A 72,089-nucleotide genomic window follows, 5' to 3' on the forward strand; every position below is an offset into this window, starting at 1 on the left:
CACTTTTCGGACCCTAGTAGAGTGCACCATATGTGCCCAGGGCTTGTAAATCAAATGCTGCTGGTAGGCTTGCAGCACTGGTTGTGCCACCCACAGAAGCAGCATGTAAAGTGTGTCTCAGGCCTGCCATTGCAGAGCCTGTGTGCAGTCTCTGACTCCCATGTCGACTTGGCAAGTGCACTCACTTGCCAGTCCCTAAACCTTCCATTATCTTCATATCAGACACCCCTAAGGTAGGCCCAAGGGCAGGATGCATTGTAAGTATAAGGTAGGACATGCCCTGGTGTGTGAGGCATGTCCTAATAGTGAATGACAGCCATTTTAGTTTTTCACTATTGCAAGGCTACCTGTTCCCCATAGGCCAGAATGGGCAGTTTGATTATAACATCTTATAATCCTAACTGATCCAGGGAACATAGTTGAAATTCGAGTTTATTATGCCTAAATTCAGAATGATAAAATACATCTTTTAGTGAAGTTGGTTTTAACATTCTGTGTTTGAAAACACCACTTTTAGAAAGTAGGTATTTTCTTGCCTAACTGTCCAAGCCTCCCTCTGCTAGGTTGTGTATTGTGTGTCAGGAGTTTGAGTGACAGGGGCTGGGGGATTCCAGGAGACAGGGAGACTCAGCACTGGGCTGAATAGAGAGATCTGCATGTAGATGGGTGGGAGGAGTTGCACCTGGGACCTGAATAGGGCTGTGCCTTCCCGCCACAACGCTGGCTCTACCTCCTGTGGTGCGTATGATGTCCCTGGCCTACACTGTGAAAGGAAAGAAGGAGTCTTGTCAACAAAGTGCTCCAGGACGGACCAGAACTGGTTTGGACTAGGCCCAGGCCTCTCTGCCCTCAGAGAACAAAGAGAATAGTAGTATAAATATGGGGACCCAGACCCCAAGACTTTAGATCACTTCTGGAACAACAAGATGAACTCTGCAAAGGAGAAGAACCAAGGAAGCTGTAGGGGTTGGCCTGCAGTGGTGTCTTCATTGCCAAGGAGAGGAGAAGGAACTTTTAAAGGACTTTCATCATCTTGCAGAATATTAATCCAAGGGCTTGATTTGAGCTTGCCTCCTGACCAAAGTCTCAGGGATACCAGACTTCACTCTTTCTGTTTGCCTGCATCTGGAATTTGCTGTTCTAATGCTACAGAGGGAATCTACAACACCGACGCCGGCGAGCGACGCCGTCATCTGCAATGAAGTCGTGAGCGCTGCTCCGACTTGCAACCTGGACCCAATGCGAGCCACCGTGCCACATCGATGCCAGTGAACATCGTAAGTCTGCCATAGCCATGAGCGCTGCCCTGACTTGCGACGCCAGCCAGACAGTGGCGGCTGGTGACATTTGAAAGTGGTGGGCGAAACATTATTCCCATACTGCACTATGACGAGCGAGCGTAGAATGACTGAGAAATTTCTAACTTTAACTTCTCGTTCAAAAAGGAACGCTTACATTTGGAAATTGCTTCTTTTTGCATATTTTTAAATCACATGCGCTAAAATCTTCTGAGTGCCCAATAGTACTTTGCATTAAAAATGTAATCCTAGTATCAAGACTCAAGCCTAAAATAAAGAAACTCAGGCATGCGCAGAGTATGGGAAATGCTTTAGCTTTAATGATTCTGAGCCAACACTTGGACTCACTGATGTTATGCACTTGGGCTTTGGGGGTTCATATGAGTGGTTTGTAGACGACCAAAGCTAAACATCCTCCTCCTTTGACATATGCATTAGAGGTAGAAGGCGTGTGACCCTAGCCAAAGAACATGCAGGAAATGAAATACAAGGTATCATGGAAACATTACTTTATTTCCTGTTTCGAACATATCTTATTCATGTCTGGTCTATAGAGAGGCAGCTCCACATTCATAACACCCATGCTGCCCGTAAAGTAATATGGATATTGCCCAAGTACATTTCTGACTTCTGTTTACATATACTGCCCATATATTTGTAACCACACAAAGGTAATCCTTGTGCTGTATACATGAGGCCCGATCAGCCCCCCGTTCCTTGTAGGAACGGGACCCAATAAGGGGACACAGACACTTCTAATGAGGGGAGCTCCCCCTTAAGTGCCTAGATGAAGTCTTGGCTGTTCAATTGAAGTGCAGCGGTACTAAGGACCTGGGACATGAACGACAGTAGCTGCACGCACCGAATGCTGCCCAATAATAAGCACTGCCACAGGACATCAAAAAAAAGGCCTCACAATAACAGACAAGCTGTCGACTCAAAGCAAGCATGGAGAAAGACTGTCGTTGAGGCATATCAATGCACACAGGGCTTGAGCAGCAGAAAAAACAGAGAGGCCACACACTGCAGACGAAGTAAGAGTTACTTTACAATTGCAGAGAGGCACAGTGACTGCTAATGAGAGCCAGGGAGAGGCACCAGAAGGAAGCTGCAGGGAGAGAGGCAGATTAAAAAGGCGGAAAAAAAGGTGAAAAGTCTATGTACCTCATACAGGGATCTTCCTACATTTGCAAGTTACAGGCTTTTTCTGGCCTTTCCTCACAAGAACATCTGCAAAATCCCTTTTTCCCCTTCGCTTTTAATGAAAGTCTGACCTCACCTGCTCCTTGTCAGCGACCTCGAGTTCACACTCGTGTTTTAAATGTTACAGGAAACCAGATATCACAGTAAAGAGAAAAATAATGTAAAACTGATGCAGCAGTGCACCTAACTGCACCTGAAAGGGCCACGGCCTTCATTAAAGAAGCCTGCATACTGGTAGTTTAAGGTCACACCAGCTTTTGTAAACCTGGTGGGAGCGCTGTGCACCGCACCCCCACCCCACCCCACCAAAGGAATCCATCATCATTAAAAAAAAAATCATTATTCAGGTAACCTCTCACCCTTTCAAAACGCAGACACATTTCAGAAGAAAACACAGATTACACATTTCGTAAGCAAAACACATCGCCCCGCCCCCATAGCTAATATGAGCTACATATAAAAACAGAGAACATGCACAAGTTCTGACGTCAGGGAAGCCAGAAAATACCCGCATATAGCAGTGAAACAACACATTCATATACACCTGCACGCTGCCATACAAGTAACCACCACCCGAGAGCTACCACTTATCACAGCAGTTAAATATTAGTAGCTTAAATGACGTATTCTTGCCATCTACAATGACTGCAAAATTGGTATAAACAAAAACTATACGTCTAGAAATATATAATGTAAATGCCATCTAATTGATAAGGTTCTGAAAATACAGGATGTACAGCCTACCAACAGAACTCGCGTTGCCCTCACATTCGCAAGCTACTGGTCCTCTCGTCCTGCTCCTTTATCTACAATGGCTGCGCTGAACCTCCCACCTTCCCATTAGGAGCTTTAACTCGACTGGCGAATCTAGCCTTTCTTTCAAGGCGTGACCCGCACAGGTCATTGCCCTTAGGTAAACCCCCTCACGCCTCAATCCTTTCACTCTTCTGATGAAGCTCTGCTCACCTATTGAGAGTAGTTTCTGTTTTATAAGCTCTGACATTGTGGGTTGCTGGTTCAAGAGGACGGGGGAAAATTGGAACTGGCAGGCACATTCAAATTTCTTGATCCTCTGAACGTGGACATTTTTGAAGTACTTATTCTCTGTGCTAGGGCCAGCAAATACGAGGTGTCTTGAACGGCAGTGGCAGCAGCGGACTTCACGTAGTCCTGTGTCTGTAATCAGTAAGGGAACGTGTTTACAATAAAATGTTATCAGATGCTGGGCTCCATTTTTTTCTCGCAGTTTCATATGGTGGACCTGGATTGTATTAGTCCTTTTCATGAGCACCAATTACGTTACACAAGTTCATATTCTTTTTTTTACCAGCATAGAGAAGTTAAATCAAATGATTTGCCGAGAATTACAGGATGCTGCGCGGATGCCGGGATTCGAACCTGTATCACCAGGGCCAAAATAAGCAACTCTTTACGAATGACCTGCGGCTGCAATGTGGTGCCTTTTAAATGTTGCACATTGAAAGTCTTAAAAATAGATTAGGAGCATGAGTCCCCCCATCGCCTCCTGGGTCTTAATAAGAATAAAAACGACAGCACCTCCTCTTCCCACCACTTTGTGCACGATCCAGAGTCACCCCACTCTTGTATGGCGTATACTACAGTTATCCCTCGTTTACCATCTAGGTTTTGGGCATACACATCTACATGCATATATCGAGTGTCGCATTAGGCGCTTGCGAGCTGGGTGACAAGGGTGTCCTATCCTATCAGTATCGCTGAAATAAACGGGATGCCAAAATTAATTTCGTAAAGAAAATGAATAAGGAAAAGAAAAAAACTCTAAGCCACATATTGAACTGTTTTAGGGCATCTGTTAGCGGTAGTGGCGCTCTAAATACTTGAACAACAAGTGCTGCATTTTTTTAAAATTACCTGGCCCACTCCAGGACTGGGGGCTGCCAGGCACCGCACAGTACCGAGGGAAGTTAGCTTGTTTATTTAGGCCAACGCACATGCAGCCTGCAGTGTGGAACTTTATTCCACAAGTCTCCAGTCCAGGCAGCAACCGAAACTCCGGAGCAGAATGGCGTCTCACACCATATGCTTCAAAACAAGGGAAAAGGCTTACCTGCACGTGTGTCGTTTGAAACCACGGCTGCAGGCCCCTTTCTTTTTCCAGAAACTGTGTCCCCTACCGGAAATAGGAACTGCCTGCCAAACAGAAACTAAATGCATAGCCACTCCCGGTCGCCTCGGCGTTACCCAATTAGGAAGCAGACTTTACGGAGGCGAAAGGAGTGCTTTAATTGTCACCACCCCCTGCACTCAGTGCACTGTGAGCCAGCCCTGCCCCTTCCCATTAGCCTGAATGGCGCTCCACTGACCGCGCCCTGGGCCAATTCAATAGCGCCCCATTTGAAACCCATGCACTGCCGCTTTATGCAGCCACTCCCACAACGCTGATGTCACCCGCCGCCTCACTCCACGCTTGTGCCTCGAGGGCGAGGAATAGTTGTCGCCCAGCTTTGCACGCACATTGCGCAGGAAGACTCTTCCATTTCGAGACAAAGTAAGTACAAAAATATATATATTTTAATTTTACATAGTCTAACTGTCTTTCAAGTTTCACGGGGAGCACCAAGCAGTGAGCACTTCTTAAAACTGCTCCATTGGTGTTCATTCTCTCACTTTAGTTTTCCTCGATGCTGGTAGGTGGGGCAACGCCCCCTACGCCCCTTAATACCAGCCGCCCCTGCAGCCAGACGCCTGCTGCTGTGCCGTATCAACTCCGAAGCTGACATCATCATGGAGCTGATCGTTGGCGTGGGTGGTCAAGAATACATCGACATCGTGACATCGTACGAAACCGTGGTTTCGGCGCCATCGTGATGACACCTCCTCTCCGGTCAAGAACCGACACCTCCCCTGCCTGCGCAAGCATCCAGGTCCCGACATATCATCTCTCCCGAAGCAAGGAACCGACGCTGCAACGCGCCAATGACGCCGCATCTTCCCTGAGCTGTCTTTGTTTTCGCTTTTCCAAGGTACTGTTCTTTGTGGGCGTGTTTTGACTCCAGGCCCGAAGCCACGCACCTTGCGGTCGGCACCGTACTTTGGGATTTCTTTGACCTCGACGTCAGGATAACTCCAGTTGGGGGTATTTGCTGCTATTTTTTAAGTGAATAACCTATTTTTGAACTATTTCTACCATCTTGAAGAATTATTATTGATTAGAGTATTATGGATTTTTGTTGTTTATGGTCTTGTAATAAGTCTATATAAAGAATACTTATTTTTATAAAACCTGTGTGGTGTCCATCTGTAGTGATTTCACTGTATTACTGTATGTGTTCACAAATGCTTAACACACTGCCTCTGAGATAAGCCTATCTGCTCATGACAAGCTACCAAGGGGGTGAGCAGGGGTTATCCAGTAGTGTAATCCCCTTTTCCTGACTTAGAAGCAAGGGTCCCTATTTGGTTAAAGGTACCTACCTCTGCCAACTAGAGACCCCCAGTTCTAACGCAAGCCTTCTGCCTTCTTACAGAAACCCAGCATGGGAATATTACTCCTGCGGGAGTGTCCCTCTGCATCCTTCGCCCATTCACTCCAGGTCTGAGGTAGAGGCATTCCACCCTGCAATCTGTTCTTTTAATGTGGCAACATCTTGAAACATACTGATATTCCCTTCAGCAGTCTGTACCTTGTCCACAGCTTTCCACAGATTGGTGCGCAGGCGGTTGTCATCTATAGATACCGCCTCAATCTTGTTTTCTAATGCCATGCGTGACCCATGGATGGCAGCTAGGAACTATGCACAAGATGGTTCTAGGTCCTCTGCGCGATGCTGTTCTGCAGTCTCCTTGCCCCTTTGTCCCGTGAGTCTGTGGGGTTGCTGTCGTGGCATTGTGTACTGTGTGATCATGTTGGTGGAATACAATTGGGGAATCCTGTTGACCTAAGATTGGAGGTCTTGTGGGTCTGTGGAGGCAAGAGTCCTCAAAGGGGATCTGCTGGGTCACTGAGCTGCCCAGCCCCAAGAGCCACTGCAAAACACATGCTGTAGAAGTCACGGGGGCCGCCACCACACTGAATTTTAATATTAAGTATATCCGGGCAGTGTTCCTTGGTTTTGGGACCTCCTTGGTGAGGCCGCCCCAGACACCCGCAATGATACGGCCAAATCCCAGGACTGTGGTGTGATGGCTAAGTAGGTACAGTAAGATTAAGCTGTCTAGATTGCACACAGCATTGGAAGTCCTGAATATTTCCTCCATACCCAGAGTTGTGCCAGTGTGTATCACTGGCTGCAGTTTCCCGCACAGTGCTTTCTCCTGGGGTGGGGCTCGAGGGCCATTCACACACCAGGCTGTGTATGCACCACCGCCCGAGTTAGAGGCACTATTCTAGCTTGAACTCAGCACCTACGCAGGTTCCCACTGTGCCACTCACTCACAGGGGGCCTCCACAAGGAGCACCACTCCACAAATATTCAGCACAGGGGGCAGCCACTGCAACCTCTTCATAGGGCTCCTGGTGCGTCTGTTGGGCTGCAGGATCTTCCGCTGCCTCTGCAGCCTGATGCCAGACACCCTCACTGGGGAGGTGATTGCAGGGCCAGGTGTACACCCAGTGAGGACCGGTCACCCTCCGCAACCAGCACCAACCCCCAGCTCCCCAGGGACAGCTCATCACCAAGGTCCATTCCACCGGCGTTCCTCCCTCGACCAGGATCAGGCCGGGGTCCATATCCTATCAGGGCAATCTGGCATCAAGGGCCGTCGCACGTTCCAGCACCACTGGGCAGGCCCGCGGTCACAGGCTGCTCCTCTGGGAGTAGCCTAAGGCTACCTGACACAAACAGGTCCAGCATGCGCTATTGGTTGCAGCAGAGCAATGCCGGTAGAGAGGGCCACCGCAGCCCGGTGTCTAGTTCCTGGGGCTCACAGTGGGTTCTACCACAATTTTCCAAGCAGGTTTATGTGCTGAGTAGCAGGATAATTAAGGATTTTGATGCAGGAGGGCCCGGAGCGTCGGGGCTTACGTCCTGTCGGCCATGTTGCTTTGCTATGTGCCCTTAACATTCACCCTTAAATTCATATTTCTTGTGTGACTCAACTCTTTTCTTTGACTCCCCAACACAATATTGGCTGTCTTCCCACCTGAACAAATAGAATTTTTCTCTTTTCTCAACTTACTGACACATTTGAACATGTGCTTGACTATTTTCAACACCTCATTGACTTCTTTCCTCATTTTCTCATAGTTGCATTTCAAAACAAACTGGTCACAACTCTATTCATCCATTGCATTTCCAAATGTATATGTTAAAGTCAAATTCCATAAACTTTTAATGTATTGCTTGACAGATTCATTATCTCCTTATGCTCTCAATCCAAAATAATACCTTTCTATTATGGTACTTACTTGAGGCAGAAAGTGTAAGTTCAATTTTCAAATGCATGCCTCATAATCATTTAAATTCCTCATTTCCTCCTTATTTAACTGTGACAGGTTCTTTGAAGCTTCCTGATGTTTAGCCTTTACAAAAGAGAAGCAACAGGGAATACTGTCTCTCAACACTTAAGGCTGAATTTAGATCTTGGGGGACAGGTTACTTTTTCATAACAGGGATGGATATCCTGTCTGCCGAAATATAAATCCAATAAATGAAATGCCTCTCAACATTTTCTTCTCATAAACAACTGTAGCTTGGTTTTCAAATTTTGACAGTACTCCACTGACAAACGATGTAGGGCAGAAAGCTGTTAAACTGAGGCCTAGTTTCATTAAAAGTGTATGCAGGAGAAAGGAAGGGGTCTTAAAGGGTAGAAAATAGGTCAATGGGGAGTAGGGTAGTTGCTTTAAGAACCAGGAAATGGACCAGTGGACAAATGAATTGGGTCAGTGAGTTGATGTCGGGAAGATGGAAGATGCCTTTAGAGGTTTGAAATGGACCTTCACAAGCACAGAAGCAATTGGAAGAATCTCGGGATAGAGGGCAACAGGATTATGGAGTAGGTTTGTAGACAGAGAGAAATTATTTTCAGAATAGAAAAGAGAGGAATCTGTGTAAAGTAGAGTGTGTGGACATTGGAAAATGGTGACCATGTGTAGAAGGGCCCATGCTGCATTAGAAAGGAGATTAGCTTTTTGTGGATGGGAGCTACAAAATATTGTGGGGCCAGTATATTGTGGAAAAATATTGAGGACAAAATATTGTGAAAGTAAGTTTATATAGGTAAGCATAAGTCCACTACACTTACCTCCACATCTATATACCTTGACAATATATATATCAGTGTGGTGGTAGCCTCTCTGTAGCTTTAGTTAGGATTCAAACAAATAAGAAATCCACATACTTTTGATCACTTGTAACTTTGCAGCCAATTTACAAATCTCCCAAAATCTTTCCAGACCTACGTAATTTTTCTACACTGGTAGACAATGCAAAGTTTAATGGAGCTTTGTCAACAGGGCACAAAGAAAAAAAGGGGGCTCTCAAAACACTTTTTGGCACTAATGCGTTTTTCATAGACTTTGTACTACACGTAGCGGCCATGTGGCTGAACGGATTTCTATGAAATTTGGCAGGATAACTATGTGCAGGTGATCCTTTCTTTAATAACTTTATTTAGAAGTAAAAAAAATCCATAAACGCATCACGCAGAAGAAACATCATTTTTACAGTTCATAGCATTAAATACAGTTTAAAAAAAACTAAAATTGTTAGATCATATGACTGCCAGATCTAAAAAAACATATGCTTAAGTGCATGTCCTGTCCAAATATCTTAGAAGGCCCACTATATAAACCACTTTCCTTGTTGATTACATGCTAAGAAAAATATATTAAAACCAGTCTACACCAATCAATATTAGAGAAATATAAGATCTGTTACAATTTTCACCGAGTATTAATGATTCAAAAATGAATATATAACTATTTATGAAGAAATAAAATAATGTGGTAAAGTGCATTCAAATTTGCATAAATAAATTAATCATTTACATCTTGCTTTCAAGATAAGGGAACAAACAGGCACAAATTCACATATCACTGCTGGGCTGTGCTTAGGCAGGACCAGTGCAAGAAAAGGGGCACAATAACCTAGTTTCGGGTCCGCCATGCCCTCCATCTTATCTGATCCACGGGTTCATAGATCTAGTTTGTTTATAAGGTACGAAAATGCGATGTATTACCCATTCTGTATCAATTTCCCTTGGCCACATTGGTCACAGTACCTAGCTCCATAAAAAACTGCACCCTATGGCCTCTTCTGATCAACTACTAGTGAAACTTTCTTCCTGACATAAAAGACTGCCCATAGAATGGATGACAGATATGAGCAGCATTTCAAATGTATCCCATCACACAGCCATGTACTGTCTTGCACAACTATAAAGCTACACTTTCTACACCTAAATGCACTTATGTACAACACACTCTTTCCAACACATGTCTCACATATCTACCATTTCCATCCTCTGATTCACTTCAAAGATAGCTAGGAATATTTCCATGGGGGTATGTGTACAGGTAGCCAGCACTACAACTCCCCCCAGGCACCCTTGTCTCACAGCTGATCAGGAAGGAACACTCACCCCACCCAAGCACCATGTGTAACCTATTACCTTCCTCTGCTACACTTCACAGGGAGGTAGCCTTTTTAACAGGGACAGAGGTATGGCCAGGCAGTCAGCACTACAATTCCCAACAGGCACCCTTGTCTCCAAGCTGAGCAGGATGGAAAACTCACTCCACCCAAGAGCCATGTGTAACCTGTTACCTTCCTCTGCTACACTTCACAGGGAGGTAGCCTTCCCAACAGGGAGGAGGGTGTGGACAGGCAGCCAGCACTACAACTCCCACCAGGTACCCTTGTCTCACGGCTGAGCAGGATGGAACACTCACCCCACCCAAAAGCCATGTGTAACCTATTACCTTCCTCAGCTACACTTCATAGGGAGTAGCCTTCTCAACAGGGAGGGGGTGGGTGTGGACTTGCAGCCAGCACTACAACTCCCAGAACCATGTGGCGACCATTTCATATTTCTGCTTCACCTTACAGGTAGGTAGCCTTCTCATGCTCACTTGCATCATCCCTGAGCAGGATGGAACACTCCCCCAACCAGAACCATGTGGCAGCCATTTCATTGCTCTCCTACACCGTACAGGTAGGTAGCCTTCTCCTGCTCACTTGCATCACCCCTGAGCAGGATGGAACACTCCCCCTACCCAGAATCATGTGGCAGCCATTTCATTGTTCAGCTTCACCTTACAGGTAGGTAGCCATCACAACAGGGAGGGGGTTTGTGGATAGGTAGCCAGTACTACAACTCCCATCAGGCACTCTTGTCTCACAGCTGAGCTGGATGGAACACTCCCCTAACCATGTGGCAGCCATGTCATTGCTCTGCTTCACCTTACAGGTAGGTAGCCTTCTCATGCAACACTACCCTCACCCTGAACCATGTGGCAGCCATCTCCCTCCAATGAGACACCTAACAGGTAGGTAGTTAGCGCATGCACCCTGTCATCCTTCTCAAAATGCATGCAGCCATATGACCACCACATCCCTCACTTGTTAGCCAACTCTGTACAGATCCAAATATCACATCCAGTGCTCACACAGCTAAGCACATGTAAATGTCACATAAATTACACTTTGATTTACAAAGTCACATGCTAAATAAATTCAGTGCCCAATCATGTAAAGCACACAATGCAATGTGTAAGTGCCATTGTTTCAAAGCATGAAGGCTCATATGAATGCAACACATGCATGGTCAATCTGTCAAACAAACAAAACCACATGATTAAAAATACATTTTAACTGAAGAAATTAGGAAGTTTTGGCATAGCTGAAACAGATTCACAGAAAAGTCAACAATGTCCAAGCATAAACCAAAGTGGATGTGCACCCTGTTGGTAGATGATGACATGTCCTTGTAAGCACACTATCTGTACATGTGAAATGGTTGTTATTTACATGTCACACTCATAACAAGTTATGTAAGTACCACAACATCATGTCATGATGCTGACAATCTTTTACCAATATCAAGTGAGTACAATGTAAAATGTTTGGCATGTCAACTGAAACATCCAAAACTGTGTCACCAAAGTTGTGGAGTGTACTTAGCTGACAATCTAACCTTTGTTCAACAAAAGATTCACAAGCAACAGCTGGCGAAAACACCACCAACCAACAGAGCCAGTCTCCCTCCCCAGGAACGTGAACTCTCTGATGCTGAATCTCTATGTTTCTCGGATGAGGAGCAACAACCTGGCCCCTCAGGACTGCCAGGGCACACTCCGTCTCAGGGCCTCATTGTATCTAACACCACCACCACCACAACTATCAACACAACAGCGACAACAACTATGCTGACCCCTGCTACAACAACCTGTGGGGCAGCCACCTCAACCATCACCACCGCTGCCTGCAACACTGTCCCTGGCTCAGTGGTTACCATCAACACAACACAAGCCGAGGATGTCGGGGGCAGTGTGCGGGTACGTAGAGAGCCAACGCCACAGGCCTGTGTTAGCAGGGCAGGTGGGAGGGAAACTGGGGGACAATCACATGAGGACACAGAGACAGAAGCGCTGACCATTGTTGCAAGAGTCATTGGAACATACCAACAGAACCAGGGAAAGATGGGCGAGGTTGTAGAAGAACTACGGGGCATATTAACAAGGGCTATATCGCCGCTTTCCTGGCACATAGCGCTGGAAAAGCGGTGATTTACACATCGCACAATCATCAAGGTGGCACTAACATGCATTAGCGCATGTTAGCTGCCGTTTATGAGACGTCTGCATCTTAGCGATATGCATCACTAATCAGATGCAAAATAGGCGTTCCCTCGAAAACCAATATGAATAAAGTCGCTAAGGAAACACAGCGGTATTTACAACCCGGCCCCAAACACGCGAAGCGATAATTAAAGCCGCGCTAACCGCGGTTTTTGCCGGATTCCTACGAATGCAAAAATCCTAACTTAGCTATAAGTTAAATAGGAGGTGGATTGTATGGCTAAGTCCACATCTCCCTATTTACACCATTCTCATTAGCGCTGTTCTTATTTCGCTGTATTCCGCCACTATTGATATGTAACGCCATCTATCGCCGGGTTTCATATCGCCTGTCAGCAAAGTGTTGCTAACACGGCGATGTTAACCAGCGATAGATGACGATAATGCAAACTAGATCTATTACAAAAATAAATATGCAGGGTGGTATTGTGCAAAACTGAGTGGCATGATTATCGGTAGTATATAGCATTTCCTGCATTGATTATAAAATTTACAAAAAAGAACCACATGCATAGTGTTTTGGGGCATCGTATTGTCACAGGGGCTGTGGTCAAGGTGTGTAGACCAGTCATTTATTTTTGGGAAGCTAGTTAATTGATGAAATATGTCCAGTCTTAAGTGGGTTAAAACAAACCCATGCCTTCAATTTAGTACAGATTCAAGGTAAGGTTGAATGTTAAAAGTGGTTGAAATCAATAGATTTTTTAGAACACCAGGCTTTGCAACTTCAGTTAGCAATCATAGGGGCCTATTAGGATGGCAGGCGGATCGCCCCTGCCGGGCCGGCGGCTGCGCCCGCCGACCCGGCGGGGGAGATCTGCCCACCATCTACGCCTGAATGACCCCCCGCCATATTAGGATGGCAGGGGGTCCGCGGCGGACGGGAAGACTGTCCGCCTTTCCGCCCATCGACGAGTCGACAGGGTGGAAAAGGGGCATTATATGGTGGTGGTGTCTGCAAGACATCAGCGTTGCCGCCATGGTAAGGCATGTGGTCTTTGCATGGGCCCCCAGGAGGTTGGAGGGGTGGGTTTGCACATGGGGGGTACCTATGGTACCCCCTGCATTGGCATGGACAAGATGGCAGGCACCGCGCGGTGCCTGTCACCTTGTGCAGGCCAATGCACAACCTGAATTCCCAGCATTGTGGCGGACGGTGCTGTGAGCACCGCCCGCCACAATGTTGGGAATAGGGAATGCCACTGCCACGGTGGTGGTGGCATCCTAATTGCAGGTGCGGGGCCGCCGCACCCCTGGCGGACAGTCCCGCATTCCGTTACGGTAATGGGCGACTTTCTCCTCCCACCATCATAATAGACCCCTAAGTTTTTCCCAGTGTATTATTGCTTCCTTTTTCAGGATGTTTCCACTAATGATATCTAATGTGTGGCTTACCGAAATATTCTGGATGGCCCACATCTCAGAAAAAATGTTGTACATAAGCCAGCCATAAAATGCATGTATATGAACTTGAGACAGTCACCGATTATAGCTCAATTAAGACCGGTATGTTCTGAGGTTCAGATTTTATAGAAAAGTAGAATTGGCTGCAACTTTATTGAATCTTGTTGAATTTAATTTTATTTTCAACATCATGTAGGGCATGGATGGCATTGGATTGAATTGCTAAATGTGGTTGGGGTGTATTTCACGTTTTGGGTGTGTGTGTGTTGTTAATAAATAAATACCTTTGTTGGATGTGTGTTTGTGCTTGCTGTGTAACTTTCCAACCTTTCGTAGCCCTGTTGATTTTCATGTTTGCATTAAAGCTGTGTTGTTTAGCAGGCCTCCTTTGTCTGGTCATATAGGCCTGCTTGAGTTCATTGTTTGCCATGGCCTGTTGTGACTGACCATCCATGTGGCTAGGGGCCATTTTGTGGTGGTAGTTTAGTAGTGTGCTGCTTATAGGCCTGCATGTCTTTTCTTTGTTCCCCTTGGCTTATGCTTGTTGTTGTTGTGGCCTGGCCATGTGGGTGGCCGCCATTTTGTGAAGGCAGGCAGTGTGCTTATGCCATAGGATTGCATTGTCTGTCTTCCATTTCTTTTTGTTGTGGGTGGCTAGCGGCCATTTTGTGGAGCCTTCCATGCTGTGTGAAGTGCTTTTGCCATAGGCCTGCATTAATTGTCTAGTGTCTTCACTTTCTGTGGGTGGCCTGGCCATGTGGGTGGCGGCCATTTTTGTGGAGTTAGGCAGGGTGCTTGCTTTTGCCATAGGCTTCACTCCCAAGCTTGTGGCCTAGTCTGCCAGTAGGCCCAGAGGTAGTCATCATGGGTGCATAAAAACTGTTTCTGTGTTGTCAGTTGAATTTTAACATCATTCATGGCATTGGATTGAATTGCAAAATGTGGTTTTGGGGTGTAGTTTCAGTTTTTTGGTGTGTGTTTTAAATAAATAGGCCTTTTCAGCCAGTAGGTAACCCTAGGTGTTCAGCTCACGCAGTTTTGGCAACTCCGCACTGCGCGACAACGTGGATTTACACTTTTTGTCGTCTTCACGCGCTCAATATGCTTGTCCGCGAACGTGATAAAGACTTTTTGTAAAGATCACGATGCCGAACACGCAGAATTTGCAATCTGGCAAAGAATATCTCGCGAGCAGCATGAAACCTTCTCGAAAACGATGATTTTGTTCATTTTGCTAAAAAAAACTCCTCAGGTTGTCGTTTGGCTGTAGTTTTTTGAGCAAGGAGTCATTTTTCTTTTTTTTTTTTACAATTTTTTAAAAGAGGAAGGAAGTTCCCCAGAGACTGTAACTTCCTGGTCCTGTCCTTTGTCTTCATTTTATTGTTATTGGGGGTGGCCTGACCATGTGGGTGGCAGTAATTTTGTGAAGGCAGGCAGTGTGCTTTTGCCATAGGATTGCATTGTCTGTCTTTCATTTCTTTTTGTTGTGGGTGGCTAGCGGCCATTTTGTGGAACCATCCAGGCTGTGTGCACTGCTTTTGCCATAGGCTTGCATTCATTGTCTAGTGTCTTCACTTTCTATGGGTGGCCTGGCCATGTGGGTGGCGGCCATTTTGTGGAGTTAGGCAGTGTGCTTGCTTTTGCCACAGCTTCAGTCCCAAGCTTGTGGCCTCGTCTACCAGTAGGCCCAATGGTAGTCATCATGGGTGCATAAAAACTGTTTCTGTGTTGTCAGTTGAATTTTAACATCATTTATGGCATTGGATTGAATTGCAAAATGTGGTTTTAGGGGTGGAATTTCAGTTCTTTGGTGTGTGGTAAATAAATAGGCCTTTTCAGCCAGTAGGTAACCCTAGGTGTTCAGCTCGAAAATGATGATTTTGTTAATTTTGCTAAAAAAAACTCCTCAGGCTGTCATTTGGATGTAGTTTTTGGAGCAAGGGGTCATTTTTCTTTTTTTTTTTTACAATTTTTTGTCTTCACTTTCTTGTTATTGTGGCTGGCCTGACCATTTGGCTGGGGGCCATTTTGTGGTGGTATTTAGTAGTGTGCTGTTTTTGCCACTTAGGCCTGTGTGTCTTTCCATTTTTCCTCTTGTCTTACTGCTTCCAAATCCATACCCATTGCCAGCTGCAGCTCCCTGATGCTGCATCCATCCCACGTGATGCACAAATGTAGGCCAAACAGGCTCCACTACATTTTTGTTTTTGTTCTTTGTATTCTTATTCTTTCTGAGTGTACACAGTACACCAGGAAAGCCCTGGCCTTATTGTCAAAGTCTCATAAATGGCTACACTGTTGTTCACTGAGTTACTAAAATTTAATAATTGTGACCACCACTAAGAAGTTATATATTATATTAGTTTGATTGCACTATCTTTTGACTGATGTTCTTCTGGCTTTTTTTGCTTTTAGGTGCACAAAAGACTGAGGAGGAGGTGTGTCATCATCGCCCGTTGTGCTGCCAGACAGACGTCCTGCTGCTGTACACGACGTGACGTGTGAGTGACCTGACCAGGCATCTCTGCAACTTGTGCAACTCAGTGCTGCTGACATCTGAATAAGATGGGCCCAAAGAAAGCAGATAGCAGGTCCTCCAGTACCAAGAAAGTTGCTATTGAGAAGAAGGAACAGAAGAAGGAAGTGACACTTAAGTCTGGTGTGCCGCCCAAAAGGTTTTTGGGGAAACCGAAAAGGACACCTGCAGCAGCGGTGTCTGGGGTGCAATCTGGGGGCAGCACCTCCACATCAGTGGCACCAACCCACCAACCCAGGCCCAAGCACATGAGTGTGGAAGAGGTAGCCAGCCTAATGGTGGAAAGCAGTGATGTTGAGCATGAGCTAAACTTATCGCTATCTCAAAGTAGTCCCAAACAACGCAGGAGGAAACACAGAAGATAAGTGCTCAACAACAACAGCCGCAACCACCGCCCGCAATAGTAGTTGTTGTTCCTTCCGAAGTAGGGGCAGTGCAAGAACTTGAGCCTCATGAAGAGGAAGAAGAGAAAGCCACTCATTCAGAAGATCCATTGTCTTCCAAATCCCCAGCAAGGAAAAGGAGGGTTAGTCCAAGTTCTTCGCCTAGCCCCACTTCTGATGATCTAGATGCCACTTGGAAGCCACAAACTGAGTCTGAGGGAGACACTTTCCAAGACCAGGCTAGGGAAAAGGAAGGTTCCAGAAAGCCTTACACTCATGGAGGATGATGTAGAACAGCAGGATGATGATGATGAGCCAGTCATCACGAACATCACTCCCAGCCCCAAAGAGATGCGGACCAACATTATTACCCTATCCAAAATCGCTGCGAGGGATGTAGCACACATACCTCCAACACAGGTAACACCAACACGACCTACAGCTTCCATATTTGCATTAGCCAAGGCCCGTCAGCGACCTACATCCAGCACAACCACCACCTCAGTAGAAGTAGGTAATGGTACAGCACAGAGTCAAATTCAACACACAGCCTTCAGTTCATCCGGCATTGGAAGTGGCACCTCCAGCAGGAGGCAAAAGTTAAGCTCCCCAGTTTGGGACTTCTTTGCGGTTATCGAAAAGGAGGAGAACATTGCTATATTCTCCATTTGTAATACCTCTGTTAGTTGGGGTAAGCTTGGTACAAACTATGGTACCGGAGGCCAAATAACCCATCTGAAAAAACACCACTTGATCAACTGGGAGGACCACCTTCGCGGCATAAAAACTGCAACCATTGGTGTTGGTGGGGATAAACGAGTAGAAGAAGAAGATTCGATCACGGTGGGAGAGGAAGGACAGGGAGACATTCTCTCTGGTAGTGGTACACAAAGTAGCCCTGTCGCCAGAAGTGCAGTGTTGTCGTCGACCACATCTTCAGCAATATCTCAGTGGCACAAGAGTAAGAGTCAGCCTGAGACAGCAATGAGTATCGCAATGAAAAAAAGTGCGTTGTTGACCCTAAGAGAAAGGAAAACCATGCAGCCCGCCATTATCAGCATGTTTAGGCCGGTGGAGGGGCAGAACGAACGCAACCACCCAATAGCACGTTTGTACACTGTGAAGCTGGCTAAAATGTTAGCACTGGACCTTCTCCCTTTTTCTTTTGTTGAAGCGGTGGGTTTTCTGGAATTTGTGACAGCCATCTGCCCAAAATGGCAGGTTCCCAGCCGCTACTATTTTGCCAGAGTTGCTGTTCCAGCACTACATCATGACGTGCTGGAATTGCTTGGAAATGCCTTGAAGCAGAGTGCTGTTCATAGTATCCACCTGACAACAGACATGTGGACCAGTTGCCAAGCCACTGATTACATGTGCATAACTGCACACTGGATCTCTTTTGTGGGGGTTAGAGAACAGATATCTGCTGGTGTTGACGCTGCTGAGATTTTTCATGCCACTCGCAAACATGCAACTGTAGCCATGTTTGCCATGGAGAAATCTCATACTGCTGCAAACATTTTGGATGAGTTTAACAGCAAGGTCTTTGAGTGGCTGTGCCCAAGAGGGTTTAACTTTGGTTTTGTTGCCACGGACAATGGCAGTAATGTAGTTAGGGCTATGAAAGATGGTGGCTATTTCAGGGTCCCGTGTTTGGCACACTGCATTAACATTGTTGTTCAAGACTTTCCAAAAAATTAATACAAAGTCAGCAACTTACTGGTCTCCTGCAGAAGAATATGCATACATTTCAGCCATTCTTTTAAAGCCCGGAAGCAGCTGAGGGTCATTCAATGTGAGCATAAAATGCCAGTCAAAGCACTCATCCAGGAGGTGCCAACACGTTGGAATTCAACTTATTACATGCTTGATCGTCTGTTTGAGCAGAACATACCACTTAATGCTTATGTCATGCGAAGATTAGGGGATCCTACTATGAGAGGCATGACCATTGAGATGGGCCAATGGGACCCTGTTAAATGCCTGACAGAGATACTACTTCCTTTTGAGGTCTTCACAAATAAAGTCAGCAGGGAGGACTGTACTATGGGCCAAGCTATCCCATTCTTGCACATGCTAGAGCAACAGCTGAAGGAGGTGTCTGAAAATGTACGCAGGTGTGGATGACAATCAAGACGCATATTATTTGGCGGAATCCTTAGCCGTTCGCTTATCTGAAAATACAAGGATTCAAAATAACATTGTGTCACATCCACATTACATTACTGCCACAATTTAGGATCCACGGTGCAAAGTATTTCTGAACAGTAAGGCAGTAATTCCTTTTTCAGAAGTGGATGTTGCCAAGTACAAAACTTTGATAGCTGAGCAAGCCATTGGCTTTGAAAACGAATGGCTGGTAATTAGAGCCCCCCCGCCCCAGCCCAGAACGAGTACTCCAGGGCAGATTCCAGAGTCAAGTTCTACTTCAGAACCTGAGGGCAGTGCATTTGTCTCCCAGCAGTCACCGACACCAACACTACCAATAACATCAACAGCAAGAACAGGATAATCCACACTACAATCGGCAACTGATTGGTTTCTATGGCAGAGGTATGGTAAGTCAAGTGCTGATGCAAAGGCAAAAGAGGCCAAGCATATTGGAACACCCCTGAGCATTGAGCGGTCGGCCCAGGCCTATCTGGATGACCCAACAGAGGTCTTCTTGGATCGAAATCCATTGGTGTATTGGTATGGGAAAAGAAGCCAATGGACAGTGCTCAGCAGGCTGGTGATAAAGTATCTGGCTTCCCCTGTCGCAAGTGTCTCTTCTGAGCGTGTTTTCAGTGCTGCTGTTGCCATTGTAACGGTGAAAAGGACCAGTCTCTCTCCCAAAAGAGTGGAGAGGTTAACCATGATAAAAATGAATCAGCACTTTATACCACCGGACTACAAAATACGTGAATCACAGCAGGAGGAGGAGAGCGACTTTGATGACAGAAGTAGTGGGTTACATGACCTACTTCTGTCCAAACCACCAGAGTTTGAGGACGAGCTCCTTTTCCCTGACAGCTAGGCTTTCAAATAATACTTTCTACCTTCCTTTATTTGTGTGTGTATCTGTCTTTTTCTGCTTCAAATCAAATCACAACAAATGAATCCATCACCACAATCTTCTCTTTTTATTTTCCTATTGGAGTTGCACCTCTGTGCATTTAACTGCCCACTCCTCAGAGTCCTGCTCCATCTTCCTGACTCACCCTAAATACATTTCCCTCAAGCCAGACATTGGATGGAGAATAGTACAGGAAAAATTGTTGCCTCTAGCAGTCCTTCCAGAAGAAGTGGAACGTGACTATAGGTATCTTCCTTTGGTTTCTGAGCCGAAACTCGTCCCTGTCAGAAATAGGCTACCGCCTCGGCAGGAATAAAAGCTCATCAATGTCAGAACAGAAGGTACTTGGCAGAGAAAGACAAGAGACTCTTCGAAGAAACTTGCTGACATGTCACATTTCTGCAAACTCAATTCAATTGACCAATGACCGCCACCCAGGCAGCGGCCCATCTCACAGCACTGACCATGATGATGTGAACCAACTTCAACTGCAATCAAGAAGTGCCACAGATGAGTAAGATAACCGAAACAGCGTCTAACACTCATAATAATTGTGGAGTGATAATGAGGCCACTGTCTCGGTAAAAAAACACCCACCTGTCAGAAAGAACTAGGCATCTGACAGCCAAAGAGAAGAGCAAGACAGGTAATGTACTAATGCTGGCACTGCATGAGTTGTATGCAGACTCAGAGTGATTGCTGTTTTTTGTGTTGATGTTGATGACGATGTGCATGAAGTCGAACTGTACTAGTAATTAATCCACCAACCAAAAGTGACTCAAGTGACAGTCAATGTTTCCCTTCTTGTTGTTTAATAACCAAATTGTACTCCTACTACTGCAGGCCAATATCTGTTGCAATTTTTAATATGGAATATGGACTTAGTCGGAGTCGTACTCGGTATACTACAAACTGAGTTGGAGTTGGCCAACAAGTACAACAACACCATGATGATGAGTCATGACCATACTATCTTCGCACGTTCGCAGTCAGTCAGTTGGATCGGAGATGATTGATGGAATAACTTTGGGCATTTCAAATCAAGTGGCATAAAATGGTAAATAAGTCAACAACCACAGCAGACCTACATGTCTGTGTAGTGGTGGAGTCGAGTAGTACAGTGGTATGATTGACAGCGGTGCATTGATTTGATTTGTTCCTTTGATTTAGAAAATGCTAGGTTGCTGTATATGTGCTGTGTCTGGCTCTGTCAAACTTTCAGCTAAATGGAGGTTTGGTCAAGGCCCGGTGCCATGGCGTGGCATGTTCTGTCCTGTTGTTGGTGAAGCTTAAAAAATGCTGTAAACAGAGTAGACAGACATGATGTATCTATCCATGCCGCCTCAGTCTAAAAGTGTTCTCTTCTCTGTCTGACTCTTGTTGCACTCCACCATAATTGATGCAATTTTTTTATTCATTGATTTCTGAAAATCCCATTTGTTTTTCCATTTACACTTACAGGCAGGCTTCTACCCTGTGCTATACTTGGAAAAACAACACACACTTACCTTCCCAATGAATCTACATATACCAGGCAGGCTGTGGCGACACCCAAAATTGATGGACGGAGCACCCATGGAAGGGACTGAGGCCCAAGAGGAATGCCGAGATGCAACTCCCCATTTGACAAGGATAACAATTATAACACAGTAACAGTATCAACTTTCGTCATCTTTTAAACAATTTGATTCATTTTTTGTCTTCAATCATTAATGTTGTGTGTTGTTGTTATTATTAATTATGTTTGCTCTCTGCTTTTAATTCATCCCTACAGCTATTTTTAAATGTTCTTGTCTATCTTTAATAGTAAGCCTGGTACAACAGAACAGAACACAAACTGTATGTAATCTGTGTTTCTCTATGAGGGCAGACAGGCAAGGCAAAGAGCCTAATATTAATATATACTGATGCCCTGCACTGTCTAATTGTCTAGTAGTAGTTAGTAACTTTTACTTATCATTAACCATCAAGTTATCATCATCATCATCATGCACGCATTTCCTTTTTCACCCTTAACACATTTATGGATATGGTAGTCTACAAACATTGTGTTTTCTTTTGTTGTTTGTCCATGCGTACGGTTTTTCTTTGTCAAACCTTTGCCCAAACCCCCCTTCCCAACCATTCATCAAACCCTAACCCTCTTCCCCCGGGCTGTGTGATTTATTGATGTGTGACTACATTAATGTACACCAATAATTGATCACACGCTTGCTGTGGCGGACGTGGTGAAAGCAACACTAATTCAATTTCAAGACAGGGGGAGGATATTTTTCTGCTTGCCCACCCATGATGATACGTATATTTGCGAATTGTGAGTAAACTTTTTTAACAAAGGAACGTAATCCATCATCATTAATTGCCGGCATCGATTGTCATCCTTCCTATTACACACAGCACTAAAGGTTACGCTTGTGTCTAGTGTAGGCCTAGTGGAGTGACTTGAAAACAACTACAGTTTGTAACTTGTTGTACTCGGCTATCCCCTCCACCATTATGTTTTATTTACTTCACTCTACTACTCCTCCCAGAGTCTCTTTCAGGTGACTGACTGTCTCATTTTCTTTGTTTGTAAATGCCACTGCCAGTGTCTACTACTACTACCACCACAACCATGGCATCTGATTCTGCATTCTCTTTGGAACCCTAACCTGCATCGTCATGCAGTCATCACTGTGCCTAACTTAAACATCAATCACAGGTAATAAAAGAAAAGATGTTTGGGGGAGGTATAATAATGGACTAGGACAGGAGGAGGAGAGAGTGACCGTACTACTAGGACAATTCAATCAGTGAGATGTACCGCATCTATCTGTTTGTGTCCTACAACATAGGCCAATTATTTAAATCAAGCACTGGCTGTGGCCCTGCAGCAGCAAGGAAACAGTGTGACATAAAACAGTAACCCCACCCACAAAACATTAACCACATCATATATAAAGGAAATATATATATAATGTAATCCCCTAACAAAAATAAACTATGTAAAAAATCCCACACCACCTGACCCACCCCTCTCCCTATCCCCAACCAATGTCCAATATGAAAAATGTCCAATTGTCCATAACCCCAACACCCGATTCCCACCCACCAAAAGAACCTATAAAAAAGGGGCAATTGAACAGGGTCTTTACTAGCGGCGGGCTCTTCTCTCCAAGACCTTGAGACGCTTCTTCACCTCCTCTAGCTCCTCCTCCAGCTGCGCATTCCAGAGGAGCATGCAGTGTCTAACAACTGGAGGTGCCTGGCTGGGGCCGGGGGCATTGGAGGAGGCTGCAGCTGCTGCCTGATGCTGCCTCCTCCTCCTCCTCCGCCAGAGCCACCAGCCGTCTGTACTCGGCACAGTTGGCCTCCAGCTTCCGGCGCCGGGCAAGAACTACAAATTCCTTCCTCGTTGGTTTTGGAGGAGCTATATCAAGAAAGAAAAAAATTATATTTTACCAATACTCTTAGCAAAACAGTAACACAAAATTAATACAACACATAGTAGCTGTAGCACTACCAAGCAAAGTACATAACTTTTGTGGTATGTATCTGTCCTCCCACTTCTAACAGCCTCTAACCCTTGTGGGAGTTTTTCAGGCATGATGCTAGCACTATGGCACAGTACACCAGTCTTCTTTTTCTCTTTAGTTTAGCGAAATTACATAACATTGTTGTAGCCGACATGCCAGCTCAGTCAGCTTGCGCCGATGACAAACATACTCGAGTCTGACTCATGATGACGCAGACTCACGTTAGTTCTATTTAGTATTTACTACTGTCTGCAGGTGGGGAAGTTCGTAATTTTCTATTATGGGTGGCACTGGCCATAGTCTTTCTGTTACATCAAGGGCAATTGCTCAATTTCACTTTCACCCTGCCCTGACTACTACAAAAAGGCAGATTATATATCTGATCTAATGATCATTGCTTATATATGGGACGACATGAGGTACTTTATTTTGATTGATTGTGTAACCAACAGATAGGCCACCCCCATAGCAGGTTGGCTGACAGTAAAATTAACATGGGTAGGTAGGGAGTGGTCCTCTGAGTCAGAGGAAGGCGCTGATAACTACATACATCATACACAATATATATATATGATGTGCTTGCAAACTACTGTGAGTCAAAGGAGTATTCTGAAAATACAACTTATATTCCCCTCGGTAGTCTGCTTTGCTACTGTGGCGCGGTTTCTTTTACATTCTCTTCAAAGACTCTGGTCTGCATCCAGTGACAGTCGCCACCTATGCTAAAATACATCCAGGCATCCATCCATTCAAAGTAAATGTCTAACATTCTTCTTAATCTCTCAACAAACCTTAGTTTGTTTCATCAACAACCACCCATGCGTCCTTCCTTGCTTGCCTTGGCTTTGGGTGCGACCCAAACACCGCTGACGATTCTTGCAATCCTTTCCACCCATACGGTGTGGGTACCCATGCAGGCATCTTTTCTTTGACTTTCCACACATCCTTCAACAACCCATGCATCTGATTCCTATCAGCCACCTATGCATGCTTCCAACGTATCCTTCTCTGCCAGTCATATTACATCTCGCCCGTCCTTCCTACTTCAGTTCCACCCTTCTTTCCCTTTTTGTTCAACACATCCACCAAGGTCATCTGATCTGACCTGACTTTTAGTCTTCTCCATAAACTCACAGCTGAGTTGGAGTCAGATGGAAGAAGCCATTGGTTACTCAACTCACGCTGGTAATGCTATTGCTGGTAATGCCATTGCTAATTAAAGGGTGTCTTCTCTTCAACCGTTGTCTAATGTTCACTGCAACTTCATACTTACTAAGTCTCAACAGTACAGTGAGTGAGTGTACACTAGTACACCCTTCCCGCTAGTGTAATGTCAATAAGTAAAGAACATAACTTACCACCGACCACCGCTGCTGCAAGCTCACCCCCTGTAGCTCCTGCAGGTTCTGCAGCCGCATCTCCGGCTCCATCCGGAATGACCGCATCGCCGCTGACCCCGGCAGTGGTGGTGGTCGGTGGTCCGCCTAGAAAAAACATTACACATTTTTAGATGCCATATACACCTCACCCTAATTATTCTTTTTCACTAGCAAGATTGAAAAAAAAGTTAATACATACATATACAACATACATCACTAGTCCAAATCAGGTACTAGCGTAGAGAGCAGACTAGTAGTGTTAAGGTCCTTAGGGTCATTCTAATCTACTCTACTCTTTGCAAAGTTAGCCTGAGCCATGCACCATTTTAGCTTCATGTCTTTTGCGCACGTACGTTACCTCGCAGCTTGTTGTGGACGCCTTTGAGCCCACATGAGCTCATACAGCTACTGTCTGAGCGTTGCGTACAACAGGTCGAAAAACAAGCCACTTTGTTATGGAGTTCTGGTCAGTCCCTATTGCTTAGCCATAACATAACATGCTACTCTTTTTGGCATGAATGAGAAATGCTTGCATTATACTATCTAATGCACACAGTTTTTCTCATAACAGGCAGAATATTCCCTTCTACGAACGAACCAGAGCTTTGCAAGGCTTATGATGCATGTAACCAGTACTTCTATGTTCTAAGGTGAGGGGTACCCCAGAATTCGAACAGAGATCGTTTGTCTGACTCTTCGGTGGACTTGTAACAATGTTTATTGTTTTAATCTTATGCATTTTCCTTTTGTAGCTGGCTCGTATAGTATAATGATTTGAATTGTAGAACAACGTACAGAGTTTGTCAGTTAAAAATAAACCTTTTGAACTTCAACTAACACAAAGACTATGTGGTATTTGGTGTGGTGTACTTAGACGAGTGAGTGAGCAAAAGGGTGTGATTATGTTCTGGGTTGTGTCTAATCATTGGGTATCTTTGGGGGGATTTCGGGGACCTAATGAGCGAGTATAACTAGCTGGTCATGGGATTGTGGGTTAACTTCTGACTGAGGTGTGAGGAAGGTCCAACCTCCCATCACGAACATCCTATTTTCTTGTGCATAGTTCTGTATGTGGCTGTGCAGAATCCCCACAACAGTAGTAGTATATCCTATCAAAAATAGTCAAATATCTGGTTGGGCATTTTGTTGGTGGGAATTGTCGAAAAGCCTCAAGAAAGTTTAAGAAGACCAGAAGATGACAACCCAAAGGACTGGACTCCGTTGCTAGAGCTATTGGTGAATCTGAGTTTTATTTAAAACCTTTTAAATAAAGAGTGGCCAACTGGGCAAGCTTAGCTACAGACAGACTAATAGTAGTAGTACAGATAGTCATAGGCTCATAGCAGAGGCAGTTGGAGGCAGGGATAACGACAACAAGAATTTAGAAACAGTCTAGATCGAAGAAGGTTTGGAAAAAAATAGAATTAGGAAACAGAAATATTATTTTGGAAAAAATAAGGTGCAGTAAAAGTTAGGGAAATATAATTATTAATATAACCACTGGAGGACTTACTGGGGCCAGTAGCAGAGGCCTCGGTAGAGGAGGACTGGTCCTGGCCCTGAGAGGCTTGATGTTCTTGTGACTCTCCCTCCGCCGCCTTTGACCCTGTTGTCTTGCCCCTGGGTGCTGATCATTAAGATATAACAAAGAAAGAGACAAACATTAATGATTGGTGTACTATGAAACAAATAAAATATTTTTTAAAATGCTCAAAAAACATTTTAGGAAACAATTGCAATAAAATTGACCTATGTCATCTGATCGACTTATAGTATTATTGCGGGACTCACAGACCGTCTACTTATTATTTATGGACACTAATCCAGTGTTCCATTCTGATTCCAGAACACTAACTAAACTAAGCCCATGTACAACCTGACCTAGCCCACATATTCCGGACGGACCAATTGTTCAATAAGTCTGCATTTAAATGTTAGCCCTCAAAAATGCATAGGTGTAGGACACATGCATAAATTTGTGCATACACCAAATTGCTGGTTGGTTGCGTCTGATGTTATCATGCTAGTGACACTGCTAAGCCTTACCACTCACTAAACAAACTACAAAAGGTTCTACTAAGGATTGGGGTAAGCACTAAGCAGCACTCAGTGACAGAGAGGATGCATAACGTAAACCTCTAAAACATTACCAACTAATACTAACTAAACCTATCAATCCATCCACCACTATCTCTTCTTAGTGACAGGAGGGCAAAGGAAGGACTAGAGTCTCTCTAGCTATAGCATTACCTAACTTAAGTTCTCTAAGTAAACTCTTACATAATCAATCAGCCCAAGCGAGCGCAAAGTTGCAAACAAGTAAGAGCAGCGCCAAGCACCTGTGTCCTTCAATCACAGAAGATTTTGAAACGTAATTTACCTGCAATGTAAGCAGCAGTATTCTTGCTATTCGGAAAAAAATTATGCACAATACTTATACTACTAGTATATTATTAGCTACTCACCAAGCCCCACGACCTCGACACCTAGCAGGTCCAGCAGGTCCTTCTCCCTGTCCAAGATGTTGGACCACCGGTGGGACAGCTGGTCATGGGTGCGCTGGACCCCTGATTGACAGAACACAGCCCGGCGCACCTTCGCCCACTGGCAGTGACGCTCCTGGGTCTGGTACCCGGAGCCAGGCCTGCTGCCAAGGTCAAGGGGAGGTGGCGCTGAACAAAAAAACAAGGGCGGCCACCTCCGCCTCTCCAAAAAGCTCCCGGGCCTGCACCCCTGGACAGCGCAGTCTGCCGCAAGGCAGGTGGCTCTTGTGCGCAGGTGCCTTGCCCTTGGAGTGGCCTTTGCCATTGGTACCCTTAGGCACGGTTCTAGGGGTGAGCAGGAGGCACAAAAGAAAATAAGTGAAAAATAAAGTTAGGGGAAGGAGTAAAAGAAAGTAATATAAAACAGTAGAAAAGTGAGAAAAAACCCAGTAAAAGTAGAAATAAAATGCAAAATATAGACTTAGGGACAGAGAGGGATAGATAATAAATAAAAAAGATCAGAAAAACAGTGTAAAAAGCTAAGGATGGCAAAGATTGAGGGAGGATAGAAAAGCAGGCCCCAGTACCATAGCATAGAGTGAAAAAACAAGATGGCCGCTTCCGTCGCGACTGCGTGGGTAAGTTCGCGCGATATTGCCCCGCGAGCACGCACAAAACGTCATGAACATGTCAATCGCGTTCCCGAACATGACATGCGCATCGCGAACACGCTATACGCGACCCAGAACAGGAAATAAGGCATCGCGAACGGGCGGGACAAGTGAAAAACAAGATGGCCATGCCCATAGGCGACCGCATGGGTAAGTTCGCAAGATACTATACCCCGAGCACGCAAACAGACTCCCGAACACGCAATATGCGTTCGCGAGCAAGAAAAACGCATCGCAAACGGACGGGACAAGCAACTACGCGCGCTCGTGTAGCTACGCGTAGCTCGCAAAGCGCATGTGCAATTTCTCGTAGCTATGCGTAGCGCGACTACGCATACTACGCCCAGGGTTATTAGAGCCTAATCATCTTGCAAAGCTTTGAAGAGCCATGCAAGCTTTTTTGAATTGTTGCTTTCTATTGGTAATGGCCTTATTACTCACTGGCAGTCTGTTCAGGAGTCAAGATCTGGGCAACAGTCAAACAGGGTGCAGTGCTGCAAAAGTTTTTTTTTCCAGCTTTATGTTTGTTAAATAAAGATATTTCATATGAGAGAAGTATCTCATGTTTAATTTCTTTTTTTAATTTCGACAGTTTGTCCTGACAATATTATTATTTTCAAATTTATTGATTAATCACAATGTTAATGATGAAAATGTGAGATACATATTCTTAATGAGATTTATGACAGTGAAAACAAAAGATTATTTAAGTAACAGAGTTGTACACTGCAAACATTAGTGATAATAAAATGTTATGAACAGATATTGTTTTGTGCAAGCATTCATCATGACAATGGGCACTTACACCCAAAAAAAAAAATTGTTTTGACATTATTTTTGTGTGTTAATACAGATGTATTTATTTTAACTTGATAAGGGAAAGAAGATAACGCATATGCATTTCACCTTAAAAAATATAAATAACTTACATTTGCATATTGACAAAAAAGGCAGTATACAAGGGGAAATGTGACAATAATATACGTGTAAGATGTTTTAAGCTTAGAACTAAAATGTATTTTTCATTTATTGGAAAACAAACCTTTTGCCTTGTCTAGTGCATTTTCTACATTATATTACATTTGATTTAATTTGAATTATGTGTAATGCATATGTTTATGATTTGATAGTTTACTAAAATAAATTGAAGCCCACCTGTATGGACACTTATTTGTGAAGTTTGGCTTGCGTGTCTATTATCGTGAAGTCAGCTTGTATCAAATTAAAAAATATATAATGCTAGTATACAGGTGTGTTTCTTTTGCTTTCTTAAACTACCACATTACACACATGTGCATTACACATTCATATCACATTGCTTGTAAGAGTGATTACAAAATGCATGAATCCAGAGCTAACATCGACAGATAATTCAAAAGGAAGCAACTAAAAAAGACTACCTTTGATTCCAGTGACGACGGCGGTTGATTAGCTTTGTGATCAAGTAGCAGCAGATATGGCAGGGCTTGGACGATCGGGTCCATGATGGAAAAGGAAGTCTGGAACCGGAAGAAGGTACTTTTCTGCCTTTTATCCCTTTCAATCTGGGGAGGTTTCCCTCTCATAGTGGTGTCGGTGAGAAGACATTTTGTGATTGGCCGCTGGACAAACTGGCTGTACTCCCTCCGACAGCCGCTTTTGCCTATGGTGTCATTGACACCAAAGAAGGCGGAAGGAGAATCCGATGGAAAAACAATGAAGGGAGCAAGTCTGCCATGATCTAAATCAGGCCCTCTGTCTGATGTTCTAAAAAACCATCCAGGTGTCCAAGAGCCCCAGATAGCCCATCACCTCTCGAAGTGCCACGGTCATCTCCACAGCTTTATGTCAAGCTTTGGAGACAATCTATCTGCCTCCCTGTCTAATACACAATTGTAGTCTCCTACCCACAGAAGCAGACCATTGAGGTCCAAACCAAGCACTTCCTGAATCTTGAAGAAGATTTGGGGGCTTTTCCACATTGGGGACATGTAAATTAACAAAAATTATTGCCTACCCATCCAGTTGATCCTGTAAGATGACATACCTTCCCTTCATGTCCGTTCCCACATAGGTGGGAGTGAAGGGAGTCCCCTGAGATACCATACTAACACCCCCCTAGCATAGGTCAAATAGGAGGTGTGATATACCTGTCCTTTCCATTTCTTTATTACCTTTTCAACCTCCGTGTCATTGAAATGTGTCTCCCGGAGACAGGCAATATTCACTTTGTGACGTTTCAAGAAGGATAACACCCAGTGTGCCTGATTCACACAGGGCCTCCACACTCGTGGCAGAGGCCCCACATTTGTTGTGGTGTCTTAGCACTTAGGGCCGAATCTCTGCTGTGAGAATTCTCATTGCAGAGATTCCGCTTTGAGTGCAGAGACTCCTTCAGAGCTGCAGGGCCTCTGCCACGACTGCAAAGGCCCTTTGTTAATCATGCCCAATAACATTTGATATATATACCCAACCCCTGGAAATTCCAGTTAAATATCTTGAAGATACCACACATGAGTGCAAAACATCAATGCATGGTGAGCTAACTTGCACTGCATTTGGAGACAATGCTGTGATAAGAAACTGAATAAACAACTCAAAAGCAATGGAACATTTATCCCCATCCCCGGACAGACATAGTGTAACCATCATCCTATGTAAGTCCACCATAACTTGTGCCAGGAAAACACATTATCCTTGACCAATCCAACAGGGACAGGAACCCCAACACTTTGTCACCACTCTGGTACCATCTAGTCTATGAACCACTAAAAAATACATACTCATTACAAGTAGGCAGAATTAATCCATCAACAATCACTTATCTGGGCAAAGCACAACAAACAACCAGGACCTTTTTCATTCCTGCAAAAGATTATCATAAAAAAGGAACCGATTGTGCCTTTACCAGGCACTGCAACAAGTTGACAACCTTGTAACTGAGATGCTGCTATACAACCACTCCACACGCGGCCCTGTCAGTCATAGAGTGAAGTCCTTAATAAAGCACTACATATGGGAGCATTACTCTTATGTGAGATTAGTCTCCAGCACCAGGTGGACATGGGTAAATTAATTGTCCGGCACAAGGGTATCTAAAGTATACACAGTCACACCCAATCAGTTAACTGCGAGGCTCCTGTCTCAGACACCTGCATGGCTCCCCCATCCTGTATTGTACCCTTTGTGAGACTGAGCCACTCCCACCAGGCTGATCACTTCAGACAAGACTGATTCAGGCACCACAGCCCAGTGGCACCCCGGAGCAGCCCCGGGCTCCCAGACCCTGAGCTGGAACCATCTTGCACACCTGCAACCAGTCCCAAACCTCCTTCAGATGCCCAAAAATGTGCAGCCTCCCATTAGAGAGGACCTTGAATTTGGAAGGATAAAGTAACATATACTTTAGGTTCATAACTTGTAACTCCTGCTTCACTTCCAAGAATGATTTACACTGTTCTTGGACCCTCCTAGTATAGTCCAGTTATATTGAAATAGCATGGTTATCATATTTTGGCATTTCCTGTTCTCTAGCATTCCTGAGAATACAATCCCTGTCTCTGTAATTCACGATTTTGGCTGGAAAGTCCCAGGGAGTGTGGTCTCGGAGGCAGTACCAATGCACTGTGTGCCCTCTCCGACCACAAACATTTTAGAAAAGTCCCTGTGGACTTGCACCCATTGCTCCAGAAAGCTTTCAGGTGAGGCACCCTCCATCCACACCGGAAACCCAACAAACGAATGTTACTGTGACAGGAGCGGTCCTCAGCATTGTCCCTTTGGCCTGTAGATACCTGGTAACCGTAGTCATTTTGTCCATTTGCTGCTTAAGGGTTGAAACCTCACCCTGAAGAGTTTTGATAATTGCCCTCTGCATTTGTCACTTTCTCAGCCACTTTCTGTAATCCTGCTTGAAGCAAATTAACATAAAAGGACACACTCTCAATCTTCTGCTGCAGTGCTACACGAGATCCATAAATACCTGCCACGCTCTGGGGAAATGGTAGCCAAGTCTGCCCTCATCGGACAAGCAGCTGGGACAGCTGGCGGGGAGCAGTGTACTGCATAATGGTATTAGTGGACTGAGCCCTTGGATGTTTTTCTTGGCCCATTATTGTTCAAACAGGAAGCCCCCCACCTCTCCTGTGTGTGCAGGCTACCTATCACCAGCAAACAGGTGGTGCAGAATGAGTTCAGACCAGGTGTCATAATCTCCCACGTAGACCCAAGAAACACACATCCACAGGATTGAGATTTCAGAGTGGGGCCTCCCCAAGAACAGTCCATTGAGATATGCGCCTTAGCAACCGTGGTCCCCCGTAGAGAACCTCGGGAAACCTGCACCCATTATTAGGACCACTGAGGAGTCCCGATCCCCAATACATACCACTCAGGTATTATCCTGCACTCCACACACCAAGGAGGATCACATCATGGCACAAACCACCCAGACATGCAGGAGAGCTTTGAAATATTCTGTCTGATCACAGCTTCTCCCACTCCAGGCTCACCTCACCGGAAACCAGAGTTCAGTTCCAGTGCCAATCATGTACCAGGTGGGACAAATGCTGAGGGTAGTGACACAGCTCTGCCATCACACCCCAGCTCCAGGTGAGGCCCAGGGACAGCAGAATTCATCCAGCGCCATTGTACAACTTCACCTCTCAGGATACAGGATCTTGTGATATGGGTCAGCCAGGCCGGGGCAGAGAACAGGCTCCACGCAGGAGAGCCCCAACCTCTCAAACTGATTTCTGAGTCAATTTGTGTATGTTTCACAGGGCACAATAGGTTGCTGTAGGTAATATACTCATAGTGCAGAGTCCCCCAGGGGCACCTTCCTGCACAAGACAATCCCGAGAGGCGTTTTCCTCTTTCCATGTGTGCGGCAGAATGTAGCATATATGGAAAGAGGAAATAACTAGGAGAATTAAGGATATTTATCTTCCTTACGCCTGCTCTGGAGAAGTGTAAGGTTTTGGCTCTGCCCCAGGTTTACGTGATTAATAAAGCTGGGCCAGCGTCAAAATCTATGGGTGGTGCATGGGAAAACCCATTGCAATGCCCAAATCCACAGCAATACCCATGGAATGCCTCCTTGACGCAGAGTAAGGCACGGCAGCGACTTGCGCTGCTTTCTCTTAACTCCATATCTATGAGGCCACAGAAAGCCACGTAAAGTGGCTTTGCGTCACATCATAAATATGATTGAGAAGTTTCGCCCCCGTAGTGTCGAAAAATGGGACACTTGTGCTGCGCAAGCCTCTCATAAACAAGCCCCTTAGTGCCAAGTCTGCATCACAAAAGTAACACCTAAGTAAAGACATTTGAAATCTGGTCCTATATGTTTTTAATGGTGTACATGTCTCTGTATCGGAAATCGCGTGACGCAACGTTAATAGTTAATTATTATGTTGCCCTTCTGCTAACTTTTATATTTCTGGTTAGGAAAATCCTTTTACTCACCCTTTTAAGATGGAGTTGCTAAAATGAAGATAGATATTATGGGGAGGACAGGGCGAAAGAAACAACGTCGAAATATGTTCTTTCCCCGCCGCATTTCATTTGTGCTTTTAGCTGTTCAGGCTTGTCATTGCTAATAGCCCTCTGCTCCCAGGTGCTTCTTTCTGCACCATATTTTCATTCTGCTTTTCTCCTCTTAGCTTGAGTTCTATAAAAATAACTACATGAAAAAAGCCCACCTCGGTTCCAGTGTTTCTTATCTCTGCTCGCAAGGACATGATTTATCTGGAGCCCACACAGCCCACCTGCCGCTGATGGCTGTCAGCGCCGTGGCGTCCTGGTTATCACGCAGGTTGTTTCCTGTCATGTCGCTGTCTCGTTCTGATACGAATAGTTTTTGCATTAGTCCTTGTGACGGGGAACAGTGGGATGGAAGTATTCAACACAGATTCCCAGAGGAAATCCATACAAAGCATTTGAGCGAGAGTAAAATCACGCTGAAGTCTACTGCATTCATGCAATATGGGTATTCCAACTTTGATAGGCACATAGGGGCAGATTTACAAGCCCCTTGCGCCACTTTTGCGTCACTTTTAACATGGGAAAAGTGACGCAAAAGTGGCGCAAGGGGCTTGTAAATCTGCCCCATAGTTTTCAGTGTTTTTGTGGTAATAAGGGGCATATTATCAATCCAGGCGATAAAATTATCGCTAAAACGGCGATAATGGGCTTGATAATATGCTCTATGGAATTCCAATTGAAGCCCATGTTGGATGTGAAGGACATTTAACATGGAATTCAATTGGAATTCCATAGAGCATATTATCAAGCCCATTATCGCCATTTTAGCGGCAGTTTTCTACCGCTATAGCGGCGTTAATTTTATCGCCTGGCTTGATAATATGCCCCTAAGTTATTAATTTGTAACTAATGACTTCGATAGAGCTCCATTAGAATGAACGACTGGATTTTGACTCCAGAAAATCACTGATATTACAATGGCAGGTCTCAGAACTTGTCAACCACTATTGCTACTCACAATGGGACTCCAGGCTGCTCTGGCTATACTCCCAGTGAGCCACTGATGAAAAGTAAGGAGCACGGTTCCAAGAGGGGAGGGAAGGAAGGCAAAGAGAGTGATGAGGATAAGTGTAATGTTTGTTTTGTTATGTATGATTCCTCCATCACTCTTTGGCCTCTGTGTAGCAGTTGAAAGCACCAAGGGGAAGTACAACGACACATATTAAAATGTATTATTCCTGAAACAAAATATTTTAAAAAATAAATGCATAAACTAATGTAAATTGATTTAAAATATGTATTATTGGCCTGGAACAGGTCAAATAAAATAGTGCAGCTTATTAACTCATTAAATAAATGTGTAGAAAATATTTAAATGAATGTAATATATTAGTTTAAATTATAAATAATAATTTAGCAAACAATAGTTTTGGGAAATCACCCACCTTGCTAATATTTTTCTTGATATTGAATGCGTTTTATATTTTGTTAAAAGGCATGTATTTTATTAAAGTGAATAATTTTATTTTTGGTAATTATTATTAATAAATGCTGCTTTAGACATTAGTGAACAGGGTACTCTGTCGCAAACATGGCAGAGCACATTGTCCACCAATCTAAAAGCTCCCTTGCTCTATTCAGAGTCATGTTGCCAATGGCTGTGTACCCGCTGTCTCCACCTGTGAAAACCATACACCGAGGGCCCAATGGAGGTGGGTACATTGGTGTAAGTATATCAGACGTGCCTTCCTATTTAGAGCTGATGGTCTGATGTATTTATTTCTTTTCAGGAATATCAGAGAAAGCCTGATGGTCCCAGGAAAATGTAAAATGATACCTTGATCATAGGAAAAATCTCCCAGCGTGCCAGGGCCATTTTGTTTTTCAAAAACAAACTCTCATTTTCTAAGTTTGCTTTTGAAAACCAAAATAGTTTCCTGAGCGACTGCATGAAAAATGGCAACCGCTCAGCAAGTTTTCTGTGCCTTCAGATAAGCCTCTCTGTTGGCAGCTCCTCTGATGTAATTGAGATTGCCACACGACTAAGGGAGATCTTTAAATATGGTGGACATTAGTCTTGGCAGGGTGTTGGAGGCAATGACTTTACTCTAAATCTAAAATAATGAATCACAGATATATGTCATAAATGATGCAATATGTGAGGTCATAAGCAGTGCATGGCGGCTGCAAGTTGTAGTTAGTTCACTCAACCATCACTAGAAAATTTCAGTTTTATGTCTGTTTTTTAAGCATTCATTTTTAACCCTTTCCAATACCTAACTATAATGTCATTTTGACCTTTTTTCTGTTTTAATGAAAGAGAAGATCATATTACCATACCTAACTATTACATCTCTTGAATGTTTGTATTTGTCAGTGAACTGCTTGTTTTCTTTTATCATATTGAGACAAACCCAGATTAGCCAGCCCTCCATAGTCTTCTTGCTGCACCTGCCCTTGTCCGTCCTTTTGCCTGGGTGTCCCTGTGCTTACCTCCTGACCTCCGTGGTAAGGTTGCTATCTCTGCCTATGCCAGCCTGCCATGAATAGTCAGCTTGCTGGCCTAGCCTCCCCCCCACTCGAGCCCTTCATTCTCCATCTAGATGCCCCTGTCCACCCTCACATGATCACTCTGCTCAGCTTGCTGCCCTACCCATCTGTGGTCAACTTGCTGCAACTGCCACCACTTCCCTAACTTCCCCATGTGAGAGCCACTGACCATTCTCGCCCTTCCTCCATGGGCCGTTGTGCTGCCTCTGCCCATTCCCACCTGCCCTGTATGGTCAGCTTGCTGCCCATTCCTCTCCCAACTCTTTCTTGACCTTTGTGTTCAGCTTGCTGCCCATGCCATTGCCGGCCTACCCTCTGTGGTAAGCATGCCGCTCCTGCCTCCAACCCCTCCCACCCACCCTGCCCTGCCAGTCTGCTCTCTGCCCTATCCCCCATGCCCTTCATTCTGTGTGTTTGCGCCCCTGTGCCCTGCCTCCTGTCCACGTGGTCCATAGTGCTGCTACTGCCCCTTCCACCTGCTTGTCGTCATTTAAGAGCGATACCCCCTCACATAGTTAATTTCTGAAGGAAATGGCCTCGGTTTTACAGCTTCGATTCCATCAAGATGGCTTCAGGCAAGACACACTTTTGTGATAAATATAAAGATTGGTGCTATAGGTTTTATTAGAGCACTGTGGGAAGATGAAGTAGCTGAAGAAGCTGAAGTAGTACACTGAGGTGTTAACTGACAGTTGACAAAAAAAATACACTTAGCACCTTTATGGATTTGTCTAAGCCGTCACTTTAAATACCTTTTCTGCTATGTGACAACATCTGAAATATAAAGTACAGGTGTATAGCTCTGCGCGCTTTTGCACTTGGCACTTTAAATGTCCATATTGTATTATGTAAGCATGTTGGAGACCTATGCACCACCGGAATTATGTACTGATAAAAAGTATGTGGGAGGGGAGGGTGGGAGGCGCAGGGGATGAAATGAGGGGCGGAAGAGAAAAAAAATGCTCGTCTCTCTCTAATAAATTTTACAGTCTGCTGGCTGTATTGAGAGTACGTTTCAGCCTGCATGTCAGAATATTTTATGGAATATTTTACCGACTTGGACGAGAAAGACAATTAAGTCATAGAAAATGTATTCTCATTCATCCAAGCTGTTTCCATGGTGCAAGGTCTTTCAAAGTACATTTAGTCAAGAAGTCAAAACAAAAAACAAAACTGGAGAGTGCCACTCATCGTTTGACGGTACTGTTGGAAGATGCTAGCCAACCCTTTACCAATTAAATACTATAAAAAGAACAAAGCTGCCAATCGTTAGACACAAACCTGCCTTTGCAAAAAATCTAAAACCCAAAGTCTCAAAACAAAAATATTTGAACAAAAGTTTATCCAACAAAGTTCAGCTCTAAACTTAAAAAATCGACATGTCACTACCAAATCATCCCAAAACAAAACAGTATTCCTACACATAGAAGTTTAAATAAAAACAACGATTCTAAACATCGTATCTAGTACATGTTTTTTTCATTTCATGCTTGGACAATTCATTTTTTTAACCAAAGCTAAATGACCCACAATGCAAAAAACAACACATGTACTACAACGTAGCACAAAACAGGAAATCTAAAAAGTTTGTGCTAATACAATAAAAAATAAAACACTCTACATGAAAAATTAAATACATATTTCTAAGATATCTCAGAAACAACATAATTAATGAAACATACCCAACAATTTTATAATATTGTGTTTACTAAACTCATTAGTTCAAAATATTATAAGTATCATATAAAACATACATTACACAAACATTTCAATAACACTACCTTTAGCATAAACCATTGTACATATTAAAAATTAAAGACACCATTAAAAAGGCACTCCATACGTATCTAAAAAAAAAGCAATCCAAGTAGTAGGATCTATATAACATCTATTCGTTCCCTTAAAACACTGGAAAATCAGCTAAAACAATTGTGGCACAAAAAAATAAAAATAAACAATGAGGCAGATTTTTACGGTTTCTCGCCACTAGAACTTAATTTTTCGCTTGTCACTGCCTTGTAAATAATGCCCCTATTTACGCATTACTTATTGTGAAAGTGACGGGCAATGGGTGTTGCAGTGGGCGTTCCACCACAACACCCATTGCTTTTTTACGCTGCCCCCTATTTACAAGGCTGGTGTAAATATGGGGCAGTGCCAAAAATAAGACCAGGGAAAACCTGGCCTTAAACTGACGCAACAAAAGAAATAATCAATGTCTCCTACTTTTTGCTGTTTCTATGTGTGCTGCTTTGTGCAGCACACATGGAAAGAGCAAATCACCATTAGTGATTGTTCGTGTGTAGGTAGGTGTCCCTCCCTGCACATAAACAATCATTAGATAATGACGATTTGCAACTTCTATATTTCTTGATTTCTGCAGCACACATAGTTGTTACATATCATCATTAGTGATTGTTTATGTGCAGGAAGGGACACCCTGCAATGCTGGCACCTTTGCACTTTAGCACTCTGGAGCTCCAGACTTCCTGGATTTGACTGGGGCCTCGCAGAACCCTACGCCGGCGAACCTGCACCGAATCTGGTCTGCCAAAGTGCCTTGCTTGACGTCAAGAGAAAAAGCTCCAGAAAAACGACTCTAAGTGTGAAGGTAACATTTTGACTGAGGCCTAGTGTATCTGACCAGGGCTCCGTCGCAGTATGTATTATATTCTTATTGAGCGCGAACTGCCACCCCAAGGGTATCCTGGCGCTTGACCTTCAATGGTTCATCAGATCTAATACACTACATTGCTCTAGGAAAGAGAAAGGTCTTCAACTCTTTTTTAAAGGAATTTAGATCTTGCTTGCTCCTTAGCGACAGCGGAAGGGTATTCCACCACTTAGCTGCTGCAAAGCCAAAAGCGCGGCCGCCCATCCTCACTCTGACAAATTTAGGAACATTTATCAGGAACGCCGAGGAGGATCTTAGGGGTCTAGCAGCCTGATACCAAGAAAAAAGGTTTTGAAGTGGCAGAGGTCCCATTCCATGCAATGCCCTGAAAACAATGCATGCTGCCTTAAAAAGAATACGCTGCTGGACAGGCAGCCAATGAAGGTCGGATAATGCTGCTGAGGATGACGCGGAGCGTGGTCGGGCTAGGGCCAGTTTGGCTGCCATGTTTTGAACCCTCTGCAGCCTAGCCACCAAAAACTTGGGAGCCGCCAGAAGCAGTGCGTTACAGTAGTCTAGTCTACTGAGTATCGTACTACGCACCACCTCTGCTCGAGCTCCACGAGGGAGCAATGGCAGGATTTGCGTAGGGCTCGAAGTAAGCCCATACAAGTTGCTGTGGTCTTATTTACAGAAGTGTCAAGCTGCAGACTAGATTCAAACATGACCCCCAAATTGCGAGCCGACTCAGCAGCTGTCACAGTGCCCAAAATAGAAGCCGGCCAGAAATCCCCTGGCAACGGGCGAGAGGGCCGGTCCAAGGAGCAGTGAAGCACCTCGGTTTTTGCCCCATTAAATTGGAGCGAGTTAAACCGAAGCCATTCTGCAGTTTCCGACATACACTGATGAAAAGTGTCCCTCGAGACCGCCTCCTTACCCTCAAAAGAAAAAATCAGTTGCGTGTCATCGGCGTAGTTGATAACTGAGATGCCGAATGATTTTATCAAACTGATTAGGGGTCGAAGGTAAAGAATAAAAAGGATCGGGCTGATCGCGGATCCCTGTGGTACACCCTGCTTCACCTGACGTATAGCTGAACGAAAAGGTGGTAATGCAACCGCTTGTTGCCTATTATCAAGATAGGATTTTAGCCAGCCCAACGCCAAACCCGCTCTCTGAAGGCGGTCCAAAAGGACAGCATGATCCACCGTGTCGAACGCGGCCGACATGTCCAGCAACACTAAAAATGCTGCCTTACCTATGTCGACACGCGTTCGCAGATCATCCAACACGGTGATCAAGGCAGTCTCTGTCCCATGCGCTGGTCTAAATCCAAATTGGACTGCGTCCAGACATGAATTGGATTCCAGGAAGTTAGATAGAGTTCTTGTGACCAGCCTCTCCAAGATTTTTATAGGAAATGGTAGCAACGAGATGGGCCTATAGCTAGCTGGACATAATGGGTGCAAAGAAGGCTTTTTTAACAAAGGTGTCACTATAGCCAACTTCCAACTGTCAGGGACCGAAGCTGTAGCCAATGACTGGCAGCAGATGGTATGTAGCGGGGGTAGCAGTTCTGTCTGGAGAGCCTTCCATATCTTGTGTGGCAAAGGGTCAAGTGGGGAGCCTGAGGACACACCATTAGCTAGTGTATAAAATTCCTCCAAGGAAGGGGTAGGAAAGCAAGATAGTTGCTGTTGCTCCCCTTTAACCTCCTCATCACTTGGGGAATGGAGAGATTCCAATGGAGAAAACTTTCCCGAATGCACGTGGCCCGAGGTCGAGAGGCCACTCAAAATTAACTTAATTTTTTCCTCAAATGCAGAGGCCAAGGAGTCACACAGTTCCTGAGATGCTACAGTAACTGGTGCTGCGCAGTGAACCTCAAACTTTGATTTTGCCTTGGTCAAGCGCGACCAGATGCCCCAATGTGGCGCTATAGGTTTTTAAGCACTAAGGTCCAGATGTATCATGTAACCGTTTTGCGAATCCTTGCAATTTGCAATTAGGAAATCACAAAATGGCATGTATGAAAGTGTGTTGAAAACTTTCTGCGATTCCTAGGAGGTCGCAAATGACCTACCTCATGAATATTAATGACATAGGTCACTATTTGCAACCCCCTTAGGATTCGATAAAATCACTGTGATGGTGGCCTGCTGGGGTCAGCAGAACACCATGTCGATGATTGCTTTTAAATAAAGCAAATATTTATTGTTAAATGCTGCCCGTTTTCCTTAAAGGAAAACAGGTTGTATTAAAAAAATAAAAATGAAAAGTGTTCTTTTACTTTTTTAAGGACCACTGCCTGCTCGGAAAAAATATTTTCTCTGCCATTCACAAAGAGGAAGGGGTCCCTTGAGGACCCCTTCCCATTTGCAATTGGATAACCAACTAATTGAAGTAGTTGGTAAAATGCGAATGTTTTGCGACCGCATTGACGGTCACAAAACATTCATACATACCATTAGGATTAGCTATTTGGAAGGGACGTCCTGAACACGCCCGTCCAAATATCGAATTGCAAACCCATTTTGCGATTCGGTAACAGGTTATCTAATCACAAAATAGGGTTTCATACATCTCAAAAGCATTTTTTGCATTCGCAAATGGGCCGATTCTGTGGAATCAGCCCATATGCGAAAGCACAAACTTTTGATACATGTGGCCCTAAAAGTGCTTATTCTTTAAAAATTCATATCTCCGGTTCTCTACATTGAATTCTTGTAACTTCAGCATCTATTTCTTCATAAATATATAATCTTTTTAATAAATTGAAGTTGGATTTTTATTGTGTTGTGTTTAACCTATTTAATGTATTGGTGTTTTTAAATGCTTAACACGCCTATCTCCTAAGTTAAGCATGCCTGCTCGTCGCCAGCTACCAAGGGTTGAGCAAGGGATTAATTTATTGAGACCCTAACTGAACTTTTTTATTGTGTTTGTAGCTTTATTACTAGAGGTGAATTCCTATTTATCACTACTAATAATCCACTTTCCAACAATAACCATAACTATAACTGCTGAATTTGTTTGTTTTGTGAATATAAAATCAGAACCTAATTATAATGTCCATGTAAGCTTGGCTTTTTTCAGTAATTTAAGGTTTTTTAAAATCTATTTCCTAACTATAAATTCCTTGTAATTCTTGTTTTTTTCAGTGAATTTCTATTGTTTTTAATGCTATTTCCTGACTGTAATGTCTTTGCTCTTTTCAAGTATATACATTTGCACAAATATAATGGATGCAATTTAGGATTTAACTCAAAGACTGAAACTGAAACCTTTTTATTTATATTGATGCTTTAAATATATTAATATATAAAGTACTGGAGAAAAACATTGCTAAAACTTTATTTCTAAGTATTTGTCATCAAAATACTAAATTAATATCCACCAAGTTCCCACGACGAAATACCACTCATTTAAAAAAAATTATGCATACTTAAAAAACTGTTAAAAATGTACCCCGAAATTACATTTACAAAACTTTAACTTATTTTGTCATTAAATTACATATTACAAATTACATTTAATTACACAAATGTAAATAATGTAAAAATATACTAATTTAAATTACATTTATTATAATGCATTTCCACCAAAACTATCAAACTTTTATGTCCTTCCCCTTCCTTCAGAGATAATGAACACAACACGAATGTCCATTACGCTAAACCTCTAAAATAACCAATTTTCTGAGAATAAACTGTATATGTCCCTCTTATAAGCTAGAGTGGCACAACAGCTTCTGATGCCCACATTGTGATTAACATCTCACAGGACATCATTGGCGATTGCAGGTCCTGTGGAACAAGAACCTAACAGTGAAAATACACCATTGGCAAGTGGACGGCATTAGGCAATCCCAAGAGCACATCTCTGCAGCCATCACTGCTGTAGAAGAGGAGTAGACACAGGGCATTCTTGGTCCCACCCTGGATCAAACCTCAATTACCACCTCACAGCCAGCTGGCAGTATTCCTAGTAGGGCTTCCCTGAGGATTTCTAGTCCCAAGTCCAAGCAAAACATCCACAGTTACAGATGCTTGTCTCGACTATGAAGGACTCCTCTTCACATTGCCCTCAACCAGCAAGACCTCATTTGAGTCCCATCTATAAAGCTTACACACAGGTTCAATTCTGGCCTTTTCTCAATTATCTCTGGGAGACAACCCCCATGGTTAGACAAAGGAGCTCTCTCCGAGTCATAAACCGCTCTTCACAATCCCAGTGTCAATACTCTCCATGATGGACCACCAGCTGGCCATATCAAATAGCCAATCATAAGTGGGGGTTTGGCTAGCCAAATCTTGACCTCTGATGGGGCTGTGGCTCTTTTTACACCCTGGAGCCCAGTGACCCCTCAAATTCAAGTTCCTGAACCCAGGGGTCGCTACAACATCACAGTGCGCACAGGGCCGGAGCACGAGAGAGAGTCGGGGGCTCGAGTGGTGCCCGATTGCCTTTGGAGCATGGAACTCGCCATGCTCTGTGGTGAAAATTGATGAGCCTGAGGACAGAGATCAAATCATCACGACATCGCATGTGGCAACATGAGGGAGCCCACCTCCAGGAGGTCAGACAAACGGATGGGAGCCCAGATAGGGGCCGCATTGCCCACAGGTAGGCCTGCCCGATACCCCCAGAGGCCCCATGGAGACAGGGTCAACAGTAGGGCCTGGGGACCGGCTACCAGGCCAGATCGTTGCAGTGCTTTTTCTAGGCCTGGGTGGTAAATTCCATTCCGCTCGCGGAATTTGCGAGATTTGGGTAATTTTGCATTTCGCTGTGAACGCGGAATTCCCCAAAATACTGCATTCCGCGGCTTCATGGAATTTTTTTTCTTGTTCGCGTTCTCAAATTGCGTGTTCGTGAGATATTTTCCCCCGAGCACGTAAACAGTGCTCACGAACCGGAAAAAAGCTTCGCGAACAAGCAATTCCGCGTGTTTGCGGAATTTCTGCATGCTCTAGGAGATTTTATACCGTTTCGCAGAGCTTTGCGTAGTGCGTCTATTCCACCCACCCCTAGCTTCCTCCTCATTGGGCCCTAGCAGCAGCCACTGGACATACGGTGAGGCCTGCTTTGAACCGCGTGCTTATTTGGCGGGTGTGGCGACGGGACTGCAGGAGTATATGCAGGCCAAGAGTACAACTGTAGCACCTAATGAAACACACCTCCGGCGTATGCAGCGCACCCTCGCTGGTTGAAGCCCTCATATAGGCAGAGAAACGGGTGATCGACCCCCCCTGCTAATCAAAGGCCGGTTAGACACTGCAGGCGTTGAGCAAAACCTTGGCACAGGTCTGGGTCCACTCTGCCATCTCTCCGGACATGGGTAAAGGGGATCCTAAGCAGAGGAAGTTGCCTTTTGAGAAAGCAATTGGTGGGACGGACCCCACAAGCAGCACCATGGTGGGGGGTGAAGCTGTTGCTGTCCCACCCCAGCTCCCCATGCTAGGTAATGAGGCGCTCATGGCAGAACTCAGGGCCGTATTTAAAGCACTGGATACGCGATTTGACACACTAGATAGAAGACTGGATGTGATGGGGGCCAGAATAGACCAACACGACAAGAGGCTGGAAACGGTTTTGGGGCGAATTTCAGATTTAAAGGACAGCTCGGCGCAAGCAACCAAATGACTGGAAAGAATAGAACAAGTACTCAAAACCATCACTATAAAGAATGAGGATTTGGAGGCAACAGGGAGGTGCAATAACATACGCATTATGGGTGTTCCAGAGCCAACGAACACAGGGCAGCTTGATGGGTTCGTAGAGGGCCTCTTGATCGATTATTTGGTCGGGACTCATTCACTCCCACTTTTGTTGTCGAGAGGGAGCGCTGGACCCTTGGACCCCGTCCCAAACAGGATATCCCCCCAACCCAATCATGGCATGACTTCTGAACTTTAAAGATAGGCACATCACCCTACGGATGGCCCAGCAATGTGGCTCTCTGGATTGGCAAGGTTCCTCCATCTCACTATATGTCCTGACTTTACAGCTATGGTACAAGAGGCCGGTCGGAAATTAGTAAAGATCAAAGACACGCTGCGTAAAGCTGGTCTAAAATAGAGGATGCTATATCCAGCCCTTTTGAAAGTAGGTGTTGATGGTAGGTCCCAGATCTTCGACACACCAGCGGATGTGCAGGAGTTTCTTAACCATAGTGCGAACACTGGTCAGTTACAAATATTGTCAACACCAGACCGATCTCCTCGTTTGCCGGACTCTGGCACCAGTGCTGATCTGTTCTTCGCTGTTTGACAAGCTCGCCGCATTGTCACAAGTTGATAGGTCCTGAACATGTTGTTGAACCGCTTCTTAAAAGCTAACACTTGGCTCGTTAGGATTATGTTCAATCTGATTTGTTTATATTACACACCTTAAATATCCGGGGATTAGATGTAGCGTTGCCGCCCCCAAATGCTTTGGCATCTTTCTGTGGTTTATTTGTTTTGAAAATTGTAACGATTGTTTATGTTTCTATTTGGGATTTGGGATTTCCCCTATGCTCGGGATAAGGGGATGGGTGGGGGACACTTCGGTTGATAACCCTTTTTTCCTTTCACAGTTTAGTAGCTAAGACTCACAGTTTTTCATTTGGTCCACAAAGCAGAATAGTCAGGAATTTTTATAATGACACATAAAACTAGCCTCCATGAGAATATTATCCTGATGTCCTGAAATGTTCGAGGGCTCAATAACACGCATAAATGCAAGCAAGTACTGCATTATTTGCAACATCACCAGGGGTATATAGCATTTCTCCAGGAGACGCATTTACCCACGCACACTTCCCTGGGATGTGCCACCAGCTGGGGTCCCAACCGACATTTTGTGGATTATAGTACCTATGCGAGAGAAGTTTCAATACGTATACACAAACCACTGCCATTTAAGACGGTTGCAGTACATTTGGATCTGGCAGGCAGGTACTTATTGGTGAAGGGCAGGCTCCGTGGTCACACAATCCTCCTTGTCAACATCTATGCCCCCAGTACAGGCAACCCAGATTTCTTTGTGGAGCTTCACTCCCACATAGACAACATAGGGGTGGACCATATCTGTATGGGGGGGGACTTCAACATTCTACTGAACCCTAGGTTAGACAGTACTGCCACTACACCTGACACAAAACCCTTGGCCAGGAAAACTCTAACCACACTAATAGAAACTTTTCAACTAGCCAATGCGTGGTGCCATGCGAATCTAAAAAAAATCCTGCTAACACACTTTTCTCGGCCCCGCATAACACATGGACACGCCAGGATTGCTGGTTTCTTACCCCGAATGTTACAGTTTGGTTGAGCTCAATCACCCACCTTACGCATACTCTCTCCGACTATGCCCCAGTATTGCTCCGGCTACGGGTCCCGGGGGCTGGGGACAGGGTGGGACAGTGAAGATTTCCAGAGATGGCCTCCCGAGACGCAGTCTTCGAGAAGGAATTACACACAGCAGTGGAGGAATACTTTGAAATTATTTTACATACAGTACAGTCCTCCAAAGCCACGCTATGGGAGGCATTCAAAGCCTATATTAGAGGGATCTGTATTTCAGAGAGCGTCGGAATATGAAAGGATTTGAGTCACACTCTGGCTGGGATTGAGGCCAAATTGGCGACAATAGACGCGAAACACGAGACGTCCCGAACGAATACCGGCCTTATGCAGAGAGCGGCATTATTAACTGAGTTTCAAAAGGCAGCAGAACAGGAGGCTCAGTTTTTAGGGAAATACGCTACTGCCAGATGCTAGGGGGAGGGTGAGTGGCCCGGGCACACTTTAGCAAATTTTATACACCATAACCGGGGGCCTACGTATATTACAAGCTTACTGGGTATGAAGGGTGAGCAGATAACAGACTGTGAGAGTATCAATAACAGGATTCTATCATATTACCGGGACCTTTACAAGACCAAGGTCAACCCTGGCCCTGCAGCCAGTAATGCCTACTTAGATGAGGTGGCCATGGTCTGGTTAGAGGATATGCACATGGATTTCCAAGCAATAGAAGACATGGGTGACTCGAAGGTACCAGGCCTTGATGGGTTCCCGGGCTGTTTTTATAAGATTTAAGTAAAAACTCTGGCCCCACTTCTCATTGACATGTATCAGGAAGCTATAGAGATTGGTGAACTTCCAGCGACATTACAGGAGGCGGTTATCGCGCTCCTTCCAAATCCAGCAAGGACACACAGCAGTGCGGATGCTACAGGCCCCTCTCACTGCTGAATTTTGACTATAACATCTTATCGAAAATGCTGGCTAATAGGTTATCCTTGATAATTGACCAGATGATAGCTCCCGCCCAAGCGGGTTTCATTCCCCATAGGTCTACGGTATTGAACCTGCGAACCCTGTTTGCTACTCTTCACAGAATCAACCCCTCTCTCCCAGCGGCGGCGGTCCTATTGGATCCCAAAAAAGCCTTCGACTCACTGGAGTGGCCCTTCCTTCATGCCACACTGGTGAGATTAATTATACCACCTGGATTCATATCAGTTATCGCGTTATTGTATACCCGCCCATCTGCCAGAATACGGGTGAATGGATCACTATCAGCCACTTCCACGCTGTCAAGAGGAACCAGGCAGGGGTGCCCCATCTTCCCGCCTCCGATGGATTCACTTGTGCGTCACCTCTTAGATAATCACTCTCACTGGGGTATACAATTTTAAACAGGGCCCTTATTGCTCACGCTCAACGTCGATGACATCATCCTCGATGTGAGGAACCCAGACGAGAACCTAGGACCGATTCTCCGAGAAGTCACTTGTTATAATGCCCTGTCGGGCTACACATAAATTGGGGTAAGTCTGAGGTTTTCCCTCTGCCTGCTGCCTGCTGCAACCAAAACACTGACTTTCCACGATTCAGTTAAGTACTGGGGCATCCATATTCACAGGGACCAGTCGCAGATCCTCCAGCTTAACTAAGTCCTGGCCATGGAGAAATTAAATGATAACATTGAGCGCTGGTTGAAGCTACCCTTGTCGATGGCTGGTAGAAATGCGTAAATTAAAATGGTCACTCTCCCACAGTCCTTATATTTCTTCCAGAACATTCCAATACCTTTATACAAGAATTTCTTTGCAACCCTTTGCTCCCAGCTATTGCGGCTGGTATGGGGGGTCCCGAACTTCCGTATTTATTATTTAATCGCACAATGCAGCTTTTCACGCAACTGGTTCCACGCTGATTCCCGGATTCCCTATGTCAGGCCAGAAGCGGATCTAGCTCACCCTACTCCCCTGTTGGCCCTTTTGCCGGTAGGGTTGGCCCGAGATCCGCAGGACCTACAAACGCTATCTACAACCAGTTTGGCATGGGAACAACTGACCCGGGCAACCGGGGCACCACTATTATACTCCTTGTCCCTCCCCTTGGCTGGGAATCTTTGGATCCCCATTACTCAAGAAGCAACAATACAGCGTACCCTGAATAAATATGACCTGAAAACATTTGAGGACCTATCCCCAAACAATCATATTTTCTCACACATTGTGGATACCCTATTTACAGTGGCAACATTTCTTGACCAATTTATATTATGCCGGGTACAGGGAGCACTACGGTTGCAGATTCCCACCCACCCGATAGAGCCACCAGATTTTCCACCACTGACACTCCTTATCAAAGACAGCAGCGGGGAGCACTTAATGTCCAAAATGTATAAAACTACTCTTACTCTCCTCCCAGCCAGAGATACAGGGATAAGACAGGCATGGGTCAGCCCCTGACAGATTCACAATGGCGCTTTTGCTGCGAACAAACACACAAAATCTCCTTTAACCATAAACATAAGTTATTACATTTCAAATAATTGCAGCAAGCGTATATTACCCCAATCAAATGACACCGCATGGATCCCTCACGACCGCACATATGTGCTCGATGTAGGGCCCCAATGGTGGATTTTACACACATGACCTGGACTTGTGACAGGGTGGCCCACTTCTGGGAGAAGGTATTTGAGGCAGTATCACATATGTCTGACCTCCCCATCCCCCCATCACCCCACATGGCACTGCTGGGATATGTTAGAGACCTCTCCAAGTCCTGCAGATGTTTTTGCGCACTAGAACTGATTCTGGCCAAAAGGGAAGTCGCTATACACGAGGGGAGTAAACACCCCCCGACACTGAAGAAATGTCATGTCTTATTGCAACACTAATTGTGAGCTATACGCCCAGCTACAGCCCCCACCATTAAGGCCACTTGATATATGGCAGCCCTTTAGAATTTATTTAGAAGCCCAAATTTCGGTGAGCTCACAAATGGAACAGGAGCCCTCATCAGGACACTGAAGGAAGCGAACTATAGGGGTGTCCCCTTCTATTATATGACGGAATCAGGGAATACAAAGAAGTAAATTGTTGTTTCTTAGCTAATATGTACAAATGTGTATCTATATTGTTTTGATTGTCATTAAGGGAAAAACTATAAAAAAAGATTTCAAAAAAGAAAATCTTGACCTCTGATAGAATCAGGTTTTCAAACTGCAGACTTCTGTGCAAGGCGATGTTCATGACATGGGTACAACCATGTGTGTGACATTGCAGAGCACGAGTAAAGACTCCTTCAGTTTGTTTGCGAGGTATATTCCTGTCCTGCAGTACATTGGTAAATGTATCTAATACATGTCAAAGATGCACTAGGAACTTCTGTGTTTTTCAAGGTAGGAGAATGCAAGGCAGCATGGCTTAGTCCTGCAGATATTAAATTTAATAACAAACAGGTGCTAATGTAATTTGCAGAGTCACGGCATGCACAGGACTCAAGTAAGACTCCAAAGCAACTTCCCACACCCAGCCACCCACAAACTCTGATAGCAATATGCTTGCACCACGCACAAAGCCGCCATCCCCACCTCCATACCACAACTTCAACCTTCAATGTCCCCAGCTTTGCGTAGCCAGAAATGTGGTCAAGCACTTTGGAGATATGAATCACATTCTGCAAATCAGTAAACTTTTCACTCAGCATCTCAATCACTCATCTGCACAGTTTTTAATAAATTGAGAGAACTTTCTTTAAATTCAATGAAGGTCAAACTCTTCTCTTTGAGCACCTTTGTTAATAAATAAAAATGCACAAAAACAACTACTTGTTTGTTTTTCATGTGTGTGAGGCTATGTCAGCTACTTGTGTAAATTATATGTATGAGTGTATTAAGCTATACATTAAGTGAAATTGCCATTTTTCAGTAATGTAATACAATTGCATTAACCAACACGCAGCATACCTAGTTAAGTAAGATTATCAGCACACCCAAAGTAGTTGTTTCCATTAATGTATATTATAAAGTTTAAAACAAAACAATATATATATTAGTTTTTCCATATAGTGGAAAGTCCTGGGAATTGTTCAAATGAACTAACATATTACATGAATTAAGTTAATAAATTGCAACTTGGAGGAGGTTAGACCTATGAAAATACTAGTTGGGGACATCGTGGGTCAGGTCTATTTACATGCATAAAAGTAAAACATTGTTCCATTACAAAAGTCCAAAGAGAGATTCCAAAAAGATAGCTAACATTCCTAAATTGAAGTAAGTTTCTAAAGGAAAAGTCAATGTCCAATAGAAAACTAAAGTCATTCGCCCACCCCAAAATGGGTCTTTGATTATCTGTCCTGGGTTGGGACATAAGTTCTTGCCCATCCTCACACTCAGATTCCTCCTCTCCTCGGATGCAGACAGGTGGCTGTGAATTAAGGGAACCAACACACCTTAAGCAACTGATTGCAATGGGATTGGTTTGAAAACAGTATGTAAGGAAACAGGTGGGGATGAGTTAAATGGTAAACAAGACAAAATGCCTGCTATCAAAAAACTCAGGAAGTTACATAGTCCCTATACTGGCTAGCTAGCCTTTCTGGAATGGCAACAATTTCTCCTGCTATTTACTGCATATCCCAAGAGATCACTAACTGACCAGAAAGTCCTTGATTGCCTGCTTGAAAGCAGCCAGTTTGACATATTCATGGTGGTTGGGTCAGCACAGTACAACTTTAGGGTATCTGAGGTGAATGGTTTCTTCTTCTGTTGTGGGTACTTGGAGAAGGAGGAGGAGGCAAAGCAGTGTGTGCAGCTGGAGGCCTCAGTTTAATTGGGTTTTTGAAGTAATGAAGGTCGTGGTGGAAAACCGATATGATGGTGGGGCATGTTCCTGAGAGACCACTGTTTGATCTTCTTCTGGGACCGCCGAAGACCCATCATCCACAACCTCCTGCTGTGTGTGTCCACCCCAGTGTGCTCAACAGCATCCACTGGAGTCTTTAGCTGCAGACCGAGTGGGCCTCAGCACAGATGCTGCCTCCCTGCTGGTTTTTGTTATCTTCTCCTCACTGGCAGTACTAAGGGCCTGATTTCGAGTCTGGAGATCTTTCGACAGCCAGACTGGTGGTGGAGATCCCCAGTCTGCTGCATTACGACTTTGAAAGTTGTTGTGGTGGAGGACCGCTGGCAGAGAACAGTCGTTCCCTGGCAGTGGCGTAGCCGCCCAAATTGTAAGATGCTCAGCTGGACTGGTGCAGTCCTGCTGAGCATATTACAAGTTCTGTCACTACCAGCCATTTCATGGCGGGAGTCCCGCCATGAAAATATTGGTGGTGGAGGAACAACGGTTGCCCTACAGGGCACCCATGGCCCCTCGCCATGGTATACATTCAGGGGGGCACAACATGTGTGCTGCGGAAAGACCTAAAAAGGCCGATCCTCACGTGGAACGACCCCAAGTGAAATTATGATAAGATGGTGAAGCAGGCAGAACGATCATTGTTTTCCGACCGCTGCGGTTGCGTGAAAAGATGAATGGCAGAGCAGGCGGAACGATCATTGCATTCCGACCGCTGGGGTTGCCAAAAAAGAAGAATGGCGGTCGAATGCAACCACACAACAAGGCCTCCAAGTGTGCCTCTTCGTTCAGCTGCCCTCAAACACTTTTGACACACCTCAATGATTCCCCCATGGTATAAAAAACCGAAAAAATTGAAAACACACCTGACAGGAATACCTCATTTTGACACACCCACATAGCTGAGTATAAAACCAACCCCTTCCGTGACCATCATCCTTTGCACAACTCCAGCAGTGAAGGGCCAAACACCACAGCTGAAAGGTGAGGCAAATCATCACACATCACAACCACCCACACCAACACTACCAACACACATGTCACACATCTCCACCACCACCTGCACTTGTCACTTATTTGCACATCACACACCATGGCACAGAAAAGAAAAGCTCACATTCACAGTGATGGTAGACGAGATAATTACAGTAGAACCACATTTGTTTGGAAGCATGCTCCAACAGACACCACTAGTCTGCAAAAATCAAATGTGGGAAAGGATAGTCAACAAAATCAATGCAGTAGGGACCTCCCTGCGCACACTGTGTGACACCAAGAAGAGATGGCATGACCTAACGACTAGGGTGAATTACCCCTCCAACAGGAACCATGAGGCGTCTCAGAGAACTGGTGGTGGCCCTCCCATTCTACCACTAACATTCACTGAATGGGAGGAGAAGGTGCTTGCCATACTGCATCCAGAGAGTCTCACAGGGATAGCTGGAGGAGTGGAGGCTGGTAAGTACCAACAAATGTATCCCATCACTATGCTATGTACTGCCTTGCACAACTATAAAGCTACACTTTCTACACCAAAATGCACTTATGTACAACACACTCTTCCAAACACATGCCTCACATAGCTATCATTCCCTTCCTCAGATTCCCTTCAAATGTAGGTAGCAATATTTCCATGGGGGTATGTGTACAGGCAGCCAGCACTACAACTCCCACCAGGCACCCTTGGCTAAAAGATGAGCAGGATGGAACACTCACCTCACCCAAGAGCCATGTGCAACCTATTCCCTTTGTCTGCTCTACTTCACAGGGAGGTAGCTTTCTCAACAGGGAGGGGAGGAGTGGACAGGCAGCCAGCACTACAACTCCCATCAGGCACCCTTGACTCACAGTTGAGCAGGATGGAACACTCCCCCCAGAACCCTGTGGCAGCCATTTCATTGCTATGCTTCACCTCACAGGTAGTTAGCCATCTCATGCTCCCTTGCATCACCCCTGAGCAGGATGGAATACTCACCCCACCCAAGAACCATGTGTAACCTATTCCCTTCCTCTGGTCCACTTCACAGGGAGGTAGCCTCCTCAACAGGGAGGGGTGTGTGTGTACAGGCAGCCAGCATGACAATTCCCACCAGGCACCCTTGACTCACATCTGAGTAGGATGGAACACTCCCCCCAACCAGAACCATGTGGCATCCATTTAATTGCTCTCTTTCACCTTACAGGTAGGTAGCTTACTCATGCTAACTGGCATTACTGCTGAGCAGGATGGAACACTACCCCAACCCAGAACCATGTGGCAGCCATTAAATTGCTCTCCTCCACCTTACAGGTAGGTAGCCTTCTCATGCTCACTTGCATCACCCCTGAGCACGATTGAACACTCACCCCACCCAAGAGCCATGTATAACCTATCTCCTTCCTCTCCTCCACTTCACAGGAAGGTAGCCTTCTCATCAGGGAGGGGTGTGTGTGTACAGGCAGACAGCACTATAACTCCCGCCAGGCACCTCTGACTCACAGCTGAGCAGGATGGAACACTCCCCCACCTAGAACCATGTGGCAGCCATTTCATTGCTCTCCGTCACCTTACAGGTAGATAGCCTTCTCATGTTCACTTACATCACCACTGAGCAGGATGGAACACTCACCCCACCCAGGAGCCATGTGTAACCTATTCCCTTCCTCTGCTCCACTTCACAGGGAGGTAGGCTTCCCAACAGGGAGGGTTGTGTGTGTACAGGCAGCCAGCACGACAACTCCCACCAGGCACCCTTGACTCACATCTGAGTAGGATGGAACACCCCCCCCAACCAGAACCATGTGGCATTAATTTAATTGCTCTCCTTCACCTTACAGGTAGGTAGCTTACTCATGCTCACTGGCATTACTGCTGAGCAGGATGGAACACTCCCCCAACCCAGAACCATGTGGCAGCCATTAAATTGCTCTCCTCCACCTTACAGGTAGGTAGCCTTCTCATGCTCACTTGCATCACCCATGAGCACGATGGAACACTCACCCCACCCAAGAGCGATGTGTAACCTATCCCCTTCCTCTGCTCCACTTCACAGGAAGGTAGCCTTCTCAACAGGGAGGGGTGTGTGTGTACAGGCAGCCAGCACGACAACTCCCACCAGGCACCCTTGACTCACATCTGAGTAGGATGGAACACTCCCCCCAACCAGAACCATGTGGCATCCATTTAATTGCTCTCCTTCACCTTACAGGTAGGTAGCTTACTCATGCTCACTGGCATTACTGCTGAGCAGGATGGAACACTCCCCCAACCCAGAACCATGTGGCAGTCATTAAATTGCTCTCCTCCACCTTACAGGTAGGTTGCCTTCTCATGCTCACTTGCATCACCCCTGAGCACGATGGAACACTCAACCCACCCAAGAGCCATGTATAGCCTATCCCCTTCCTCTGCTCCACTTCACAGGAAGGTAGCCTTCTCATCAGGGAGGGGTGTGTGTGTACAGGCAGACAGCACTATAACTCCCGCCAGGCACCTCTGACTCACAGCTGAGCAGGATGGAACACTCCCCCACCTAGAACCATGTGGCAGCCATTTCATTGCTCTCCGTCACCTTACAGGTAGATAGCCTTCTCATGTTCACTTACATCACCACTGAGCAGGATGGAACACTCACCCCACCCAGGAGTCATGTGTAACCTATTCCCTTCCTCTGCTCCACTTCACAGGGAGGTAGCCTTCCCAACAGGGAGGGGTGTGTGTGTACAGGCAGCCAGCACGACAACTCCCACCAGGCACCCTTGTGTGTACAGGCAGCCAGCACTATAACTCCCGCCAGGCACCTCTGACTCACAGCTGAGCAGGATGGAACACTCCCCCACTCAGAACCATGTGACTGCCATTTCATTGCTCTCTTTCACCTTATACGCAGGTAGCCTTCTCATGCTCACTTGCATCACCCCTGAGCAGGATGGAACACTCACCACACCCAGAACCATGTGGCAGCCATTCCATTGCTCTCCGTCACCTTACAGGTAGGTAGCCTTCTAATGCTCACTTGCATCACCCCTGAGCAGGATGGAACGCTCATCCCACCCGAGAGCCATGTGTAACCTATTCCCTTCCTCTGGTCCACTTCACAGGGAGGTAGCCTTCTCAACACGGTGGGTGTGTGTGTCTACAGGCAGTCAGCTCTACAACTCCCACCAGGCACCCTTGACTCACATCTGAGCAGGATGGAACACTCCCCCCACCCAGAACCATGTGGCAGCCATTTCATTGCTCTCCTTCACCTTACAGGTAGGTAGCCTTCTCATGCTCACTTGCATCACCCCTGAGAAGGATGGAACACTCACTTCACCCTGAACCATGTGGCAGCCATCTCCTTCCACTGTGCCATCTAACAGGTAGGTAGGCAGCGCCTGCACCCTGTCATCCTTCTCAAAATGTATGGAGACATATGATCACCACATCCCTCACCTGTTAGCCAACTCTGTACAGATCGAAATGTCACATCCAGTGCTAACACAGCTATGCACATGTAAATGTCACAAAAATTACACTTTGAATAACAAAGTCACATGAGAAATATAATCAGGGCCCAATCATGCAAAGCACACAATGCAATGTGTAACTCCCATTGTTTGAGAGCATAAAGGCAGAAAAGTCTACAATATCCAAGCATAAAACAAAGTGGATGTGCACAAAGTTGGTAGATGATGACATGTCCTTGTAAACAAACACACTATCTGTGCATGTCAAATGGTTGTTATTTACATGAACATTATAAAAAAGAGGGGGGGCCAAGGAGCTATTAAAGGTCCAGTGTCCATGCTCCAATTGACTATATTCGTTAACACAAAGGGGCACTGTTCCTATATGCGGGGTGCAAAAAGTCACCCACGCATGAGGGTGCAAATAGTCACCCGTGCAATGAAAAAAGTGAAGAGATAGAAAAAAAGAGAGAAGATATCCTAGGTAAGGGGGCCCATAAGTGAAGTAGAACAACCATTTGTTGTCCTCTGTTGCCCTCACACACCCCAAGAGGTGTCATGCTTCATCATCGGGCTGTTGCTCCTCGTGGGGCCGGCGCTGCAATTCCCCATGGGTCCCCCGAAGGGTCTCTTTATCGGAGATCTTTTTAAGGTCTGCCGGATGGTGCATGTGGGTGTGTGGGGTATGGGTCCAAATGAGGGTGATAAAGGTGCGTGCAAGGTAGTGAAAAAGTTAATAAAGGGTAAACATGCAGCAATTGTATGGATTGCAAACCCTTGGCAGATGAGCTGCTAATTAAAAACTTGCCCCAGAGGCACACTATGTCCGGGTGTCAAGAGGTCATAGGTCGACAGGTTTCGCACCTTCGTCGCCTTAAGGGTCATTGGCGCTTCTTCAGGACCAGAGCAATGATATAAAAAGGTGCACGTGATAAAAATTATTACTAAACCCTCTAAATCAAAAAAGGGCGAGGCAGTAACCTGTATACCTATAGTATGGTAACAGCTGCATGATGAAAAGAGCGCTCCTGATGAAAACCTAGGAAAAAGGACAGATAAAAGCAAATAAGAGCATCAGTAACAACTTGATGCCTCATAATGTGCCACATCTATATTCACATCAATAATAAACGCAATAAACAAAGAACAGGCACAGGAGGCATATAAGTACATTCAATGGGGCAGTGGCCCAGTGCGGGATTGCTAATACACCATGCCATATGATCATATAGATATTGGTACCACTCGTAACCCTCCTAGATGGGAATCATGCCCAACAGTGGCAACAGCTGATAAAATGATACAAATGTTGCATCGCCTATTGACGGTACCGTGGGGTATTTAATTAAAAAGGTGCTTACCTCATAATGTTATGAGGGTACCTCCACCGGCGAGAGCAAGGAATGCCCGCATATTACTGGGCTGTAAAAACAATGGAAATAGACACAAGGATGCAGGAGCAGAAACAAGGCACAGGATGTGCTGAGCAATCGCTCGCCATGTCCGACTCTCTGCCGCGGGAATCTACTTACTATTTCTCCGGGGTGCTGCCTCCTCTACACCTACCCCTTCCAAGTATCTGCCGGGAGTAAAAAAGTGGCAGCAAACCATGGTGTTAATAAGGTAATGAGGTCAGGTGTGGGCGTTTACAATTTCCGGGTTGTCCTCACAAATTAACATGGAGCGTGCATGCGCATAGGCAGGGGTAAGCAGCGCATGTGCGTAATGGAGAAGATCTCTCCAGAGCATGCGCAAAGGCTAAATGGCGAACCGCATACTAGAGTGGGTGAAATTTGATACTGCCATAGAGTTTACAGAAATGCCCACAAATCAAAGTGTTGGCAATCCATTGCCCTGCTAACTCGCGCTAAATATCCTGCCGCATGGACGCCGCTCCCACATTGTCGATACGGGACAACCCCGTACTAAACAGAGCAAGAAGAAGGGCTGTGTAGCTAGTGTCTATTCCTGGTTAATGAACCAACCAAGTCTTATAAGATTAAGACCGTAGGGGGGGTTTGAGAGGTGTCTGGGGGTAGTGACCCTTGCATACCCTCAAGACAACTATCTTCTCAATATCATATTCAAAAGAGGGGGGAGGGAGGGGTTATATAGGTTGAATCTACATTCTGAAAAATAAAAACAAAACCCCAAAATAGGTTAGCAATGCCTCGTGTGCCTGTGGAAAGGAAAAAGGGAAAGCAGTCTTAGTACTGGCCCTCGGGTGAACCGCCGTGCATAATTGAACATTACAAAAAAGAGAGGGGCCAAGGAGCTATTAAAGGTCCAGTGTCCATGCTCCAATTGACTATATTCGTTAACACAAAGGGGCACTGTTCCTATATGCGGGGTGCAAAAAGTCACCCACGCATGAGGGTGCAAATAGTCACCCGTGCAATGAAAAAAAGTGAAGAGATAGAAAAAAAGAGAGAAGATATCCTAGGTAAGGGGGCCCATAAGTAAAGTAGAACAACCATTTGTTGTCCTCTGTGTTATTTACATGACACAATAATAACAAGTAATGTATGTACCTCTACATCATTTCATGATGCTGATAATCTTCTACCAATACCAAGTGTTTGCAATGTAAAATGTTTGGCGTATCAACTGAAACATCCACAACTGTGTCACCAAGATTGTGGAGTGTACTTACCTGACAATCTAACCTTTGTTAACCCCTTCGCCGCGGCAGGAATTCCGCCGCGGCGCTGGGGGGGTTTGGGGGCAGGTGCGGTGGCGCTGTGCTCGTGACGGAACCACTCCGTCACAAGCCACGGTTGAGCTGTGCTCATGACGGAGTGGTTCCGTCACGTCTCCGCCCACTGCGCTAATCGCCCGCACAGGCGGGGAATTAGCGCCGCGTGGGCGGAGCGGCCGCCAACGGCCACAGCATGACGGAACCACTCCGTCATGAGCACAGCGCAACCGTGGCTCATGACGGAGTGGTTCCGTCATGAGTGGGGAAGGGGTTAAACAGGAGATTTACAAGCAATAGCTGGCAAAAACACCACCAACCAGCAGAGCCAGTCCCCCTCGAATGTGAACTCTCTGGTGCTGACTCTCTATGTTTCTCGGATGAGGATCAACAACCTGACCCCTCAGGACTGCCAGGGCACACTCTTTCTCAGGGCCTCATTGTCCCCACCAACACCACATCTATCAACACACCAGCAGCAACCACTACGCTGACCCTTGCTACAATGACCTGTGCTGCAGCCACCTCCACCATCACCACTCCTGCCTGCAACACTGTCCCTGGCTCAGTGGTTACCATTATCACCACACAAGCCAAAGATGCCGGGGGCAGTGTGCAGGTGCGTCAACAGTCAATGAAAAACCAAAGGAAATGATGGACGGAGTGTTGAACATTGCAAGTTCTCACCCCCAGTCAACTGATCTGGGTTTAATCCATCACCGTTCTTTAGCCCACTCTGCCACCCCAGTTCAGACATGGCCATAGGCAAATCAGTCTGACCCTGTGCCTCATGGGAACAGTCCAGCCCGAACTGCCAAGCCATGTCTTCCCTGGACCGGAAACAAGCTTCCTAGGACCAGTTTCTGGCATTTCAGCCGTCTTCAGCCAGGCTTGCTTGAATCCAGTGGCAAAGTGAGCAAGGGACTCACGTCTGAGCATACCTACACTGCCAACTTATGGCGAACAAAGCAAAAACAAAGGAAATGATGGACGGAGTGTTGAACATTGCAAGCACTCACCCCCAGTCAACTGATCTGGGTTTAATCCATCACCGTTTTTAGCCCACTCTGCCACCCCGGTTCAGACATGGCCATATGCAAATCAGTATGACCCTGTGCCTCATGGGAACAGTCCAGCCTGAACTGCCAAGCCATGTCTTCCCTGGACCGAAAACAAGCTTCCTAGGACCGGTTTCTGGTCTTCAGCCAGGCTTGCTTGAATGCCACTGGATTCAAGCAAGCCTGGCTGAAGACAGCTGAAATGCCAGAAACCAGTTGTAGGAAGATTGTTTCCGGTCCAGGGAAGGCATGGCTTGGCAGTTTGGGCTGGACTGTTCCCATGAGGCACAGGGTCAGACTGATTTGCATATGGCCATGTCTGAACTGGGGTGGCAGAGTGGGCTAAAGAACGGTGATAGATTAAACCCAGATCAGTTGACTGGGGGTGAGTGCTTGCAATGTTCAACACTCCTTCCATCATTTCCTTTGGTTTTTGATTCAACAGCCAATGCCACAGGTCCGTGTCAGCAGGGCAGGTGGGAGGGCAACTGGGGGATAATCACATGAGGACACTGAGACAGAAGCCCTGGCAACCGTTGCAAGAGTCCTTGGTGCATGCCAACAGAACAATGGACAGATGGGCCAGGTTGTAGAAGAACTGCTTGAGCTCTGCCTGCTGCAGAGGTCCACAGACACACAAATGGGACAACTTGTGGATCTCATGGGCCAGCTAGTGGGTGTTCTGAGGGACATACATGCTGCTCAAATGACGACTCAACCCCCCCTCCAGTGGCCAACCTGCTGAAACTCCCACCACCTCAGCTGAGGCCACAGAGATGGGTGAGCTGCAAGACAATGACTCCTCAGACACCTCTGAGCATGCAGCAAAGGTCCCCCTGCCAAACCCAAGAGGGTACTTCTGAGAAAAACCAAAGTAGTATCACGTGGCAAAGCAACCAACCAAAGCCAAGTCGCTGAGCCAGCCATGATGGCACACGTGTTGCACTAAACATTGACTTTGTTAATTATCCAGTACCACATTGCCATGTTGATGGCAGAAGTTTGTTGGGGTGTGTAATTCCATTATTGTGGAGACTACTCTATTTGTCTCTTTTACCATCACTGACAGCTCATACACTCACTATGCACAAATTACCTTTCATTCACTTTAAATTTAACACAATTTAATAGAAAATAAACACTATTTGCACACACATATGGCTTTGTGTCAGTTCCATGTTTATCACAGGATGTACAATGTCAACTCTGATTCCAATGTACCACAAGCTCTGATTGTGCCAAGACATTGATGGGGCGGAGAAACCTAGAAAAACACAAAAGCATGACATTGACTTGTCATATGATTGCATTACAGCAACAACACACCACTACTCAACACTGTACAAGATTTATCACACATACCAATGACCAACACCATCAACCTAGACATGAGGTAAGTGGAAACCAATACACTGTGCCACACACATCAGCCGTTAGCAGTGAGCCAACAACAGCCAGCATCCAAGCACATCATCTATGCTTTGTCACTAACAGCAAAGCCAACAGACGTTGTCATAGTTACTCAATGCACACTCAAGAGAAGTAGTTGGCGATAAGCTATTGACGCAGGTCAACACCTTCCTCTTCTCCATTATCATTGTCACTGGGCATGTGTGGATTTGCAGCGGGTGGCATCTGCTGCTCATCATCATGCAGAATAAGGAGGATCTCTTTGCGAATGGCCAGGTTGTGGAACATGCAGCATGCAACTATGACCGGAGAGTAGAGTAGTGCACCACCAATCTTGTCCAGACACCGGAATCAAGCCTTCAGATGTCCAAAAGCTGCTCCACTACACAACGTGTTCTCCCATGGGCATCATTGAAGCGGACTTCCCCCGCGGTCCTTGGATTCCTCAGTGGGCTCAGTAACCAAGGCCGGTTGGGATACTCAGAGTCACCTAGTTGTGAGAAACACAGACCAAGTTTGTAATAGAAATAGTTGGGGAGAACAGCATGTCACACATACAGCATACTACTTGACACAGCTTACTCACAAACAAGCCACCACGCTCCGTATGCAGATTAGTCCATCAATTATGGGATGATGCTGTTACGCAGTATGTAGGAGTCATCTGCAGAACCCAGAAATTTGGCACATACATGGGAGATAATCATATCCGCATGGCATACCACTTGCACATTAATTGAATGTTCATGCTTCCTGTTACAGTAGATGTGCTCACGTGCCTGTGGTGGAACTAGGCCAGCATGTGTGCAGTCAATGGCTCCACCAACATTAGGTATGTGCAAAAGGTCTAGTAATTCCCCCTTCACATCTGCCAATTCATGTCTCCTTGGAAAGTGGATGTAGCTTTCCTTGTAGGCCAACAATGCATACAGGACATCACGCAACATCATGCTGAACATAGGTTGAGACATCCCACCTGCGATGGCCACTGTATACTGAAATGAACCACTGCAGGGCGGCCATCACCTTTACTGTTGGTGTCAAAGCTGTTGGGTATGTTCTGTGAGGCCTCGAATGGGGCTTCAGCTGAGCAAATCGTTTTTGAAGGGTAAGGCGATTCAGATGGAATTTCTTTATAATGTCATCATACTCCATTTTCTCCAGCCCTGGGAAAGGCCGATGCACAGGTGGTCGTCTCCTACGTATTGTGTCAGGGGACACATGTAAATATGAGTCAGAGAGGAGATGTGGAAAACATCTTACATAATGACTAACACAACCCCAACATTGAAAGGACTGCAAAAACAGCTTAATGCACAAGTCACATGCGCAGACACCTTGATTTCCTGTAGTCATTCATGTAGCCAGGATGTACATACTAACTACCGTCAAATCTGAATCAGACTTTGTGAATGGTATATAGTACACTTATACATCTTATGTCACCATCCCTGTATGTAGCTGACACAGCACATGTGGCAAAGAGCATCAATGCTTAGTTGTACGTAGCTGCTGTCACTGCACAACCTTTGTGCTTTAGTCACACTAAGCACAACATCATTACAAAATGAGCACACTGAGTGTAAGCTGGACAACTATAAAAAAATAAATACAGCACTATATACAGTGATATATGCACATTATGTAGTCAGTCCATCATGACCTTGGGATGAGTTGGCATTTCACACATTGGCATGTTCACAAAAATGATAAGCAATTCAACATGAAATCTGTATACATGCCCACATGGATGAAATTTGACATGTGAGTAAGTACATACCAATGCATTTAATCACTTGTACTGACATGATATGTGTGGGCATACTTGAGTTAAATGTCACACTCTCAATTCACTTTACAACCAGGTGAAATAGTTTTGTGTAAATGTATAGTAGTGATCAGTGATGCAATTTGCAAAGCAATAATGCTATTGCACAATGTGTTTACAGGTGCGGTAGGCGTGCCCCGCCACTGCGGTCACAGGCATTAGCCACAATTGAAAGAAGCAGGATTGCTGTAGAGACCACCTGGCCCCTGGGGTGTGACACCGCCTATGCGAATGTCATTGCTGCCAATAGGAACCGCCATTGCAGTAGTACAATAAATCTTTGAAACTTGCAGTGGGCATGCTCCGCCACTGCGGTCACAGGTATTGGCCACAATTGAAAGATGCAGGATTGTAGTAAAGACCACTCGGCCCTCGCGGTGTGACATCACCTATGTGAATGTCATTGCAGCCAATGGGAACCGCCATTGGGGTGGTGCAATAAATTTGTTAAACTCGTGGTAGGCGTGCTCCACTATTGCGGTCATAGGGATGGGCCACAATTTAAAGATGCAAACCAGGCAAGACCAATTGCATCAGCAGTGTACTACTGAAAGAACCCTAGCGGCCTATAAATGTCTATGAGATAGCCACACCTGTCACTTGCATTCAGACACTGCTGCCTGCAATTCATCACCACCAACTGCTGGTGTACCTCTACCCTGGACCCAGTCATGGCTCATACAGAGAACATCAGGGCCCGTCCCTTCACCACAGAGGAGCTGGAGTTCCTGGTGGATGAGGTCCTTGGCCAGTAGGGGTGGCTATATCGTGCTCCAGAGGTGCTGGTAAGTTCATGAGTGAAAATTTGAGAGTGCTCAGAATGCTGACATGAGGTTACCGTACACTAGTATGTGCCTGTGAGTGCAAGCTAATGTTCATGCATGCAGATTTTGCCAACAGCATGGCCCATGCATGACCTAGAACCTTTTGCACTTGAGTTTGTGGTGGATCAGGTACAGCAGCAGAAGGGCTTGTAGAGCAGGATCCATGGCGACCAGGAACGTGTGGAGGTGTCTCGGACTCGAGTTTCTATTCCCGAAGTTGTGCTTCCACCATGTCTGAATAGCTAGTTTCTCCGCTGCGTTCTGATGGGCTGGTTGACGCATCGTGATCTGTCCTGTGGCCGGAACGTCATTGTGCACGGCGGTCTTTCTCTGCTGGCTTCCTCTCGGAACTGTTACGGAACGAAAAATCTGGCGGATCCGGAAACTCCGCGACAGGCGGAAAAAGGGCTATCTTTGCCTATTTCTATATGGTGGTCGTGAGGACCGCTGCAGGAGTGATTAAATAGACGTTTTCCACCACCGCCAGCACCACGGAGGTGCCTACGACCGCCATCGTAATCAGCCTCTAAGTTTGGTATTTGTTTCTATTTGTTTCCTTACGTGTTGCTAGTGTTATTCCCTGCCTCCACTGATTTCTGTGAGAATGTGTTACAGTACCAGTGATTAACCATGTTTGGCAGTTGTCTTGCTCCAAGGCATGTCTGAAACAGATATGCGCCAATAGTTTTATTGTAGATGATGTTATTTTAACTTTTGTGAACAGCAATTTTCTTACTTATTTGTGTGTGTGTTTTTCTATTTCTATGTCCTTCCCTAAACCCCCCTTAAGTTTCCGTAAACCCCTTCATTTTTTTTTTTATTTTATAGGATTTTTCCCCATTTTTCAACCGTTTCTCCTTATCCTTCATTCTTTCACTATAAAGCAGAGACCTCCATGCACGACCATCCTTTAACTTGTGGTGGAAATCTCCATACACTAGTAGAGTACTACAATACCCATAATTCACTTTTGTGAATAATCACCAATATCCTTACCTTCGATATTGTGCCCCACTTTATTTCGGCAATCATGATATTTTGACTGTGATATTGTGATCAGTCAATAAATTGGAGTGAGTATCCAGGTACCACACCTGCTATGGATGAGGAACAGCAAGGGAGAATTGGGCAGAGCAATGATAAACCCATGAACAATGGATGATCCTGTTGCACCTCAAGAATGGGAAGGGACAGGCAGTTGATGACATTCCATCACATATTGGAGGGTGATGTCCATCGCAGGTCAAAAACGTCAAAAGGCTAGTTCTTGCAGCCCGTCTGTAAATAGTGCAGTATAAAAGTAAACCAATGCAACCTATTAATGGAGTGAGTGTCGGTGTGACAGGCCTAACGGGATGCTCAACATCCTGTGATTCTGGGCAAATCACTTAATCTCTGTGTGCCCAAGAAAAACAAGCATTTGCAATGCAATCCGTCTCGCCTTTGGGACCTTATATGTCTTTAGCTGTGCAGCACATTAGCCTGGGTGTTGAAACATCTACTGTTCTTTAACATGGAGGGAAAGTAAGCACCAAACTGTGTGACACGCCAGGTATGGGAACACATGGGGAGAAATATTGCCTTTCAGCGGGAAATGGTATATTCCATAGCTCTGTTTTTAATATAAAATCAGGACCTTCGGTCGTCATATCACTGAAAATACATGATTTGAAAAAAATATTATTGTCTACGGGTGCTCATGGAAGACAATTTCTATGAACTGTAATCTAGAGAATGCTAAAGTGATTCTGGTATTTTACTGATCTTTGCTAGTTGTTTTCTATCAAGAAAGTTAAATAAAGGCAGTTGCCAGAAAAGTTTTAAAAAACAAAGTCCCTCAGCAGAAAGCAATTCTGGTATTTTACTGACCTCTGCTGGTCGTTTTCTGTCAAGACAGTTAAATAGAGGCAGTTGAACAGAAAAGGAGTCCCTAAGAGGAAGCAGACAAGTCCTAGGGCTGGTCTCCAGAGCCCACAAAGTACATACACATATAAGTATATACTAAAGTATCTACAAGAGGTCTCGAATACACGACCTAATGAATGTATCCGTCTGTAACACAACTTTTGATCATGTAAAGACCTCTGACATCTTTCCGTCTAGTTGGTGCTATATAAAACTCCCAAAACAACACCAATGAGAGGCAGAGCGCTGGCTGCTACATCACTCAAATTATGTGAGCACTGCCACTAACATGAAGGCTGTTTAATAATCATCAGCGCCACATGTGTAAGGAACAGTTTATCCCAGCAGACTGTAGCCTATGCGTACATACCTTTAAATAAGTGTGACATGCTGAAAATCACATTGTTATTTTGGAGAATGTCTGAAGATGTGCTTCCGTCATCTATCAACTCTTTGTTATAACTAGGAACAAAGATGAAATGAGAGGGGCCGTGATGACAGTCATCAGTAACCAGCGGTAATAATGAAAATAATGAAAATGTATAACAAAAGGCATAAAATGGGGTTTCATTACATACCCTTTTTCTCACAAAATTCAAATTTTCACTCGTATTCTACATTAATAATTTATTAGTGGATCTGAAGGTTAACTTCACGGAAAGATTCGTTTCTAAAATGCCCGTCCAAAGCCTAGGTCGGAAATCAGCAGGCAAATTCCACATAATTATAAGTTTCAATTGATTTGAAATGTATCAAATGCTACACTTTTTCGGACATTCAGGTGAATATTTGCTTGGACTTGAAAATAATACTTGGCAGTAGCTTCTCTGCAGCATTGGAAAACATTGGTGTGGGAAGGACAAGCATGCGGGTGGTTAAATCTTTCATGGAGCATGTGTATGCGAATTGGTGGGAAAACGGTAAATAAAGGAAGGCTGTTGGGAAGGGACCTTGTTCATCCCAGCAAGAATGTTTTTTTTTTTTTTTATACAATAGGAGTAAAATAGACAAGTGCATGGGAGGCAAGAATTACATGAATAGTATTCTATCTTAAAATGTCACTCCACTCAGCAGCAACTATCAGAATTCCAAAATGATACCTCCCTGACATCTCAAGGGTAACACAAAGATTTCTGAAAATATCGAAGTCCATTTTGCTGTTAAAGCTGTACTTAAAATTCATGGAAATAGGTTGTAACCTTTAATAAACTCCTGAGATGACTGAAAAGAGAAAAAGTAAAAAATAAACTTCCGACGATCACCCTTAAAAATGGCGTGCTTGAATGTGACTTTTCACATTACTCTGTCTTATTTTACAGAATTTCACATGAACTTTGCTTTTCATAACTTTAAAAAAAAACAGTGATGCACGGGCTGAACCTTCTTCTGCACAGAAAGACACAGAATATAAAAAGGAAAATGACAACTGACAGCATTAATGTTCCTATTAGAGGCCCGCAAACAAACCCTAAAGAAACATAGGGGGATATGTACAATGAAGTGGCGGAGCGTGTCGTTAGCCTCCTTGACTTAACAACACCCTCCGCCACTTCGGAAACGCAAGGCTGCACCATATTTACAAGTATGTGGTGCAGCCTTGCGTTTCCCTCTGCGATGGCGCTAAGTTTAACAACTTAGCGCCAACGCAGGCCCCTTTGCACCAGAGCGCAAGAGTGTCTGTGTGTCCCGGGAAGGATTGTTTATGTGTAGGAAGGTGTCCCTCCCTGCACATAAACTATCTTAAAATGCAATTTTGTCACTTTCATGTGTGCTGCTTTATGCAGCACACATGAAGTGGCAGCATTGCATCTTTTTTAAATGTTTGTTTATGTACAGGAAGGGACACCTTCCTGTACATAAACAAACAATGGCATTTTGCTTTTTCCATGTGTGCTGCCACACACATGGTAAAAACAAAAAAACGAGGAGAAATAATGCATTTCTCCTCGTTTTGCCAAATTCAGACCAGGGTTTTCCTGGTCTTCATTTTGGTGCTGCCTCTTATGTACGCCACTCTTCTACAAAGGGGGCAGCGTCAAATACAATCGGTGTTGCGGTAGAATGTCCACTGCAACACCCACTGCCCACCCCTTTCACGCTAACCATAGCGTGAAAGGGTGCCTTATGTACAAGGCAGCTTTAAGCCACGTTAAGTGGCTTCACGCTACCTTGTACAGAAGGCAAGGCCCCTATAGCCACAGAAACGTCTCAGAAAGTGATGTTCCCGTGGCGATAGGGGCATGTACATATGCCCCATAGTGCTAAAACCTCTGTATAAAAGAGTGTTGGGATGTTTTTATAAAGCTTCAGTACCTGCATTGCGTACTACCCCTTGAACACAGAAAATGTAACACTAGCACATGCCATGGAAATAGTGCATAGACAATTCGTTCTATCCTAGGTGGAAAAGAAACAGCCACCGCTTAATTTGAGCCGGGGCTTTCCGGTGCTAAGCACCGGCACTTAATTGGTTTCCAGTGCTCGGCACCGGCACCTAATGGTCAACACCATACATAGAAGAGTCTACCACATGGTGGTGCTGTTCATATAATTTAGAGATGAGTAGAACAACAGTTGTTTAGGAATACAATAGGCATTAAAATTGAAAATACCTGCCTCCCCAGCCATTCTTTTAGCTTTGGAGACCTGGAATAAAAATGCGACAGAGATGATTAGTAGGTGTTTTGGCAGCGATGACAAGGACGACTGGTGGTGCAAGTTGCAGTGGCCTCCCAGTCAGAGCCCTGGCACTTAATATTTTTCAAATTAAGCACTGGAAGCAGCCATCAACACGTCTTCCTCTGAAGAACATTATTTCTGGAGTTGTGCACTCAATGCCATACTGCATAGTGAAGGTTTCTGCCAGATGTGGAGAAAAAAAACCGGGGGACAAATTTCAGGTCAGGAAAATACATTTTCCTCTAATACGTTTGTAACACCCATACGCTCACATTAGGATTATGGTGGGTCACACACATACTCATGTTGATATACATATTGTATATACAATTATCAATGATGTGTTTGAATACAATATTATAGTTTAAATAATCTCTGTGTATTTTCACTAAATTCTCTTGACAATTTTCTAGGGTCCAGGTTTACAAAACTTTCACCCCCGCAGTAATGTAAATTGCTGCTCTGCGTTGCGTGAAAGGGAGAGAGCATAAAATGTGCCATATTTACTCAAATACAGCACACCTCTGCTCTCTCCTAGTGCAAGCACACATGTAGCAGTCTAGCGTCAACTCAGGCAGGCACCCTTGCTCCATGACACAAGGGTGCCTGCTTCGTGGTCAGAATACTTCTTGTGCAAGAAGAGATACCTTTCTGCACAAAAACTATTTTGGAGGTCCATTCCTCTGAGAAGAGGAAGGAATGAGGAGAAATAAAGGTATTTCTCCTCTCTACGCCAGCCTCAGGTATGCACACCATTTTGGGGCAAACTACATGGATGGACTACCCATGTAATGTTTCCCCAATTGCTTTTTTTTCTAACAAAGCCACTCAACTCAGGCTTTGTGTTGCTTTGAAAATTGAAAAATAAATGTTGTGTCATGACTGCCCTAAATATGTGCCGTACCCAAGATGTAGAATATTTGTATATCTGAGCCTAGATGTTTTAAAATCTTGATAATGAAGCGAGTTTCTATTGTTGCTACATGATTTTTTTCTGGACAAGGTACCATACATTCAACGATTTTAGATCTGAGACTCAGATGGAACCAGGCTTTTCATACAATTGTCTTTAAGCAAAAGGAGCGACCATTTATAATTCTACTTTGGGAATTGGAACTCTTTCCGTGCCCAACCCTCCGTTAAGTATTGAGGGATTTCTTTAAAAAATGTTTATCTTTTGCGTGGGTTTCTTGGTGTTTCTTGTGTACACTGTGAGATTTCTCTTCCATGGGCTACCCTCCGAATAGCCCATGTGCGAGGGATGAAGTGGAGGACTATTTACTTATGAAGTGCATCATTTTCTGAAAACATATACTCAGTGGAAATCATTCTGGTGCCACCGTCCAGTCTTTTTTGGCAACACAATTAACATAATTAATGAAACATGCCTATGGGTTGGTTAGTTACAGCAATCTCTTTGTTTGCCAGCCCATACAAGAAATACATCTCTTTCCTACGCATTGCCTTCCTTAACACCCAAGCCATTGAGATTGAGTGCAAAAGACACATAATTGATGGACAGAATGCAGAACAAATCAAAAACATTCACCCCCAGCCAAGAGATCTGGGTTAAATCCATCATTCCTTTACTCACCATGCCACCCCACTTTAGACCTGGCCATATGTAAATCAGTCTTGAACCTGTGCCTCATGAGAACAGCCCAGCCCGAACTGCCAAGCCAGGTCCTCCCTTGACCGGAAAGAAGCATCCTAGGACCGGTTTCGGGGTTTCACCCCTCATCAGCCAGGATAGCTTGATTCCAGTGGCACAGTGAGCCCAGGTCCACGTCTGGGCATACCTGGCGCACTTAGGGCGAGAAAGCAAAAGACACACAATTGATGGACGGAATGCAGTCAAGAGATCTGGGTTAAATCCATCATTCTTTTGCTCGCCATGCCACCCCAGTTTAGACCTGGCCATATGTAAATCAGTCTTGAGCCTGTGCCTCATGGGAACAGTCCAGCCCGAACTGCCAAGCCAGGTCCTCCCTGGAAGGTGTAACTTCATAGTATTTCAGGTGAGCATGATGTGGTCAAAAGGAGCATGCTCAAGCCCTCTCTTATCGGCCTTTGACAGACAAGTGAGATTTCTGCTTCTTCTTTATGGCCGCTTTGAAGTATTCCACCTAAGAACTCGGCCATCAAACTTAATAGCTCAGCTTTTACAGTTACAGTCATTGCAACAATTTTTTTTGTGTTTTTTTTTGGTTGCATATTTATATAGCGCGAACTCGACCCGAAAGTATTGGAGCGCTTTACATGAACACCGTATTTACATTACACATTTAGACACGGGGAGATTTTGGGGCATATTAACAAGCCAAGCGATAAAATTATCACTGCTTTAGCGGCAGAAAACTGCCGCTAAAACGGCGATAATGGGCTTGATAATATGCTCTATGGAATTCCAATTGAAGCTAGATGTCCTTCACATCTAACATGGGTTTCAATTGGAATTCCACAGAGCATATTATCAAGCCCATTATCGCCATTTTAGCGGCAGTTTTATGCCGCTAAAGCGGCAATAATTTTATCCCCTGGCTTGTTAATATACCCCTAAGTGATTTGCCCACAATCACAGGATGTGGACGCGACCTCGAGGCTCGAACTCTGGTTTCCATCACCAAAGTCGGCAATTTAAGCCGATTCTAATTTATCTCATAAGTGCATTAGATTCACTCATGGCCAGGCTGGAAACCGAATCCAGACTTGGCAAAAAATGTCATGTCAATTCCAAACTGCATAATGAAAGAGAATGATCAGCAAAGGAGCCTGCCACTCTTCGATGGGTATGGGGTGAACGCGACGTACTGAGAACATTTTGGGAAAAAATGGGTCCTGAAGAAGATATTATAGCACAACGTCCCAAATGATGTGGTACCAGAATATTGTAGTAAAATACTGATGATCAAAGTAACATCAAGGTAACTATATATAGGTAAATATAGGTTTGTTATGCTTAACTCCACAATGTATGTGTCAAGACATGTAGATTAAGAGTTAAGATTAGTAGATCTATACTTGCCTATGTATGCTTATCTTATCGATATTATGTCCTTTGAGAATTCGTGCCACAATATTATAGTAGCACAATATTACAAACTTCATATTCTGACAACCATTTCAAATATGTTTGAGAAAATGCCATTGTATTTACAGAGATTTCTGAGTAGCAATTAACATACTATTTGCAATACATCGAGGTCTTCCCTGAAAATAACGTATATGACTTATGAGAAATTGGGCCCTTGGTATAAAAAAGCTGGCCGCAAACCAAGAAGTAATTTGAGCCATAGAAGAAACAGTGTGAACCACTGAAAGCATTCCAATATAGAATATCATGCTAATGTCAATTTCATTCGTTGTAAATTCTTTATTCTATAATGTCCATCATTGTTTATGTACCAGTGAAGTTTTCATAAAAATGCCAGGTTGCTAATAATGTGGCACTAAAATATGCCTGTCTACCAATGATGTTGCTTTAGTTTACTACTCAAAATAAAGACCTGTGAGCCTGAACTACTGATGGTTAAAAAAATCCAACCTTGTCATTTTTGTAAGAGAAGGCTGTCTGTACAAAAGAGAAGCTCAGAGTGCCAGAGCTGCGTTTAGGATGCTAGGACTATGGCTGCTTATATAGTACCGCCAGACTCTGAAACTCCCTCCTGCTAGAACTAAAATAGGAAACCCAACTGCTGACTTTTAGGAAGGCATTAAAAACCTGGGGCCATATTATCAAGGAACGGCGATAACATTATTGCCGCTTTAGCGGCAGGAAACTGCCGCTAAAGCGGCGATAATGGGCTTGATAATATGCCCTTGTGAATTCCCACAGAAGCCCAGGTTCACACCAGAACCTGGGCTTCTATGAGAATTCACAAGGGCATATCATCAAGCCCATTATCGGGGCTTTAGCGGTAGTTTCCTGCCGCTAAAGCGGCGATAATGTTATCGCCGTTCCTTGATAATATAGCCCCTTGCTTTTTAACCTCTAACGTCTCAGGTTTGCATCTGCGGTTCTCTCCTTGAGCTAGCGCCTCGACACCCTTGGGTATTAGTCGTGCTATACAAATGTTTCTTTCACTTCTTTCAATTTATTTCATTACCAAGGCTCAAGCTTCAGCCATTAATATACCCCACTAAGTTTAAGGTTCTCCCATCATGCCAGTCTCCACAATAACCCAGGATCAAAGGCAACCATTGATGTGCCAGACTCTACATAACACATGTATGTAAAGCAATACTGTCATGGCAAACATCACATTGTAAAGTTATGTGAAACATCACTCCTGCTCTAGAATGCACATTGCTTGATAAGTACAGAATATTTCTATCCACATTCCACATTACTCCAGTGCCATACTGTTGCAGGGTGGAAGTATTATGTGATATGACTGGAAGGCCTTATTATATAATACCAACACAATACACAGAGAGGGAACTCTGATTCACTCCTAGCAGCCTTAGCTCATCCTGTTAGTGTGGTGCATAGCAGTCAGGGGTACTCAGAGGAACATGTGTTAAGCATTTCACAGTACCAGCATTGACAATAAGTAAGTGATACAACTCAAGAGAAACATTGACACCAATTTATGAAAATAGATTGTGTTTGTATATAAATATTGGCACCAAAATGAAATTGATAAGTTACACAACACCGGAGTTATAGATTTTCAAAGTATTAAACAATAAATGCAATGACAGTTGTCAAATGTTCACTGTTAAAGTCAATGGGAGAAAACACACCTAGCAAAATGATAGTTGAAGGGT

This window comes from Triturus cristatus, chromosome 6 (genome assembly GCF_964204655.1).
Source record: "Triturus cristatus chromosome 6, aTriCri1.1, whole genome shotgun sequence".
In the NCBI taxonomy this organism is placed as follows: Eukaryota; Metazoa; Chordata; class Amphibia; order Caudata; family Salamandridae; genus Triturus; species Triturus cristatus.